The 72,089-nt window shown below is 38.6% G+C and overlaps 2 protein-coding genes across 7 annotated transcripts; both read right to left on the bottom strand.

The window, feature by feature from the left end:
• On the bottom strand, positions 36,819 to 43,917 carry LOC109825283 (DNA-directed RNA polymerase II subunit 2-like). 6 transcript variants are annotated; one of them, XM_020392103.1, is made up of 8 exons: positions 43,609 to 43,917; positions 43,325 to 43,414; positions 42,708 to 42,845; positions 42,469 to 42,585; positions 39,958 to 40,026; positions 39,798 to 39,836; positions 39,352 to 39,440; positions 36,819 to 37,169 (listed from the first exon to the last, which is right to left on the bottom strand). In XM_020392103.1, exons 3-8 carry the CDS (start codon positions 42,813 to 42,815, stop codon positions 37,136 to 37,138), a joined length of 456 nt encoding a protein of 151 aa, XP_020247692.1. In that variant the 5' UTR covers positions 42,816 to 42,845; positions 43,325 to 43,414; positions 43,609 to 43,917; the 3' UTR covers positions 36,819 to 37,135. The 6 variants fall into 6 exon arrangements, with proteins under 6 accessions (XP_020247692.1, XP_020247694.1, XP_020247693.1 ...); XM_020392105.1 differs by having other exon boundaries at positions 42,738 to 42,845; XM_020392104.1 differs by having other exon boundaries at positions 43,499 to 43,620.
• On the bottom strand, positions 57,363 to 66,597 carry LOC109825322. The gene is made up of 5 exons (XM_020392159.1): positions 66,490 to 66,597; positions 66,153 to 66,415; positions 59,106 to 59,317; positions 58,453 to 58,720; positions 57,363 to 57,839 (listed from the first exon to the last, which is right to left on the bottom strand). Exons 1-5 carry the CDS (start codon positions 66,536 to 66,538, stop codon positions 57,552 to 57,554), a joined length of 1,080 nt encoding a protein of 359 aa, XP_020247748.1. The 5' UTR covers positions 66,539 to 66,597; the 3' UTR covers positions 57,363 to 57,551.

Below are 72,089 nucleotides of genomic sequence, written 5' to 3'. Positions count from 1 at the left end.
CGTCGCCAATGCTGACCGAGATGGCGATCCCGTGCACCAAACCCACCAACTCCTGGAGGGGCATGAAAGCGGGGTGAGCCACGGGGTCCGGAATCATAGGGACGGCAGCCGGAGCGCCAACGTCGACGACGGTGGTGGAAGAGCCGACACCCTCAGCATCGCTGTGGTCAGAAGCAGAGGCCATGGCGCAGAGGGAGCTAATGCGGTGATCTTCTTCTGGCAGATTTTTTTTCTTTCTCGGAAGCAGTAAAGACTCTGCTGAAGGGAGGCGAGTACTAATACATGTTCGAAAAAGAGCTCAACGGCCGAGATCTGTTACTCCAAGCGATCAAGCAGTCCAGATGTTCTGCGACACTTCGAACCCAACGCCAATAAAGGCTACTCTCGAGGCACCGAACCGACCGATCGGATTGAGCGAGAGGCGAAACGTTCGGTCGCTTCACCATTAAATGAGCATTAATGCACCTGCAGAGTCTTGGCTGGCAAGCACTTGGGCCCGCCGACCGACACGTGGCACGAGCATCGCCCGCGGTTGGATCTCCGACTGTTGGACAAACTCGCCACCAACCGAGTTTTGCCTATAGTTCAAACTCGCCAGGCAAATCGAGTTGGGTTTCCAACACAAGCCCACCATCATACGGGTTTCGCCCACAGCATAAATTCGCCAACAGTTGAGTTTAGCTTCCAAGCGAAACTCGCCGCGATCAAGTCTCGCCTGGAAACAAACTCGTCAATCAATTGAGTTTCACCAGCAATTTGAATTCGTCAGGAACCGAGTTTCACTGTTTTAGCGAACTCGCTGTTGCCCTGGTTTCGCCGATTGCATAAACTCATCGGAGCAGAGTTTGGCTTCGAAAGTAGACTCGTCGTCGCACAAAGGACTTTGCCCGTGATACGAGATCGTCTGCAATTACAGAGCAAAGCACTGGAAAGCAACATATCCAAAGAGAATACTCGCAATGAGCGTGCACAAACCTCATTGATGCTTTAAGACAGTACATTTGAACAAAGTTATGGTTTTTGCAATTGCGAAAGTCATAATATTATGTTCAAAGAAGCAAAACATGCACCCAGCGTTTAAGATAATACATTTGAACAAAGTTATGACTTCGTAAACAAACAAGTCATAAACAAAATGTCTTAACACAATCATAAAACAAAGGTCTCAGTCGAATACGCTAGTGGTCTTCCCGAGCCTTGTTTTCAGCAGCCTTTCGAATCCGGTCCTCGCGGTTCGACTTGGCGGCGGCATCCGCCTGGCGCAAGGCTTGCAGGCGTCGAGTTTCCGCCTCAGCATTCTTACTGACCTTTATAACGTCAGACTGGAGTCCCTTCCACTTCGCCTCCGCCTGTCCCAATTCGGCCCTCAGGCGAGCCATGGTGCGGTTGAGGTCAATAATTTGCTCCTCTAGCAAATGTTGTTGGCCTACCCAAAAATTGGCGACAGACTCCAAATCCGCTATTTCTTTAGAGCGGGTCTCCTGCTCCAGGGAGTCTTGATGCCTGACATGAGCCAGGCTAGACTCCTTGTTGGCTTCCGGACCTTCCCGTAGCAAGGTCTCTAACTCTATCATGCGGGGCTCCAAGAGACGGAGCTCACGCATGCAACGGGTAGCAAGCCAATTTTCACCCGATCGCCGTAAATCAGCCACGCGATCATAGAGGGACTGCCTGAAGCTGTCGAAACTGCCCATACCGAGTTCGACAAGGGAAATCACCTGCCTCACAGCGTTCTCGAACTCTTCGGTGCGAGCCTGCCAGGACAAGGACTCGGTAGGAATAGGCCCTTAGCCCGGAGCGAGCGCCGTGATAGGCGAAATTTCGAGGCAAGGTTCGGCTCCCGGCTGGGGAGCAGGATCTGAAGCAGCGGAAGTCGCAGGGCCCTCAGATTCGTCGTCCGAGATCAGGATAGGCTCGATCTGTAAAACACAACAACGACATAGAGAGGAGTCAAGGGAGGAATACCTACTAAGCTCACGCGAAAGTCGAAGCAGGAAGATACCTTCAGCCGCGGCGGCCTCAGCAGCGCCTGAAGAAGACGGCTCCTTCCTTTTCTTGGAAACGACCCTCTTCACCTTCGGTGCCATCAGGAGAAGGAGAAAAGGGAAAATTCGGATTTATGAGGGAAGATGATGAAGAGGCTGTAGATCCTCTTAATGGAGAGTAGGGGCGTTAAATACCCTACGAGTCCTAGACGGTTACTCAATATTCGATTAGACCGTTCGGGGCTAAAGCAGTTGAAGGGTAAGGACGAACAAGATCTGACGGTCCACGACCACGATCTGCAACAACGGCCCGGATCGGGCGCGAGGGACGAAGAGGCCCACTACTTCGCATTTAATGCGAAACAGCTAGCCCACGTCTCCTTAACCGGCGTACGCGTGGATTAACACGTGGCCCACTGAAAGCGGAACCAGGTCAGAGCCAGGTTCGCCGTTAACTCCTGCGAATCCGCCTGCGGACAAAATTCGCCTGCAGATGAGGTAAACTTGCAGCAGAAACTCACCGGCAAGAATTCCTCTATAGTTGAGGTTCTCTTACGGCCAAATTCTGACCAATGCATGATTACGAAAATGGAGCACACACACAGATGACAATAGGTCAAAAACAAAAGGGATAATTTCATTCATAAAAAAGAAGTCCTATTACAAGCGGAAAATTAAAAGGCGAATTACAGGGATTTCAATCTCAGTTCCGCCTCACGAATTTCTTCAGCATGGCGAAGCTCAAGCCTCCTTAGGACCTCTCGACGAATATCTTCCTCTGTGCACGAGATCAAGTCTTGAATGGTCTCCCTGACATCCTTGAGAGCTCGATCCTTCTCCTCAACAGAGTCAGTGGTCAATCGCCGACGAGACTTAATGCCCTCCAACTCTTTTGCCACCTGATCACGAGCCTTCTCTTGAGCGACCAGGGAAGCCTGTGCGTCAGCCATAACCTGTTTCAGCCTCTCTATTTTGAAGGAGAGTCGGGAGAACTGGCTATCGACCGTTTCTTCCTCACGGGCCACTTGTGCATCCTCGGCTTTGACCTGTTCCGACTCTGCTGACAGCTTTAACTCTAGCGTCATGCTCTCGTTCAGGCAGCGATCACGATCTGCCATAGCTACTCGAACTTCGCGGGAGGTGAGATCAACGAGGGCAGAGCTTTCCGCATGAAGAGTGAGCAGCTTCCGAACAGCCCCCTCCACTTCGTTCAGACGCTGAAAATAGGGCCTCGCCGCGGTAGCGCCAAGCCTCTTGTTCAAGAACTTCCCTGAATTCTTCGAAAGGGCAATTCTCCTCCAAGACCAGCCGGGTGCAGTGGGCCAAAGTATCTTCGAAATTCGCCAGAGCTCGCTCCACCTGCGTTTTTCGCCAGCGTTCCAAGGGAGAGAGGGCGACCTCCTCCGCCGTAGACGAAATCACGATCGAGGTACCTTTAGCCATAACCGTAGAAGTGGTAACAGGCACCACCGGAGACGGTGCGACCAATGACACCCTCGGTGCAGTGGTCACAACGTCAACGGCCGCCGTCGACGGAGAAATGGTCACCTGCAGAATGGGGGCCTCTCGTTGAAGCGGAGACTCTCGCGCCGATGAATGACCCCCAGCCGACGCTTCCGTAGGATCAGGAGATCCCCCTATTTGGCCAGGTGAGTCCTCAGGAGCCAAGTCCTCTTCCTCGCTGGACAATGCCTCATGAACCGAGACATTGTCATCCTCCTCAGATTCGCCCGACTCCCCAGATGAGCGATTCGCCCAAGAGTGAGGATCCTCTTTACCTTCGACTTCACGGAAAGGATCAGCTACAAATACACAAAAAGGGGTTAACAGAGACCCCTCGAAAGGGACCCTACTAACGGTCGGGTACGGGAGTAGGAGTAATGCTAAAACGCACGCTTACCTAAGCCGGTGGGCCTCTCCTCATCTCCAGCCTCCTCTTCTTCGTCAGAAGGAATTGAGATCACTTTCTCAATCGCACCTGCATAGGTCCGATGCCAATATCAAAGGGTATGAGATCAATGTTGCGATCAAAGACACTGTTGCAAAGATTACCTCCTGATGCGGACGCAGAAGCCGCTGGGACTCCCGGAGCCGCCCCCAATGCAGCAGAAGAGGCAACCAGTGCAGCTCCAGATCCAGACGTTGCTGCTCCGGGAATGCTTACCTGGGGAGCATTATCCCGACCTTCCGCCGCTCGGATGGTCTCTGCTGTCTCATCACCATGGGCCTTCTTGGCCGCCCCCGCTCGGGAACTCTTGGCCGCTGCCTCCCGCTGACGCTTTGAGAGAAGCGAGCTACTCGGAGACATAAGCGGCGCCCCTATTTGTCCAGTTGTCGGACTCTGGACCGGTCTTGGGCGCCCAGATTCTCTTGGTTCACCAGGGGCATCCAGCGAAGGACCGGGGGAAGGAACTCGAACTTCGGGAACCTCGAATTCATCTAAGCCAGCGTCAAAACCCTCGGTGTCCTCGACTGGATCCTCCGAGAACAATTCCCTAGCAGTTTGATGGCCCCTTCGCCTCGAAGAACGGAGAGAGCCCCTGACAGGGCGATCGCGTTCCGCCAGGCATGAGTTCTGGAACCAGAAATTAGCAGGATTAGCACTAGCGCCCCGATACCAGCGGCAATATAGGAGCGTGTGATGTAAATCACGATCCCGCGCGGGTAACTCAAAACGAGCCCGAGTGCCACCAGCATGAGTCCAGAACCATCCCCGAACGCCATCCACCAGTCCTCCTTCAAAGCGCAGGTGGGGATTGGCGTTGCCCACATACAATTGATCATACCCAAACTGGCGGGCGAACCTGCAGGGGATGTACGGCTCAAGATAGCATGTAGAGCCCGTTCTTAGAATGTGATACCCCGGCCGAATGTTCACCAACCAGCGAAAAGCACCACGAGGGAGGACTGTGTAGTGATCCGCCGTCGGCGCATCCCTGAGATATTCTCCATATCCGCCCCCGCTGAAATAAGGAAAAAAGCGGCGAAAATTATAATGCCCGAAGTGGGAGAGCGTCTTCCTTGCATCAGGGATGTCCTTGCATTTCCAGGAGCACCGCTCCAAGCGCTAGACGAAGGGGACGAACTTATCGCCCTGAGGCATCGCCGGGACGCTCATCAAACATTCGCAGTGGTATACGAACCAAGCCATCAAGTAGGTGTACGGTAGCCCCACCCTAGGATTGGGAGTTTTGATAACTACTCCTTCCCCTTCGATCGAGGCCGACAGGCGGCCCATGAATTGGGCCGTCAGGTACGGAAGCCCTCGATGAATGCACGCTATCGTCGCCGATTACCAGGGAATAAGACTTTCCCAGGCTTGCAGCTAAGCAAACCGCCGGATACACGGACCTCCACAGGAAGAGCCTCAAAGTGTATGTGGAGTGTGGGATTACGCACCTCTTCAACCATAACATGGAGTACCCCGCGCAGCAACGCCTTCCTGAGATGAGAAACCTCGCCTGATGAGGAATGAGTGCGGACAGGAACCGACCAGGCTTAAATCCGCCTTCGTCGGCGTCAAGAGTCATTGGTGCTTTCCTTCTTAGATGTCTCGCCTCCACTTCGGGCCTGGTCGCACCGCACTAACGGGAGAGCGGGCTTCCCCTTGACATCGCTTCCCTTGGGAACAGATAATCACCCAATCTCTTTCGTGGACTGATCCCCGCGGTCTTCTTCTTCTTCCCTTTGTGATCGATGCCCTAAGGTACTCAGCGCAGTGTGGTTAGCTGGCGAGTAACTCCCACAGAGTTTCAACTGCAAAGGGGGAATGGTTCGACAGCTGCATCGATCTCACTTGTCGGGGACGTACTCCTCGTAAGGAAAGTCTCCCAGAGGCAGCCCCGACACGTCGTAATCTCGTGGAGGGGTGATACCAAGTCACATTGGGGTGAAAAATGCTGGCACTTTCCGCCGCAATACAGTTCCAGGATACTATGGAACTGCAGAACGGGTCCGCAATAGGGAACGCACAACCCTACACGAAGACAACATCCTTACCAAACACTCCTAGCGCTTGATCCGCAGGCGGTGTCGAGTGGCTTTCGATGGCCACATACAGCTCTGTGCTCTTGAGATCAGCCATTTTCGGCACAGAACATAGTGCGGTGATCTTGGGACCACCACGATGTCACTTGCCAGGTGCCAGAATAGACCCACCCGCCGGGCTCTTAAAAGTCCTTCGGGGGAAAGGCTCCCAAACCAGCTCGAAAGGAAGCGCGTGACGGTAAGGTCTCCACCACCGCCTGTCGACTCCCCTACGGTGCGGTTTAGCGACTTAAGCCAAGGGCGCAGACCCGTCACACCGCCTTGCACTAACTCTCCCACTCCATACCCAGCCGTAGAGCCCGTAAGGACGCCACAAGGACCCCGTTCCTGCATTTAGGGGCGTCAAATCCCAGTTCATCGTTCGAGGAATGGCGAAGGACCGTAGCTCGACGATCGAAAACCCTCTCGACATGCTGGGGAGGTAGTAATGAGTCCCCTCTACCGTGCGGAACCACCGGCTCTCTTTGAGCAACAGGGCGGAAGGGTCGGCCATAGCGTCGCCGAACAAAAATTGAGGCTTCGGCAGCTCTGCCCTGTCCTCATCTGTCAGCGCCGCGTTGGTCGTCAGCTCGCGTAATGTCAAGTGATGACCATCCGTGACTCTCTTTATCAGGCCATGCGGCTTATCGGCGGTGAACACAGGTATTGGAGCCAAAGAGGGAAATCGAGGAGGTGCCGTGTAGCCCGTAGCCCCGGCATGACCAACGGCCACACCCTCCGGGAAAGCATCATTGGAAAAGGTCGCTGCAACAAGAAATAAAAAAAATCAATCGAAACAAAATCCGCTGTAGGGGTAAAATCGCCCATCAAACAGGGGCAGGTGAAATCGCCTGTCGAAAGGGGGAACCCACTTCGAACGAGGTCTATCCGTACAGAGGACACCACCCTCTAACAAGAAAGGGCCGAACTCGCCTATCGGAAAGGGAGTTCACCTCTTTCCCGCGGAAGGATTCGCCCGCGGAGACAGTAATCATCCCCTAAGGGCAAATAGAGCAAACCTTGCCCCAAATCGGGGAAGCTACCAAGCATAGTGAACAACACTCATCTCCCTAAATCTGACACCTAAGGCCCACAAGAGGTCGTCCAGCGAACCCATCGACGTACCTGGGCGCGACTCCAGAGCACCGGCAGGCATGCCGGCGGAGAGACGGTCGGAGTAACGTCCGGGGCCTGCGCCCCTCACTTTGCACCTCTTAGATTTCGGAGCCATTGTAGGAGGAAACGGGAATTCTTTCCATGGAAGTTCCTTTCGAAATTTGAGAGCACAGTAACTCCCAAAAGAGGAAAATGGCTGGTTTAGAAGGGCGGAGTTGTCCACGTGGCCACGACTGCCCTCGAAAGGCGAAAACCCTAACGGACAGAAGACGTGGCCACGATCAAGTTCGACGGCCTAGATCACCCTCGGTATATTGAAGGAACCAAGATTGAGGGTTGCATCCGACGGTTGAGTTCGAAAACCATGGCCACGATGCGTCATGGGGCGAAACACACGAAAATCGTGTTGTCAGGTCACGATCGCCACGACTCGACGAGACCGCGCCGCCTTAACTGGGAAGCACGAAACTCTATCTGCAGACACGTGGCTCATCTCCCATCAGATCTGGTTCCGCCCCAAAAAGGGGAGATCTCGCCTACGAATACTCGACCTGATCCCACGAGTCGCGCGAAATTTGGCTCCCAAAGACTAATTTCGCCAGAACGATTCACTCGCCACTAAAGGTAAAATTACGAACGAAGCCAGTGGAATGACCTCGCCTAAGCGGTTAAAACCCACGCCTCAGACGGCTAAGGGTTAGAGTAGAAATCTTAGTATTAAGCCTAAGAGAAACTGTTCAACAACTTATCATACTGAGGGGAATAGTATGGCTAGCCCGATTCAAACGGTAATCGGTAAAGGCACATCAAACCCGTTGATAGCTGAGGATTTGCTAAAAATCCTAAAAGAAATCAAGTGCGCTTACTTCGCCGAAAATTTCTTCATTCAAAGTATTCCGGACCACACGCGAGCCGGTTTAGGTCTGAAAACTTTGAAGGGGGTCTTGTAGATGGTAAAAAAATACCTCTATAGGCTTACAGGAAATTCGCCTGCGAGAAGAGCTCGCACGCTCAGTTCTCTGGCACGGGCCTAAATCGCATAGACGTCAGATATGCTTGATTCTAGGTTCTCCTTACGGTCGGCTCGCTAGCACGAGTTAAGATCGATCAGGATGGCGGAAGTTCGCCTTTCACTCAACTCGCCTGCCCGAGTCCAGAGTCGAATCCGCCAGCAAACCCCAAGCTGGGTATCCGCTACCCCACGTGCTGAGATGGACCTTCCCATCCCTCTCGACCCAAAGGGAGAGAGCACAGTACCCTAAGACCGTCAAAACGGCCGCTCGCAGTACGCACAGCACGAAGGTCTGGACAGGTGTCGAGTCAACCTGAGCATTCATAAATGCGACTCACCTCGGCTGTCTGAGTCAAGAGCTGGGTCTGCCGGCACTCGGCAAGTTGGCCAGACCCACTCGAGTACTGTGCACCTACTTCACCGCCTCTCCTGACCGGAAAGGAGAAAGCACCGTGCCCAAAGCACGCCGGACGGTCACGCACAGTACGAGTGATCGGACAGACGCCTCATCACTCTGCGAACTCATAAATGCGGTTCATTAATGCTGGTCAGGTCCACTCGGATAGCAGACATCCGTTGCCTCATATACAAGGATGGGCCTTCCCATCGTAGGTGACACGACATAAAGCACAATCCCTCGAATGACCATTCATGGTATCGAGGAGCAGCTAGACGTCTCTGAAGAAGATGTGGTCACATCCCATAATTCAAGGAGGAGTCAAGCTGTCCTTCTTCCATTTAAAAGCCCCTTCCAGCACACTAGAGAGGAGGTCGCAAAACTTGGAGAAAACTAGTTGAGACCAAGCTGTTAGCAGACCCTTGCATTACAGCACCACTGCCTAGTTCTGAGCTCCGATCGCCGGCGAACTAAGCAGACCCGAACTCCATCGATTCGAGCTTCTACTACGAGCCGAAGCTCTCCAGCAACCTCATTCAAACGGTCCAAGGGAAGCAGACTCGACACGAACATCGAGCGAAGCGTCCTATAGCCACCTAAAGTCCCCACACAAAACAAAGAGGGCCTTCCCTCTGCTTCTGTTGTAAACATTTGATTTGTTAGTTTGTAATAAGCTTTCTTATTAATACAAACGAACATTCCTTGTTTTTGGGAAATCAAAATTTTCACCCTACACTCCCTACACATACCACTCTACCAAAAATTCCTCTTCAGGTCCTTGTACATCTTAGTGGCCCCTGAATGTACTGTATACTTAGAACGGTGTGCCTCATCAAATAACTCTCTCTTTAGTTCGGCACTGGATGGTATAACTAGTCTACCCTTCATCTAGAGATCTCCATACCCTCCAATGGTCCAATCAGCCTTAGGCTCTTTGGAAATCTCCTCCTTTTGGATTTGAATCCAAGAGTCTCCCAACTGAGCTCTGATAACTCTGTCACTCCAAGATGGTTGCACTAACACAGCTCCCAAAAATACACTGGTTCCTCTGAACTCGGGTCTAAAATCAAACTGGCTAAGAGTGGTAAGATCTCGATATAATGAACACCTCAAAGCTGAAACCCGAGGTCGACGCTTCCTGCTTAAAACATCTGCTACGACGTTCGCCTTCCCCGGATGATACTGGATCGCGAACTCATAGTCCTTAATAAACTTAATCCATCTCCTCTGTCTCTGGTTTAGTTCCTTCTGGGAGAAAAGGTACTTTAGACTCTGATGGTCTGTGAACAACTCAAACTGCACTCCATATAGGTAGTACCTCCATGACTTCAGTGCAAATACCACTACTGGCAACTCCAAGTCATGAGTGGGATAGTTCTGCTCATGCACCCTCAGCTGTCATGAGATATAGGCTACTACCCTCTGAGTCTGCATCAACACGCCTCCTAAGCCTGCTAACAATGCATCGGTATACACGACGAATGTCCTGTCGCTGCTCGGAATAGTCAAAACCAGCGCTGTAGTCAACTTAGCCTTAAAAATATCAAAGGCCTTCTGGCACTCCATGCTCCAAAGGAACTACACACCCTTCTTCGTAAGGTGTGTGAGCGGCGTCGAAATCTTCAAGAAGTTCTGAATGAACTTCCTGTAGTAGCCAGCTAAACCCAAAAAGCTACAAATCTCGATCACTGTCTTCGGCGGATCCTAATCAAGAACTATTGTAACCTTAGCTGGATCAACTACTATGCCCTCTCTACTGATGACATGACCGAGAAATCTGACTTCTGAAAGCCAAAATTCACACTTACTGAACTTAGCATACAACTGATGCTCCTGTAGAGTCCTCAAAGCTACCCGTAGATGCTCCTCGTGTTCTGCCTCCGATCTCGAGTAAATAAGAATATCATCGATAAAAATAATCACAAACTAATCTAAGAAGGGATGGAAAACCCGGTTCATCAAGTCCATGAATACCGCGGGTGCATTGGTCAACCCAAATGGCATGACCAAAAACTCGAAAGATCCATATCGAGTAAGAAAAGTGGTCTTGGGAACATCCATCTCCCGAACCCGCATCTGATGATAGCCCGAACGAAGATCAATCTTCGAGAAATACTGCACTCCCTACAACTGGTCGAACAAGTCATCAATCCAAGGTAATGGGTACCTATTTCGGATAGTGACTTTGTTCAACTCTCCATAATCTATGCACATTCTCATACTACCGTCCTTCTTCTTCACGAAGAGGACCGGTGCGCCCCACGGAGAATGATTCCAACGAATAAAACCTTAAGCTAATAACTCGTCCAACTAGGTTTGAAGCTCTCTCATCTCAGCTGGTGCCATACGATAGGGTGCGCGGGATATCGGGGCTATGCCTGGCTACAACTCAATACAGAACTCAACCTCTCTCACAGAAGGTAATCCAGGTATATCCTGAAAGACATCCTGATACTCTGAGACAACTCTAGTCTCCAATAAATCAACACCCTGATCCCGTCGCATCACCTCCTCGATGTATGCCAGAAATGACTCCGCAAAACGGTTGCCCTGAGAGGTGGCTACAATCATCTCAGACCCGTCGGACACTCGCAACTTGACTGTCTTCGTAAAGTAGTCAATATTGATATGGTAGGAAGACAACCAATCCATACCAAGGATGACATCGAACTCGGACATATGCAATACTATCAAATCAACTATGAACTCCAACTCGTCTAAACTGACGGTACACCTCTTACAAACGCTCTCCAGAAGCAATACCTCGCCTAAAGGGGTGAAAACCGATAAAGGGGTGTCTAGAGGCTGAGCTACGAGCTGGAGTCTAGTCATAAATGCATGAGAGATGAAAGAATGCGAAGCTCCCGAATCAAAAAGAATACGGGTGGGGAAAGAATCCACATGGAACGTACCCTCCACTACGGCTCCGCTAGCTCCATGATCACGGGGAACTACTACATATACTCTGTCTGTGACTGAAGACTGCTCTGCTACTGGAGCTAGAGAATATGAGACAATCTGCTCCTGAGGAACCTCCTGAACTGCTCAAATCTGTCCCTCAGTCCTCTGAGCTACTGGCTGTGCCTCAAGCCTGTTCTGCTGGCCCTGACCTCTACCCTGCTATTGCTGCTGCTGCTACTGCTGGTTCAGACCCCTGCCCTGCTGAGCTCCTGCTGGTGTACTACGGCACTCTGATGCCTTGTGTCCCACCTTGCGATAGTTATAACAAGATCCCTGGAACTTGCGCTGCTGATGCGCCTTCTGATCCTGTTGGGGTCCCTTTTTATAAGGGCCCTAATGCTGCTGCTGAGGTCCAGAAAAAGGTCTCTTGTTCTTGCCCTTGTCCCCACTCTGCCCTGCCTTGGCCTTCCCTTCCTTATCCTTCTGGAACATAGTAGTCTCAATCTCCTGTGAAGTGGCGGCCTCAGCTACCTCCCTAACTGAATAGAACCTCCTCGAGATAAGGTACCGGCAGAGATTAGGGCGAAGCCCTGCTAAGAACATCTGAGCCTGACGCTCTCCTGTCTGCCATATACCCGTGAAATGCAGCAACTCCATGAACCTGCTCTCAAAATCTGTAACTATCATGTCCCCCTGAGTCAACCGGGACAACTCAAGCTCCTTCCCAGTCCATGTTGCAGAAGAAATGTACTGCCCATCAAAGAAGTATATGAAGTCCTCCTATGTGAGGGTCATCCTCTGCTCTGGAGTGAACTGGAGTCGGTACCATCTTTCGGCATCTCCCTTCAGGCTGTAGGATGCCAATCTCTGCTTCTGAACTGAATCCACACTGAGTATGTCAAGAATATTTCCCACATCCTCTTTCTACTTATGGGCTACAAGAGGGTCTGGTGATCCCTGGAACTCTGGTGCCCTCATCTTCTGGTACCTCTCTACCATACGGAGCCAAGCTTCCTGCTCTGTGGCTCTATCTGGGACTGCTAGAGGGACAGCTGCAGGCGTGATCTCTGGGGATCTCTCTCTAACAGGAACGGCGGGTATCCCCTGCTGCTGAGCTACCAGTGGTGGTGGTGTCCGTGGTGCTATATGAGTCGTCACCAACTCCTCATAGGCTGTCATCCGGGCAATAAGAGGAGCCATGATATCCACCAAATACTGAGGAGCCTGCTGCGGCTCGGGTGGTACCTGCTGAGGCTCAGATTGAGCTGGCTGCTGCTCAGATGGAGGCTGCTGTGACTCTTCCTGCCCAGCTCTCCGAGTACGAGGCCTATCACGTCCTGTCATCTCTCTCTTTCTGATGATAAGAAAATAAGAGTTTATGAGTCAAAATAGACCTTTATAAATAACATATCACAATACAATTTCTCAACATATAGTATCCACAAAAATACTTTAACTTTATATAAAATAGTTATCATAAAAAAAATTCTCAAATTTTGAGATATACGCATATATCGTCCTCACTCATACTAGGAACTCCTTATGGACTCTATACATGAATCCTAAGAAACTCTATCCTAGCTCCATGACTCGACACAGTATGATCCTAAGGATACTGGAACTAGAGCTCTGATACCAACTGTGACGCCCCTGGGTTCACACAAGGCTGCAGTCTAAGGTAAATCCAAGAATGTCAAACTTGTCATGCACCACACCGTGCAATAACATATTTTACCATCACAATTAACATCTCTCTAGTAGAGTCAACAACAGATGTAGGTACAAAAGCAAGTAAAAGATAATACAAGTGATAACTGATGAAATGAAAACAAATAGATATCTCATCGTCCAACATACAGAAATATATAGTCAATGACTGAAGTAGATAAACTGGAATCCTCAACAAGTCTCGAATACAAAATATCTGAGTAAAAGAAATAAGGCATACAACCTTTACAACACCTACAACATAGTCCTCGAATGTCTAACAAAAACTACAGTGGAGCTCAATAATAAAGCATAGCTAGAATAGATAGCTGAACGATAAAGTGTGTCGCCATCAACCTGCGACTCTCCGGGCTCCTGGCTCGTTACCTGAAATGGGGAGGGACAACGAGCGTCAAAGCGCTAGCGAGCAACATCATAACCAACCCCAAGGGAGAGGGCTCATTGTATAAGAAAAATACAGTTATCACAAAATATATATATATAAATAATCAATTATCCTAAAAATAATGGGTTTTAGTACTTAGGAAATTTCAACACGAGCATAGGTACGTCGAGCGAAATAATCCAAACAAGGAAACCCTCATGTATATACCTTGTATCTCAAATTGAAAATCCCTAAGTACCAAACCCGAAGTCTAATACATGAACAATAAAGAGAAGACCACCATCCCATCTCTACCAATAATCACAGTTTTGTCAAAGTTACAAAGTTACAATAAGTGTCATGTCCAGCCTAGGTAGATATCATGTCCCAACTTTATCAATATGTCTTGTTCCTAACTCAAAAGTGTATCATGCTCAAGGTTTAGCAAAAGTGTCCAACACATGGACTAAAAGTAATGCATGTCCAACACATGGACTGAATAAAATGCATGTCCAACACATGGACCAGGATGATAAGTATCCAACACATGGATTAATAATAATGTATGCTCAGCACATGGACTATGAACAAAGAAGTGTAATTGTCACTAGCATATGTGGAAAGATATACATATCCTAATCATGCACGTGTTTTAATGTGCAGGTCTAAATTCGTGTCAAAGGGTCAACCCCCATGTGTAGACAAGTCACTAACATCGCACACTAGTGGGAGACAAATGAGGTGATCTCTCGAACACGTGAAAAGATCAGCAAAAAATTCAGCATGCACAAAACTATGCAGCGGTCGACCGCAGAGACCACTCCGGTCGACCGCTCACAGAGCCGAGATTTACTGGGCTCAAAATTAAGCAGCGGTCGACCACAGAGGACACTCCGATCGACCGCGGGCTAAGCAGAAACCATCTGCTCAGCATATTGCTCCATGGTCAACCGTAGTGCCTACAGCGGTCGACCGCACGAAGGGCAGACAGGCTCTTCCCTTCTGAGCTGCGATCAGCGGTCGACCGCCACGTCCACCACGGTCAACCGCGAAGCAGACAGAAGCCCAGATTTGGGTTTCTGTCGGCTTTGAAACATACGCACACAAAATGATTTCTTTTGCTAATGTAGATCTAATATTTCTATAGAACCATATGATAGAAAACAACAAATCCAAATCTTTAAAATCTCATTACCAAGATTTCAACATATTAAACATGACTTAAATATGGTTAAATCAATAAAAACAGAAATTTACTCCTTTTTAAAACATTTTCAGATCTAGATCTCTTTAATACAGTTCGTTGGTGTGCTTTTAAACTCTGAAACAAATGATTTTCATATTCTATGTCATAAGGGTCTATTGTATCTACAAAAATACGATTTTAGACCCCATAAAACCGAATTAAAACACAAATTTAAACATGAAAACATAAAAGGGAAGAAGTTGGGCGAGATGTTACTCGCCTCTGATGAGAACAAAGCCCTAGATCTGAAGGAAGATGATCCCTCTCGCTGAAACCACCAAAAATCCGCTGAAAAACCCTTCAAAGCTCCTCCCAAATCACCAAGAAGATCCCTCTCGCTGAAACCACCAAAAATCCGCTGAAAAACCCTTCAAAGCTCCTCCCAAATCACCAAGATGTTAGAACTAGGGTTTGAGGGGAGAGAGGGGGACTAGGGTTTCTGATTTCAGATAAAAAGAGGCTCTCTTGGATTCATTAACATATATACTAACCTCACAACTCGACCCGAAACCCGTTAAGGCCCAAACCTGAGAAAACCATCTGACCGCTGGGCGGTCGACCGCCGCGCCCAGTGCGGTCGACCGCACCACAGAAAAAACCCTGTTGTGATGTTTTATTTACACGCTGATCAAACCACTCGATTTCTCTCACATATAAACACTTGTTGGGTTCCCAAACATTGATAATCACATTCATCTAATATATATATGATTATTTATCACAAAGGAATTATTTATTACTAATAATTCACACATATTCATTATAAAATTTTTTGGGGTTTTACACTGTATCAAAGTAGAATTAACATTTAGAAACCTACAACACGAGATGTAGTATGTCAGTGAAATAATCCAAACAAGAAAACCCTTATGTATATACCATTGTCTCAAATTGTAGATATCTAAACATTAATACCAAACTAAAAATAGGTAATCTAATAAAATCAACAATTAGAAATCCACAACACGAGACTGATATGTCGAGCAAAATAATCCAAACAAGGAAACCCTCATGTATATGCCATATGTCTTAAATTAAGAATCACTAATCATTTATCCCAACTAAGAAGTAAAGAAAACAATAAAAAATATAAAGACATCATTACTTCGTATTTATGATATCTTCCATAATCACTGGGGAGATAAAATAAATACCAACATATACTCCCGTATACTTTCAAGAGCAAAGTATCTTGGCCATATATCTCAAAGATGAGTTGAACTTATAACTGGTATCCACCTAAAACTTAGGCTATAAATCAACCAACTCAATGTCACGGACTACCCTATAGGTATCCTGAACTGTGTACATGGCTCATTAGTCTCATGGCAATCTCAACACGTAGCCTGAGTGTGGGATGACATACTATATAGGTATCCAAATAGATGACTCACAAGCCTCATAAATAGATGACTCACAAGCCTCATCGCACCCTCGTGCGGACGAACTGCTATACAACTGTACATATGGAATATCGACACACTACCTCATGTAGCACTGAACTGAGCTCATCCACGATATTCATTTCATGTATAATTTGTGTATTGGTATATGGACACACTATCCCATATAGTGCTGAGCCGTGCTCATCAACGATATCCAACTCGTGTATAACAACTTCTAATTCTGACATAAACAACCAAACTCTTGTCAAAACCCCCCTTTGGGTTACTCATGTGTGTGCAATGACACTGTACTTGTATATTCGTTAATTTACATGTAAGGAAGTGCGACTCAAACCCCGCAAACACATCTCAGCCAAAAAACAAAACAAAACTCAGGAAATCAGCCTTAGTAGTCGACTACTAGACCGAGTAGTCGACTACTCCGCTATGAGAAAGTTTCTGTATAATGAATTTTGGGACAGAGTAGCCGACTACTCATCTTAGTAGTCGACTACTCTGCATGCAACTGCAAACTGATATGCGCAAACATGAATTTAACTAAACAACTTGCACTTATGTAATCTCAAATAGGATTTACACTATTTGCCTACATTAAACAGAGATTATCTTGATCATAAAAATGGAATTATCTTGGTTCAATTAAAGTTAACACCTTCACTAATAAATCTCTTTAATTAATTACATATAAGCAACATGATTATGAAAACATGATGAAACTACACATGACATACTTATATTTCGTTTTAAATCTTATTACAAAGCCTAGATATCACAACCCTAGGTTTTAGCATGATAATATATAAGGAAACTCAATTAATTATCAATTTAAGGTTTTGCACATAAGTTAAACTTAATTAATAGGTTAAAAACACAAATAAAATTAAACCTGATGATCATGATCATATTTTTAATGTTAATAGCAAGAAGAATATCAAATCTAACATAGGTTACAGATCTATTATCAAAAACCTATCTTTTATCACATCACAATGAGAGTTAAGCATATAAACTTGGATTTAACACTTTAAATCATGAAATTACTAAGGGTGCAAGAGTGGATGAAGATGATCTTACCTTAGGGTGTTGTTGGACTCCTCAACCACGTATATGCAAGATCCTCCTTCAACCACGATCTCAAAGTCCGTCTTCCTCTTGACAAACGCCTCAAAACTCTCCCAAAAACTCACAAGGTTAATGTTTGAGGAGGAAGGTGGTTGGTGTTAAACTCATGTGAAAGAGGGTAAAAAGAGCTTTAAAATGAGTATATATACACATATATACAACTGGGTTCGAAACAAAATGAATCCGACCCAAAATCTGAAAGAAAAACTGGAAACAGCCCCGATAGTCGACTACTACTCAGAGTAGTTGAATACTAAGCTAGTTAGTCGACTACTCTGAGGAGTAGTTGACTACTAACAGCCTAGAAACAGGTTTGTGCGTGTTTTCGTGCATGTTTTCCATCTATACTCATATATATACATTGGATTGATCTCAAATCAATCCCTAGCATACTCAAACATCAATATATGTTATTTATCACCTTATAACATATTTATTATTATTTATCACAATATATTCAAATTTACATAGTTTTACATTCTTTCCCCCTTAAAAGAATTTCGTCCCCGAAATTCCGTAATCGAATCTTATGGATTAATAATATAAGAAAAGCACCAAGAGGGGATAATCCAAACAAGAAAACCCTCCCATACACATCCTATACCATTAATCCCCAGTTATGAAACATAACAATATCTACACTTAACCATCTTGAATACGAATACTCCCACTTAACTTCTTACTAAGCGGAACTAGTACGTCGGGCAAAAAATCAAAACAAGGAATCCCCCATATATATACCATGTGTTCCGAATGATTAGGAGCTAAGTGTTAATATCCCCATTCTAGTGTTAAATATAAATATGATCATATAACCCAATCATAAACAAAAATAAATCATAATCAATCATTTTACCTGCTCAAACAGGTGCGGGTAGTCACGACGCATATCCTCTTCATGCTCCCAAGAAGCCTCCTCAGCTCCTTTTCAGTTCCATTAAACTTTGACTAGAGGAATCACTTTGTTTCTAAGTCTTTTGTCCTCCTTGGCAAGAATACACACATGAATTTCAATAGTAGTCAAATCCTCATGAATTTCAATCTCTGACACGTCTAACACTCACTGTTGCTCCTTATCGCGTAGATGTTTCTTAGGCATCGAAACATGAAAGACATCGTGTACACTCGACATCGATGCTGGAAGATCTAGCCGACATGAGATGGCTCTAATGCGCTCCACTATCCTAAACAGACCAATATACATTAGGGTAAGCTTTCCCCATCTAGTAAATCGCTGAACTCCTTTTATTGCTGATACTTTCAACAATACATAGTCCCCAACCTAGAATTCTAGCGGTCGTTGTCTCTGATTTGCATAACTCTTCTGACGACTCTGTGCTATAAGAATGCGCTCCCTAATCACTGCCACCTTCTCTGTGGTCTATCTTACTAACTCTGATCCAAGCAATAGGCTATCCTCTGGCTTTGCCTAGTAAATAGGTGATCTACAAGGTCTCTCGTATAACGCCTCATACGGTGCCATGTCAATAGTCGCTTGATAGCTGTTGTTATAAGTAAACCCAATCAGTGGAATGTGGTTCTCCCAACTGCCCTGAAAATCTATAACACAAGCATGCAACATGTCCTCCAACACTTGGTTGACTCTCTCCATTTGTCCATCTATCTGCGGGTGGAAGACATTAGAATACGATAACTGGCTACCAAAAGAATTCTGAAAGCTCCTCCAAAAGTATGAAGTGAAAACTGAGCCTCGATTTGGTACAATCATTTCTGGAACTCCGTACAATCGCACGATCTCTTGGATAAATATCATCATATAAGTCTCCACTGTATAGGTTGTCTTTACTGGTATAAAATGTGGTGACTACGTCAGCCGATCAACTATCACCAAACTAAATCGTTCCCTTTCTTCGATCTCGGCAACCCTATAATGAAGTCCATGGAAATATCTACCCATTTTCACTCCGGAATAGGTAAAGGATGTAGGGTTCCTGCTGGTCTTTGGTGTTCTGCCTTTACTTTTTGGAAGGTAAAGCACTTAGCCATATACTCGGTAATCTCCCTATGCATGCCACTCTACCAAAAGTATCTATTTAGTCCCTTGTACATTTTAGTCGTGCCTAAATGCACTATGTACTTGGTATGATGAGCCTCATCAAATAAGTCTTTCTTCAATTGTGGGTTACTTGGCATCACTAACCAGCCCTTCATTCGAAGACCTTCATCTGCTCCAACGGTCCAATCAGCCTTTGGCTCTTTGGAAATCACCTCCTTTCGGATTTGAATCTAAGAGTCCTCTAGCTGAGCTCTGACCACCCTATCACACTAAGATGGTTGCATTGACAAAGCTCCTAAATATGCACTACTCTCGCTGATCTCTGGCCTAAAGTCAAACTGGCTAAGGGTGTGAAAATCTCAATACAACGAGCACCTTAAAGCCGCAATCTGATGCCGACGCTTATTGCTCAACGCGTTTGCTACTACGTTCGCCTTTCTCGGATGATACTGAATCGCGAACTCATAATCCTTAATAAATTCTACCCATCGTAGCTGTCTCTGATTTAGCTCTTTCTGAGAGAAGAGGTACTTCAAACTTTGATGATCCGTAACTAGCTCGAATTGTACTCTATACAGATATTGCCTTTATGTCTTTAGTGTGAAGATCACTGCTGCTAGCTCTAAGTCGTGTGTGGGATAATTCTTCTCATGAATCATCAACAGCCTTGAGATGTAGGTCACCACCCTCATGGTCTGCATAAAAACACCTCTTAAACCTAATAGCGATGCATCTGGGTAGACAACAAAAGTCTTATCACTGCTCGGAATGATCAACACCGACGCTGTAGTCAACTTAGCCTTCAAAGTCTCAAAGGCCTCCTGGCACTCTGTGGTCCAAACAAACTGTTCACCCTTCTTTATAAGGCGTGTACGTAGCATCACAATCTTCAAAAAGTCCTAAATAAATTTCTTATAATAGCCAGCCAAACCCAAGAAACTACGAATCTCTATAAACGTCTTCGTAACTCCCAATCCAGTACTGCCTCAACTTTAGTTGGATCAACTGCAATGCCCTCTCTGCTGATGACATGGCCTAAAATCTGACCTCAGATAGTCAAAACTCGTACTTACTCAACTTGGCATATAACTGATGCTCCCGTAAAGTCTGCAAAGCCAATCAAATATGCTGCTCGTGCTCTACCTCCGATCTCGAATATATAAGGATGCCGTTGATAAAAATGATCACGAACTGGTAACCCAATTCATCAAGTCCATGAACACTGCGGGTGCACTGGTTAGCCCAAATGGCATGACTAGGAACTCGAAGGATCCATATCGAGTTAGAAATACGGTCTTGGGAATATCCATCTCCTAAACCCGCAACTGATGATAACTAGAATGAAGATCAATTTTCGAGAAATGCTACGCTCTATACAACTAGTCGAACAAGTCATTAACCCTCGATGGTGGATACCGGTTCCGGATAGTGACCTTGTTTAACTCATGATAATCTATGCATAACCGTATACTACCACCCTTCTTCTTCATGAAAGGGATCGGCGCTCCCCATGAAGAATGACTCTGGCGAATAAAAACCTGAGATAACAACTCATCTAATTAGATCTGGATCTCCCCATCTCAGCAGGCGCCATACGGTAAGGTGCTCGGGATATTAGTGTTGTGCCTGGCTGCAACTCTATACAAAACTTGACCTCTCTCACTGGAGGTAAACCTGATATGTCCTGAAAGACATCCTGATATCCTGAGACCACTCGCGTCTCGTTCAAATCGGCACCCCGATCCCACATCATCACCTTCTCGACATATGCCAAAAATGACTCTGCAAACTGGTTGCCCTATGAGGTCACTACCACTAATTCAAACCCATCAAATGCTCGCAAGCTAACAGTCTTCGCAAAACAGTCGATACTCATATAGTAGGAAGATAGTCAATCCATACCAAGGATAACACTAAATTCGGACATATGCTAGGCGATCAAATCGATCCCGAACTCAGAATCATCTAAGCTGACGATAGATCTCCTATATATATTCTCTAAGAGGACCCATCTCCCAAAAGAGTAGATACAGATAAAGGGATATCTAAAGGTTGCGCTACAAGCTGAAGTCTAATCATAAAATCATGGGAGATGAAAGAATGTGAAGCGCCTAAATAAAAAAGAATACAGGCTGGAAAGAAGTTCACAAGGAACATACCTTCCACCACAGCCCCGCTCGCACCATGATCACGAGGAACAAAAGCATACACTCTACAGGTGGCTGACGACTGCTGCACTACTAGCGGAGGAACATATGGGACTATTTGTCCCTCATAAATCTCCTGGATGGCTCGAATCTGGCATGTCGGTCCCTTAATCCTCGGGATGACAGGTGGTGCCTCTATCCTCTGCTACTGTTATTGCTAGCCATAACCGCGGACCTAAAACTACTGACCTTGACCATGGTTCTGCTACTGACCGTGTCCTCATCCTTGCTGCTGGCCCTGGTCTTTGCTTTGTTGGCCTCCTACTGGTGCACTACGATAATCCCTAGCCTTATGGCCGATCTTGTTGCAGTTATAACATGCACCTTGAATCCTATGCTGCTATGGTAATGTCGAACTATATTGTGCTCCTTTCTTATGCTGATGATGAAATCCCTTACCCCGCTGTTAGGGTCCTCCATATCCGTCAAAAGGTCTCTTGCCCTTTCCCTTGTCATTCTGCTATCCTAGCTTGGCGTTACCCTCTTTGCTCTTCTGAAACATCACACTCTTATTTTCCTGTGAAATGACTGCATTGGACACCTAACTGAATGAAATCGCCTGGATACGAGATATCAACGTAGACTCGGGCAAAGTCCCATCAAAAACATCCCGTGAATCTGAGTAGGGTCATGAATTTACTCTCATAATCTAACACCGATATGTCTCCCTGCTCTAGCCGGGCTAGCTTCAACTCCATTCTAGCTTTTACTGCAGCCGACACATACTGCTCATCAAAGAAGTACACAAAAGTCTCCCATGAAATCGTTATCCTCTGCTCCGGAGTAAACCGAAGTCGATAACACCCTCCCGCATCACCCTTGAGGCTAAAAGCTGCTAGCCTCTGCTTTTGCACAGTATCCACATTAAGCATATCCAAGATGTTACTCACATCCTCCTTCCACTTATATGCCGCAATAGAATCCGACGTCCCGTAAAACTCTGGTGCCTTCAACTTTTGGTATCTCTCTAACAAACGGAGCATGCCTCCGGCTCAGCTGCACCCTCTAAAACTGGTGGTGGTGGTGTGGCTATTAAAGTCTCTTATGGTGTTTCCTCCTGAATAGTAAAAGTACCCTAGAGGAGGGTGAATAGGGTTATTGCTAATCATATTAGATATTAATGCCGATTAAAATTAATTAACAAATATATCCTAACAAAGATGATATCCAATAAGATATATGCAAGAATATATATGCAAAGGGGAAAATAAACAAGAAATGATATAAACAAATAGTGGACACAAAGAGCAATCCAAACACAATAGTATGATCACAGAGTTCAGACCTTCCGTCTTACATCTCCGCTCCCCACTCCCGGGGAGAACTCCACTATCGACACACCCGGTTTGGAAGCCGGAATTTCTCTACACACTCGGTTTTTTAGCTTACCGAAAACTCTACAAATCTCTCACAATGTACATACACAAACTACAACCTCAAGTGTTGGTCCTCACGTATCGCCTCCCTCAAGTGCTCGGCTTTACTACCTCTCTAGGCTTTACTACCGACGCCACTCCTCTTGGTATTGACTACGTCCTCACCACACACTCCTGTTGGTGTAAATGTGTATTACAAGGTAATTCTCACAAATGAAGCTCAAGTATATTGATTTTGTTCTCTACTATAGGTGAGAACATAATTTAGACTCTCTCTCAAGGCTATACTCACCACAACCCCAAATTATACAATATGTGAAAATACTTAAGCTCAATGGTTGTGTGTGCAAGCAATCAAATTATACAATATGTGAAAATACTTAAGCTCAATGGTTGTGTGTGCAAGCAATGAGAAAATAAAATCAAACTCAATTAAAGTCTAGCAAATATAAATATGACAATGTAAATGTAAATAAGCTAGATAAATGAGTTAAGAAAACATATCTAGAACATAAGAGATGGAGATGTGAAATGGAAAGCTCAAACTAAAGATGATCTCCTCTTCTTGTGAAACAATCTTCACAAAACCAATTTTGTATGATCTCCTCTTCTTGTGAAACAATCTTCACAAAACCAATTTTGTAAACACTTAAACAAACTTAAACCACCCTTAAAACTTGTTTTTAAACTCTCTTTTTCTTAGTTCAGAAATGAAATAGAATGAGGTATATATAGGATGAATAACCAAGGCACAAAACTCAAGCAAAACCAGCAAAAAAGATAAAACAACCAAGGCTGGGAATATAGCCGTTACAGGCTATTAGTCGATTGATGGGTTTCATTAGTCGACTGATGAGCTGACCATTGTAGGCATTTTTTAGCTCATCAGCCGACTGACGACCTTTATCAGTCGTCTGATGGATCATCAGTCGACTGGTCAGTCAACCAAAACAAAACAAAAACATTTGGCAACTGCAGGCACTTTCATCAGTCGACTGATCGGTCGACTGATTTCATCAGTCGACTGACCAGTCGACCGATAACAAGTATACAGCTTGTTTAAAGTGGAAACCTGATTTTTAAACTACCTTTAAAAATAGTAAATAAATTCTTAAAATTATGAAACTTTGGGAAATGATTGTAGACATGATAATACACATGCTACAAAAACTGGTTTTCAAAAAGCATCTCCCAAATATGAAATCTCATTATTTATGGAGCATATAAATGTGAAAAATGAAGATATATATTTCTTCATATCTATATAGCTAAACCAAAATAACTTATCCACATAGAAAACAAATAAGTATTATATATATATATATATATATATCTATTTGTTTGCAAAAACTTTTGTGGATAAAACACATAAACCATTAAATTGTGTGTGTATAAAATTGAGCTTAAGATATTAACATACAAAGTATAAACCCTAAACTAATTTACCCAAGCTTGATAGATCTTCAATATGCTTGACTTGGTTACGGATGAAGCTTGATCTTGAATATGACTTGATGTGCAATGGCTTCATTCCACTATTCCGCCAACCTCCATTTGATGTGATCGTGTAGGCTCAATCCATCCAACCTCTAACATATTGTTTGTCTTGAATACCTAATAAGAAAACATAAATACTAGACAAACAATAGTAGGAATTGTTTATAATCATCAAAACAAGATTATAAGATGCAGGCTCATAACATGAGACCTAACAAATAGGTGCCTCCTGCAGAGCCTGATTTGCTAATTTCTCCTCTAACACCGCTAGACGGGCTGCTAACGATGCTATAAGATCGACTAGATACTATGAAGCCTGCTGCGGCTCCGGCTCTGTATCAGCTTGCCCAGCTCCCTGAGCATGGGTACGTCTACGACCATATCCTCTTCCTGACATCTATATGTCTAGAAGTGGAGCTTGTTAGACACAGTAAATAGGATCTCAAGCATAAAGATAAACATATATCAATAGGAAAATATTATCACTTATCATTCATGCAAATACTTTTTAATCAAAATAAGATCAGTTGTCATAAAAAAAATTTGTAATTTTCGAACATACTTATATAACATCCTTACTCATTCTAGGAATTCCTAGAGGACTCTATACATGACCCCTAAGAAACTCTATCCTAACTCCATAACTCGACACATGAATGATCCTAAGGATGCTGGAAACTAGAGCTCTGATAACAACTTTGACGCCCCTGGTTTCACACAAGACTATAGTCCAAGGTGAACCCAAAGATGTCAAACCTGCCATGCATCCACAATGTGCATAAATATATTTTACCAATCATAACAATATCCTCTAGTGCAATCAAATAGAAGTGCAGGTACAAAACATGCAAAATAAGAGCATAAATGTAATAGACATGACATAGAAAAGATATCTCATAAATAAAAAAATTATGTCTCAACTAAAATACACCTAATATCTAAAATAATGAAAATGTCTCAAGAAAAGTCAACTGATAATAAACTATGGCAAACTGCTTTTACAATATGAGTACAAAACTCTAATGTTTTAATAAAACATAAAATCTACTGTGAAGCCTCTAAAAACTCATATGACGGCGACTATGTAAAAACTCCGTCATCTTGCAGCTCTCCGTACCTATACCACTTAAAAGAAGAAAAAATAACAAAAAAACCATATAAAGAGCGTCAGAGCGCTACAGTAAGATCACCCCCATCCGTCCCCAGGGGAAGGGCTACTAGATAGAGTGGATGCTCTATCTATTAAGCGTAGTCTACCTAAATTCATTTTTTCTGTATCTAAGTAGAATTAATATTTAAAACCTATAACACGAGACGTAGTACGTCGAGCGAAATAATCCAAACAAGGAAACCCTTATGTATATACTATTGTCTAAAATTATAGATATCTAAACATTAATACCGAACTAAGAATAGACAATCGAATGAAATCAATAATTAGAAATTCACAACGCGAGACTAGTACGTCGAATAAAATAATCCAAATAATGAAACATTCATGTATATACCATATGTCTTAAATTGTGAATCGCTAATCATTGATCCCAACTAAGAAGTAAAGAAAACAGTAAAGAAATATAAAGACATCATTACATCGTATTTATGATATCTTCCACAATCACTAGGGAGATAAAATAAATACCAACAAATACTCCCGTATACTTTCAAGAGAAAAGTATCTTGGTCATATATCTCAAAGATGAGTTGAACTCATAACTAACATCCACCTAAAACTTATGCTATAAATCAACCATATCAATGTCACAGACTACCCTATAGGTATTCAGAACTGTGTACATAGCTCATTAGTCTCATCACGATCTCAGCATGTAGCCTGAGTGCGGGACGGCCTGCCATATATGTATGCAAATAGATGGCTCACAAGCTTCATAAATAGACGGCTCACAAGCCTCATCGCACTCTTGTGCGGACGGACTGCTATACAAAGTATCCAAACCCGACTCAATGGCTTTTACATATATAATATTGACACACTACCTCATGTAGCACTAAACTGATCTTATCAATGATATTCATTTCATGTATAATTTGTGTATTAGTATATTAACGTACTATCCTATATAGTGCTGAAGTGTGCTCATCAACGATATCCAACTCGTGTATAACAACTTCTAATTCTAACATAAACAACCCAACGCTTGTCAAAACCCCCTTTGGGTTACTCATGTGTGTGCAATGACACTGTACTTGTATATTCGTGAATTTACATGTAAGGAAGTGCAGCTTAAACCCCACAAACACATCTCAGCCAAAAAAATAAAACAAAACTATGAAAATTAATCTTAGTAGTCGACTACTAGACTGAGTAGTCGACTACTCCGTTATGAGAAAGTTTATGTATAATGAATTTTGAGATAGAGTAGCTGACTACTCATCTTAGTAGTCGACTACTTTGCATGCAATTACAAACTGATATGCGCAAACAGGAATTTAACTAAACAACTTGCACTTATGTAATCTCAAACAGGATTTACACGATTTGCCTACATTAAACAGAGATTATCTTGATCATAAATATAGAATTATCTTGGTTCAATTAAAGTTAACACCTTCACTAATAAATCTCTTCAATTAATTACATATATGTAACATGATTATGAAAACATGATGAAAACTACACATGACAGAGTTATATTTCATTTTAAATCTGATTACAAAGCCTAGATATCACAACCCTAGGTTTTAACATGATAATATACAAGGATACTCAATTAATTATCAATTTAGGGTTTTGTGTTAGACCCTAGAGGGGGCTGATTAGGGTCTTATGCTAATCTAATCCGATTTTATGCTAATTAAAACTAATTCAAATATTATTCTTCCAAGATAGATATACAATATGATATGAGCAAGAATATACAATATGAACAAAGAGATATATCCTAACAAAAATGTATATGGTAAAATATATACAAGGATATATAAACTAACACAATGGTAAAATAAACACAAACAAGATAAACAAGATAGTAGCCACTATGAGCGATAGATAATGGCGACAAGAATGAAATAAACAATAAGCACAAGTGAGACGCCAAGGCAATCACAAACACACAAAGATGATAATGGAGTTTGGACCTTCCGTCCTACGTCTCCGTTCCCCACTCCCGGGAATAACTCCACTATCCCATCTGGTTTTTTACGGTCACCCGAATAATATTTACACCTCACAATATCGATTTTTAACGTTCACCGATCAACGTTCACAATCTCACAATGTAACTACACTCCACACCCTCTAAGTGTTGGTCTCTAGCCTGTGTCTTTCCTCAAGTACTCAGAATTATCACCTCTCTCTAGGCTTTACTACCGACCCCACTCTTCTTGAAAGCAACCCCGTCTCTCACCACACACTCCTCTCGGTGTCCAAGTATAATACAATGTGTAACTCATAATTAGGCTCACAATACAAATAAATTGTTCTCTACAATAGATGAGAACACAATGTAGGCTCACTCTCAATTATTACAACTTCTCACAATCCAAATTATACTAAGTATGAAAATACAATAAGCTCAATGGTTGTGTGTGTAAGTAATGAGAAAATCAATTATAAACTCAATGTAAACCCTAGCTTAATAAAAATGATAAATAACAAATAATTAATACAAAGCTAGTATTGAGTTTAGAAATTCTTCTCCGAAACAACAAGGTGGAGAGATGGAGATTGAAGCTCAAATGAAGATGATCTCCTCCACTTGTGAAAACTTCTTCATAAACCAAAAATTAAAACTAAAACAAACTTAAACCCTTGTTAAACTTTCTTAAAACATTCTCTTCAGTTATTTTAGAACTGAGGATATGTGAGGGTATTTATAGGAACCCCAAAGCCAACAGAAAATAAGGCAAAAAGACCAAAAACCCAAAAATAATACAGTCTGGAAATATAGCCATTACAGTGTTATGAGTCGACTCGGTACTGTTCATGAGTCAACTCATAAGTAGTCGTTACAAGCCAAAAACCAACTTATGGGTCAACTCATAAAAATCATGAGTCGACTCATCATGCACGGGTCGACTCATGAAGTCATGGGTCGACTCAGCAGAAACAAAACATACTTTCTAACACAGTTTATGAGTCGACTTATGGCAGGCATGAGTCGACTCAACTTGATGGGTCGACTCATGATGTTGTGAGTTGACTCGTCAGAAATAAAATATAAACTACACAACAGTTTATGAGTCGACTCAACACTGTTCATGAGTCGACTCAAGACATGCATACAACCTGTTTTAAACAGTACATGTTAACTTAAAACAGGGTTTAAAAATATCTAATAAATTTAGAAAAATATAAAACTTTGGAAAATAATTGTAGACATGATAATAAACATGCTACAAAAACAATTTTGTAAAAAGGATCTCCCAAATGAAAAATATCATTATTTTACAAAATAGTCCAAAACATAAAAATGTAAACACATGATTTTTAACATTTTAGCTTAACCATGTTTTGAAACATTACAAAATGATTTTATAGATTTAATAAAAGATGTATATGGTTATTGTTAAGTCCAAAAACTAAGAATATAATATTTTCACAAAATTGCATTTTTTGCAAACTTTTCAAAAATAATAAATATGATTACATTGAACTAAATAAAATTAATATTGATAAAATCATATATATGCATATAAGTATAAAACAAGAAATATATTTTTAATTGTATTCAATTGTTTCATATTAAAACTTAAAAACTATTAAACCAAAACATATATGTATATATATAACTGTTTCATATTAAAACTTAAAAACTATTAAACCAAAACATATATGTATATATATAACTATATATATACATAGAAACCACAGTTAAAGTTATATATAACTATATATATACATAGAAACCACAGTTAAAGTGTGTATATATATATAACTACATATATATATACAAAGAAATCAATAAAATGTGTGTGTATATATGATATTGAGCTTAAAATACCAACACACATAATATAAACCTAAACTAATTTACCCAAGATTTGATCTTGATCTTCGATGTAGCTCAACTTGGTACACTTTGTGGATGAAGCTTGAACTTGGATCTTCAACTTGAATTGCAAGGCTTTACTCCACTATTCCGCCAACCTCTATTGGATATGATCATGAAAGCTCGATTCCATCCATCCTCCAATATGTTGTTTGTCTATAATAAATAGAAAACCATAAATACTAGACAAACAACATTAGTCGTAAATTGTTTGTTAAACATCATCAAAACAAGAAGGCCAACATTTTGCACATAAGTTAAACTTAATTAATAGGTTAAAAACAAAAATAATATTAAACCTAATGATCATGATCATATTTCTAATGTTAACAGCAAGAAGAACATCAGATCTAACATAGGTTATAGATCTATTATCAAAAACATATCTTTTATCACATCACAATGAGAGTTAAGCATATAACCTTGGATTTAATACTTTAAATCATGAAATTACTAAGGATACAGGAGTGGATGAAGATGATCTTGCCTTAGGGTGCTGTTAGACGCCTCAACCACATATATGCAAGATCCCCCTTCAAACTCCACCTTCCTCTCGACAAACGCCTCAAAACTCTCCCAAAAACTCACAATTAGGATTAGGGTTTAAGGAGGAATATGGCTGGTGTTAAACTCATGTGAAAGAGAGTAAAAAGAGCTTTAAAACGAGTATATATATGTATATATACAACTGGGTTCGAAACAAAACAAATCCGACCAGAAATCTGAAAGAAAAACTAGAAACAGCTCTGATAGTCGACTGCTTCTTAGAGTAGTTGACTACTAAGCTAGTTAGTCGACGACTCTGAGGAGTAGTCGACTACTAACAGCCCAGAAACAGGTTTGTGCATGTTTTCGTGCATGTTTTCCATCTATACTCACATATATACATTGGATTGATCTCAAATCAATCTCTAGCATACGCAAACATCAATATATGTTATTTATCACCATATAACATATTTATTATTATTTATCATAATATATTTAAATTTACGGGGTTTTATGTTGGTTCTCAAAAAGTTGAGGATACTTCTGTCGTATCTCATATTCAAGCTCCCATGTTGCTTCTCTATCATTGTGATTCTTCCATTGAACCTTCATGTATTGAATTGTATGTTTCCTAAGCACTTGCTCCTTTTGATCTACAATGCTTTCAGGTTATTCCTCATATGTTAAGTCTTCCTTTAGGTTAATGGGTTCTAGTTCTATAACTTTATCTAGATCTCGAATAAATTTTCTCAGCATAGATACATGAAATACATTGTGGACTCTGGCCAAAGAAGGTGGTAAAGCAAGCCTATAAGTGACTTCACCAACATGCTGAAGAATTTCAAACGGTCCCACAAATATTGGACTCAGCTTTCCTCGGATTCCAAATCTTTTCACACCTCTTCAGGGGACACCTTTAAGAATACATGATCACCTTCTTGAAATTCTAAGTCACTCTTTCTCCAATCAGCATAGCTATTCTATCTGCTTTGTGCATTTCAAATATGCTCCCTTATCAAGTAAATTTTCTCTATAGCTTGTTACACTAACTCAGGACCAAGAAGTTTCATTTCTCCAACATCGTCCTAGTGTATAGGCGAACGTTACTTCCTTCTGTATAGAGCTTCATACGGTGCCATCTTAATGCTTGCTTGGTAACTATTGTTATATGCAAACTCTTCCAATGGTAAATGCTCCTCCCATGATCCTTTTAAATCAAGGATACAACATCTTAACATATCCTCGAGAGTTTGAATTGTTCTCTCAGATTGACCATTTGTTTTTTGGATGATATGCTAAGCTAAAACAGAGTTTACTCTGAAGAACTTTATGCACACATTTCTAATACTCTGATACGAATCTGGGATTTCTATCAGAGACTATTTCCATGGGTACACCATGAAGTCTAACTACTTCAGTAATATACAACTTCGCAAGCTTCTCCAAGGAAAACTTCATATTGATTGGCAAGAAGTGAGCCGACTTAGTCAGACGGTCCACTATGATCCATATAGCATTGTTACCCCCTTGCAGATCTTGGTAATTCTGTGACAAAATCCATTGAAATATTCTCCCACTTCCACATTGGTATGTCGAGATTTTGAGTTAATCCGGCTGGCCTTTGATGCTCTGTTTTTACTTGCTGACATATTTCACACTCTGAAACATACATGCTAATATCTCTCTTCATATTATTCCACCAGTATATCTCTTTCAAATCCTTGTACATTTTGGTTCCACCAGAATGCATTGTATATCCAGAACGATGAGCCTCCTTCAAAATCTTCTTTTTCAATTCTGAACTACTCGGAACACAGAGTCGATTTCTGAACCTAAAAAGTAAAATATATCAAGAAGAAAGTAGTTCATAAGTCCTAAGTGAAGTTAATAGTGGATTCAATTCGTGATTCTTATCTTTTCTGCTTGATTTCCCCTATCTTATACTTATTTTGATTTTTTCCTCTTTTTGATTGTTTTTCCTCTTTGATTTTATTCTTTTCTATTTTTGTTATTTCTCCTCCTTGTTTATTCTTTATTTTCTTTTATTTGTTCACTCTATTTCTCCCCTCATGTTCTAATTTTCTTTTATTTGTAAATAATCATGCACTCTCTATATCTCTACACTTTCAATCCTCTTTGTCCAAACACCATTGTAGGACCATTTTCAGGATTTTTCTACACAGGCCTTCCTCATGGGATTGACATTGTACTATACTATAACTTAGTTCTGCACTTGTATCTTGACACTATTTTCACAGCACATCAGCACCTCTTCCAAGAACATCATTGATCAAGCTTATAAGAACACCTCTAAAGATGATTCATTCTATCACATACAACAAAACATATTTGTGTCAGACTATATTTGAATTGTTCAATGGACATGTCTTTCAGGGAGAATTCAACTGTCTGATTCCTCAGTACCCCTCCGATAGTAACACCCCCATCAAGTGTTGTCTATATATAACATCATGGCCACCAAATGCCATCAAACCTATCAATGAAAAAAAGTTGGCAATCACCCATCTAAAGAAATTCAAAGTTTCTAGAGATCTAGATGTAGGGATTTCAGAAACTCTGAAGTAGATCTTGTGGAATGTCAAAAAGTAAAGACCATTTAACAAAGATGATTTATATGTGAAGATGAGGCCTTAGAGATATTTGGGGCAGACTACACAAACCCAGCAAAGCTAAAGAACTAGACCGAAGGAAAGAAGAATCCAAAACTCTAAGTATAGAAAGACATAACTAGATGGAACACAATTCGACACAAACATAAAATTTTGTGTCGACCTAATTTGGCGTATATACTGGTGAACAATATAAAGATAAGCATGGAAAAATCTTGTGGAACTCAGACTCTACAAGCTGCACAGAAGATGAGGCGCTGGTGATACAATTTAAGTGCTCCATCATAGGTCTAATCACACTGATGCTCATTCAATGCATTAACTTCAGGAAGTCTGTGGTGCACATAAGTCGAGGTGCATGGTCCCGAGGTAATGAGCCACCAAACCTAGCTTAACGCTCACATTACTCACGCTAAGTTTGGTAGTTGGGGTATGGTGGATTGATTGGACGGAGGTAATAATAATGATAACTTATTGTCGGCTGTGCGGGAATGGGAGTTCACAACACATTTAATGCAATGTGACTGAAGAGATGGCACCCATAATGATTAATAGGACCCATGGGATTTCACATTTACAATTCATTTAATTAAAATCTGGCGAAGTGATGAATCTGATATGTTAGCAGTATGGTTGCCGCAATAACACACACCAACTGTGCACAGACGAGCTCGGTGCATAGTTCAAAATGAATACTATAAATACCCCCTCTTCATTTAATTGTTTAAGAAAAGGATTTATAAGAGTATTAATTGCGCTATTATCCTCCACATGTTCCTCAACTATTCAAAGCTCACACCACAACATCTGATCTTTATCTTGTGTTGGCATTGCCACATAACAATCGATCTTTGATCATTGTTGATGCTCTTCTAATCTCCATAATAACTTTTTTTTCTTCATCTCAATGACTTTCAAAGAGGCTCATTTTAATCTCATATAGTTGTCCAAAGAACTGTGCTATTTTATTCATATAGGGTTGCACTTAGTGAGTCCCATGACTTATATCCTGCCTACTAGGTTATGGGCCCGGGGCGTGACAAAAACACTTATATTCTATAAAGTATTTGTTTCATTGCCGCTTTCCCCTTAATGTCATGGGTATTCTATATTCACTTAAAGTTGCAGAAGTGATGTTTCATTATAGCATCTCAATATGGGATCCTCTAGAACAAATGCACAATCTAGTAGAAATAATTGCAAAGAACAAGCACAACAACTAATGACAAGCAATTATAAAATTGGAATTTTTTTTTTCTTGGCTCATCTAGTTTGGCTACGTTCATGGTAGAGACATTAAAGAAATTTCACTATCAAAAGAGAAATGAGTACAATGAACTCTCAAAAATGCCAAAAAAGACCCAAAAAAGAGAAATACATAGATGACGGGCTATTTGTAAATGGTTTTTACAGTATATTAAAAGCCTTCAATTTGCTATTTTTAACCATGGATTAATCTCATCTGTCCATTACGTATAGATGCTTTTTGATCCAGAGTCCAATACGGATTTGAACAGATGCGCCCTTGAGACGACGTGGGCTTCTCTGATCTAGAGCTGGAGACGAATTGGACTATCGTCGAAAATTTATTCAGACTCTAATAATTGCATGCCGAATAGAATTTAAGTGTATAATTAAGCCGCTAACTAATTCTATTAATATGAGAACTCGTAAGCTAAGAAATTCTTATGAGGGTTTTGAGTCATATGTACCAATAGAATCAATAATAATTAATTCCAAATAGCAGTAATGCTCACTCTGCGGTAGTTCTCTTCCATCAATTTGTATTATATGCCCACTCATCCTCACAGTTTTGTTGAAGTTATTATATTCTGCATATTTCGTTCTTATTTTTATAAATCCAAACCAGTTAACGGTCCATGGCTTCTCTATACCTTTCTACTTTTGAGATCCCCCTTCTTTAGTATCTACAGTTAAGTCAGCAACAAGTAATATTTTCTATTTTGAAGTTCGCTAACGTAAAGAGAGGCACTTAGGGGTGTAGGCATATAAAATTGCTTATAGATCCCTTAGCTCAGCTCGGCACAAACCGACAAACCAACGAGGCAACGAGATTGACTAATCACACGCAAGCAATGGAATACACCCATTCGCGTTCGGAATCAAGCCAAGTGTTGAAGAGTCAACGAGTCATCCAACCAAGGGCAGACTCGGACGAATCACGATCGAATCAAGATCAGTTTCGGACTCGAACTCAGAAGTGGATCTAGTGCCAAATCAGATCAACGAATCAAGTCTGGATAAATCAACCACAGAACCGAATCACGGATAGAACCAAGAGCGGAAAACGACGAAACAACCATGCCTAAGGGGGCTCGGCCAAAGCCGAGCCACCCATAGGTGGCTCGGCCCAGTGCCGGCCACCCAGAGGTGGCCGACACTGTTCCGTGCGCGGGCACAGTAAGGGGTGCCTATAAATAGGCCACTTGGTTCATTTGTTCAAAGGTTGGAAATTTTGGAGGCGAAGCTCTGCCGGATTCAAGACTCGAAACTTAAAAAAGATTGGAGCTTTGGGACTTCGGGGACTCACTCTTCCAGATCTGGTGCTCAGCGATCGTCAACGCCAAAAAAGGCAGGTGTTCGAGAGGACCGGATCTCAGATCTACGCAGGCGTACTCCGGATCTAAGCTTGGTCTTAGATCCCGAGACTTGGACGATTGTTTCCTTGGTGAATCAATCCTCCCCGGCTATTATTTCCTTTGTGGAATAATACCCGTCGTACTGCTTAGATCTGATCGGATCTAGATCTCGCGGTGGTCCACGGATAAACCCCGGCGCAGGCAAAGAACCCACACAAAGCAAGAGACCGCAAAACAGGATCTTGCGATTCGTTCGACAAATAAGAAGAAAGTTGTAATTTTCTTTATTTCTTGTGTTATTTGATTTTCGTTGTAACCGGATCTAAAAAAAGACCGGATCTTTGTAATCGATAAACTATTACAAGAATTTGCAATGGAATAACGATTTTCACCGCGAACAATCTGGCGACCACAGTGGGAGCCGACGATCTCGCTGACGAGATCGATGCGTCGCAGCCGCGGATTTCAATTCCGGTCGTGGAGGAGGTTGAGTACGAGTTCGACCAAACTAAGTTCGAGGAATACTTGTCCTCGTCTGGATCAACCTCCCCCCGCAAGTCCAGCAAGTCCAAGTTCTCCTCCAGGAGAAAGGTTCGTTGGTATGAAGAAGTCGAAGCCAACAACGAAGATCTCGCCCCGTTTGATGCCAAAGCCGCATCGGGTGAGGTTCCTCCAGTTTCCAACCAGGTCAGATCTGCACTGGCCAACTCTTCTTCCACAGAGGGCGTGGTAGCTCTCTCGAAGAGAGCCCGCCAAAGGCAATCTTTGTAATCGATAAACTATTACAAGAATTTGCAATGGAATCAATGATGAAGAAAACAACGATTTTCCGAGCGAACAAGGGGCTACTTGGTTGGGCAATGTTTTTAGAAAAATGCTTGAAAAAGAAGGAAAAGTTACTTCTGGGGAAAAAGTTGAGAATAGGAAACATATTCTTTTGTTTGTTTCAATCTAAAATTATAGGAATATTCATCTTGCTTTTCTTTCAGACTGTAATTGGTGTCTATTAATTTTACATTCAGTTACACCAGTATATTTAAAGTTGCTTATTTCTTTTATAAGACCGGTATCTACTTACCCTATCGCGTTTTTCTAGAACGGTGAGATTTGTAATTAGATCTTTCTCTTTTGTCTATACTAGTTGAGATGCACGTGAATTGCACGTGGTAAAACTTTTATCATTTATTATAAATTTTTAAATTTATTTAGGAAAGATTTGTTATTAAATTAATAAATGTAAGCAATGGGTCAAACATATAGACATAAAATAAAGTCACTGGACCTTATGCGACGTCAAACCGAATAAGTCAAAATCTTTTAGACATTTGGATATAAGAACTAATAATCACACTAATAACCTCATTGAATGAATGAGACACTTGGATTGAATATTAAATCTTTTGTCCTATAACAAAATAATAAGAGCAGCATTCAAGATAGAATGCAATAGATTTTGTTCAACAAGCGCAATATGTTTTCAAGAAAATACAGGTCAAGTACGGAAAGATAGAATGCAATAGATTTTGTTCAACAAGCGCAATATGTTTTCAAGAAAATACAGGTCAAGTACGGACCACCTTACATTCAACATAGACAATTGTCTAGCATCGATTAATCACTATGAAGTCAATCTCTTCTCATGTATGAATAGCTTCCACCATGTCTTCTTAAGAGAAAGGATTGAGTCTTGAAAGAAGACCTCAACCGAGTAATACATTTTTTAAAAAAAATTGGGTGATTACAATCCACTTACATATAATCATCAAAATCCCCAACCAAAGAACAAAATGAAGTATCTCTCATTACATCACACCAAAAAAATATAAAACCCCCTAGCTGTATACATCAAAAATCAAAACAACTCCTAACATACATCCAAAAAATGGAACATTAGCAACATTTAGCAACAAAGTATAGAGCTTAAAAAACATCTTCATTCACCAAAGACCTGAACTCAACTAAATAGCATCAAGTTGTTGGTCTCCTAGCAGCTCCCCACGCCTCTTATTGTTTCGCCATGGTTTTATGGTCGGAAAGGCTAAAACAATAAGAAGGACATATCAAGACATATAAATTTCTGAACACAGTTAAATGAACATGAAACAGAGATGCATAGGGAATTAGAGCAGATCACCTAAGTATTGATCGAATCATTGATATTGAACAAAGCAATATAGAAATCAATCTCTCCTATAAGGAACATTCTTTTTAAACAAATACCAATTACATGTATAATATTTCTTACATTATAAAGTCTACCAACATTTCTTACATTAACATCTATAATATCTGTTACGCTATAGAGTCTATCAATAGAATAATTAAGCTAATAGATGCAAATGCGTTTTGGCTAACTATCATTCCCTAAGTTATCATATGAATTGTAGCCTGTAAGCTTAATAATTTCCTTTAGCAATTGCATTATCAATTTTTATATGTATCATGAAATTAATACTTTCCTCATAGTAATTCCAATTGGCATTTGAGCTCATATTTGCTTACATGAATTAAGATATTGCAAGATATTTGACAATGTCCATTTAGTAAAAGTTTACTCTTTGATAGGAATTTAGAAATTTCAGAATCTTTAGTATAGAACAATTGAGTCAATTACAATTATTATTAAACGGCTAAAAAAGGAAAGGGAAAAAACAAATAAAGCTCTCTAGACAAAATATATTAATTTACTATATCTACTTATCGTTCTAACAGATGAGCAAAAGGGATATAGCCTATGATGATTTGTTGAAGATAAAAAAGGTTAAATTTATTATTATTTTTAAGTTGAGCCCAAGGTATTAATTAGTTTTTACATCTTAAATTTTTTTCCTAAAATTTTTGAAATTAGCTATAAGGTATCCAATTAAAAATGCTAGTCCAAAAATATGATTTAGTAAAGGATTTTTATCGACAAAATATTTAATTTGCCTTTGTCAGGTTGAATAGAGCGTGGACCCTTAAGTTTTGCTCGCAAGAAAAAAAGCATTAACATCATTAAAAACAATCTTATAGGATATAATTATTGTTCTTGAGCCTTGATAGAAGGAAACTAAAATAAAACAAAGGGTTATTTACACTTTAGTATCACAAAGTTTATACCAATTGAACCTCAATACCCCAAACTTACTACATATGTGAGCTCAATTTCTTTCACATCTGCCAACTACTACTGGCCTACTATTATGTGAGTGTAAAATACTTTTTTAAAAGGAAAAACATTATTGGAAAACAGGAAGTTGAGCTAAACAAGTCGGATCCATCTGAATGGTGGTGTATCCTTTACTGATTGGTAGCAGCCAACATAAATGGATATTGGCCGCAATGTAGATTGATACTTAACGTCGATTAACGATACTTGAATGGACAGTCATGCATCTCTACCATCTGAAAGCATTTTCTCTGCACCTCCATCGCCAAAACCATTATAATAATCTAGATCTTGATTTTGTTACCTATCTCAAATACTTCCTGCAATTCATTTTGGGTTTAACTGTCCTCTTCGAGTTGAAATACCATATAGTTTTTTGCTATCATCCAAGGCAGAAATATCACCCTGAAATAATCTTCTATTATGCCACATAAGGTCCTTTAGTCACAGATGTAACACTAAAAAATACCTTCCCAAGCTATGGACGTTGTCACTTTATTTCTCACTTTGATCTATCATCACATTTAAGATTGAATATTAGTCCTCAGATGCACAGATTGTCTATTATGAATAGTAGAAGCATATCTAATAATAGGTTACGAGGAGACCCTAGTTGTTTTTGGTTAAAATTACTGATTACGAATTAATAGGTAAATGAAAAGGACACCAGAAGCAGAAGGAACAACAAAATAAATGAAATTAGAAAATTTCGGTTTTGGTTTGCACAATTTGAAAACCAGAATATTGTGAGGATATCAAGATAGTCTAACCAATGTTTAGTGTTGTGTTCAAGTTGTTCCTCGCATTGCTAAGAAGTTTTATCCTGTTGTGATTTTTTCTATCAGCGTTTGACACTCTTGCCACAATCTGACATGTCACATACCGGCGATTTAAAATGTATAGCAATATTAAAAAAGAAGTTCACATAAGATATGGAAGGAAATCCGCAATTAGTACACATAAAATATATCAAACAATGCCTAGACCCGTTCACATAAGATATGGAAGGAAATCCGCAATTAGTACACATAAAATATATCAAACAATGCCTAGACCCGGACCAATGCTATACCTTTCAATGGGCACAAAGTTTTCCCGGATCTGGTTTACTGTCTTCTGAGATGAAGTGAGAGCAACTATAGCAGCATGTGCTTGCTCAACCTGCGAAAAATGTTAAAAAATTATTTAAACAAATTTAAACAGATTGGAAAACGTGTGCAATCCTCACAAAGGGAAAAGGAGAACGACCAAAAGAGGCAACAAATTTAAACAGATTGGAAAACGTGTGCAATCCTCACAAAGGGAAAAGGAGAACGACCAAAAGAGGAGAATATAAACAGTTTGTAAAGCTACGTGTGCAATCCTCACAAAGGGAAAAGGAGAACGACCAAAAGAGGAGAATATAAACAGTTTGTAAAGCTAAAATCATATTTAGCATTATGGTTATTCAACAGTAGCAGATTTCAGCAATGGTTGGGGAAAAATTAGCATTTTATTACAGAAAATAGACATTCTTACCTGCTCAGCAACCATTATGCTCAATTGTGCATCATTCGCCTGAAAAGCACAGGAAAATATGAGTACTTGTTATATCTTACAAGTCAAAGCATTTTTTATTCCTCTCATGCATTACGACCTAAAGTCTACAATTCTAAGCAAACAAAGGTTTCCTTGGGACCTTGTATAACAGGTGCAGTGCAATTTCACTGAATACTCGAAGTATCCCCATAGAAATCTCACTGAAAAACTAAATTTTGGGATGAAAAGGTCAGCTGTAACTGAATCTGTGCATATCCAAATCTATTTCAAAGTAATTTTCACCATGTCCAAATGTGCAGATAATTTAGATAAATAACATAAAGGTGTTTGCTCAATAATAAAAAAGGATGCATTGCGCTCTTCTGACTTCTTCAAGTCCACATGAAACTTTATCAGATGATGAAGTATGTATGGAAAAAAAACAAATAATAAGCAAAAGGCTTTAATGTATGATGTTTTTTCTTTTTCTTTTTTAACTTGGAGGTTCCTCCTCATAAAACAAGACTTTTCCCTTTTCCCTTTTTTTTTTCTTTTTGCGTCTATACATGTGAGAGAAGAAACCGGTAACATAATCGTTGCAATAAGGACATATAAAATCCTAGACAGTAATTTTATCTTAAGTCAAACTCCATGAGAGTCTCAAATCACAGTCATACCTCCCTACTAAAGCAAGTAGACTCATATGTTACGCAATAGTAGATTCATGGTGTTAGTAGCCATTGACACCATGAAAAAACGTGAAGTAGCCAAGGGAGCTTCAATATTACATATCACCACAGCTCTAGAAGCAGTTATGAAAAATACCCCTATGACCAAGAAAAATTAGTTATGTTACAAAATAATGCAGAGAACTGTAACAAACAAAACACTCTAGACACCTCCATTTACCATGGTAACATCGAATAACACTACACTCGAAAGTATAATAATTGGTTACATTATGAATTGGTTTGTTTGAATACTCAAATTCTAACACACATAAGTTTGTAGTCAAGAGGTGATGTGCACACACATAATAAGGCCCCAAAAAGGATCGCTTTTGAAAAACATTCTAGCATTATTTCATAGGAGAAAGTGACGACTGATTCGAGTTGGCTGCAAGCAAACTAAAATAAAACGCTAACTAATATGCAAGTAGAGTTGGGCAAAGTGATTCTTTGAAGATCGAATCATAAACAAGCACAGAGACTTCCATAAAAGACACGAGTAAATTCAAGAAGAACACCAAATATTTCAAGTGCCTCCCTAAGAACATATTTGTTGAGCACCTGAAAGAAAAAATTTCTCCTGATCTCCAATAAGTGACCTTGCGTTTTCAAGGTCACAAGAAAATCTACTTTTCCTTTTTTTTTAAAAAGGTCAACAAAAGGTGGATGTACAAGGATAATCATAGTATCAAGGTTCAAGAGTCATCGAGCCTAAGTTTATCTATAATGTAATGTATATAGGACACTTCTCTATCAGAAGCTATAATGTAATATAATACACTTCTCTAAGCAAGAGCTTGTGACTCTGGTTGCCCCTGACTGCTCCAGAAGCTATATTAATTGACTCGTATCAATTAATATAACTAATTGTTTTACCAACTTTTTCATTATTTAAACTCGTTTAGTTCTGATATCAACTTCTCATAACTAATGAATCTCTTTAGTAGTGAGCAGTCTGTTAATCATTTGTAAAATCCCTTCCATTGTATCTTTGTCATATGGAACCTCAAAGATTAGTTACTTTCTGTGATTTTAACAAAAGAGGACTATAGGGCATTTATTTTTAATCAATTTCTGGAGATTCAAGATTCCTTTACAGCTGAAAATTTATAGCATCTTTTGTGGTTCGAAGGACTCCGGACATCTCCTATTCACGACAACTTACCTAAATTGCCCTTCGCCATGTCTTTAATGACAAGTTTTATTGGCTTCAAATCAAGTATTTTACTTAGCTTTGACACAATTAGAACAGAGAACATTCTAATCTAACCTCAGTCAAAAGCAAACAAGATTTAAACAGTGACCTTAAACAAATCATATCATGCACTAAGCAATTATAAAATTAGCATATCAAAGATCTTGAAAATGGGACGATCGCAAGATCACAGCTTGGCCTGTCCTTTTTCTGAGATATGAAACATTTCTTTGTCAAGTGTTCTTTTAACTCTATAACCAACATAACAGCAGTAGCCCCAATACATTTCTATAGCTTGACAATGCTGCATAATTTTGTTTCATACTTCTAACAAATGAATTGCTATTGCATTTCGTTTTGCATAATGTATACAACAATATATACATTAAAATGCATAATCATCTAGACACATGAAAATCCCCAAATTCCTACCGTTCATAATGTGGAGAAGAACCAAAACGGAATGGTTCCACCTGCACAAAACTCGAATTTTGCACGAGTTACATAACCCTTATTTTTCTTTTTTGCGATTCTGGTGGGTCTGTCTTTTTTCCTTATTACGACCAATCCCCAAATTATGCATTCTTAGATGGAACCAAAAATGTAAAAGAGATTTCATTGACAGTATTCCAGAGAAATAATGAAAATTGAAAATGTATGGAAATATTTGAACGGTGATGTGTACACATCATAGGCTCACAAAACCCATCTGGGGTGATCTGAGGATAGAAAAGATGTGAATGCATACCTGTCTCCTTAATTGTCTCAAAGTCTTCACCAGGAGTTCAGGATTTCTGTGAACACCAACCCAGCAACCATTAACAAAAATCTTAGTTGCTTGAGGAATAACAGCTGGAGATATTTCCTGCGAAGAGGCAAAAGAAATGCAAACTTCAGTAGACTAAAACCTGCGACAAGAAGACACCCTTTAACCGCCAACAAGATACCATTTTGAGCAACTACAAGCATACAAAAGATCCAGCTCACATTCACAAGGAATAAATAAAAAATGCATATCTCAAAGTTTTCTGTACTCCACTCCTCCAAAAACTCCAAAATTAGATGCGCAGCTGATCCTACTGTTATGTATACCATCAGAGCAAGGTTCTATACCAATCCACAAGCCTGACAAACATACAACATTCAAATGTTAGCATAAAAAATGGGGATGCTGAAATACTTGTATAGCTTCAGTTTACCAGTAAAGAGAAACATCTCCGCTAGTGTCAGCTAAAAAGAATATTGATATCTATGCAGTGACTTTAAATTTAAAGTTATAGGGGAAAAACAGAAGGAACTTCTAAAATATTTAACTTGCCAATAAAAGTTTCAATCTACTTTGAAGTCATGGATTCTTCAGCTTGTATTTCTACCATACAGATCCAAACTTCCACTTTTACAAGCCAGCTTAGTTTCATATGCCAAACCTCACTTTAATTTCAGCATGCAGAAAACTTCACAACCTTCCACTGTCTACTGAGATATCTACTTTCCTACACCCAGAAACCCTAAACCCCCAAATTGTTGTACCAAAACCAAAATCACTTCAATTTCAATAAATTAACATGCGAAATTCGATCTTTTAAAGTAAATTCAATACTCACTTGCATCCATTAGCAGTAGAACAAACAAATTCATCCCCACTGGGATGGACCGCAAACCCTAGCCGGGTCCCCGCTAATTGCAAACCTAGCCTGCACCAATAAAAAAATCCAATGATCAAAGAGCTCAAATACTAAACCCTAACAAATAATCAAGTGATAGAAGAGAAAAAAAACATGGGATCATCGGAGATTGAGGAGTTCTTGGCATCGAAAGAGAAGATATGGATAACTTGCAAATTCAAGCAATAATCAGCAATATCAGGCTAAAAATCTTCTCTTTTTACCAAATTCAACAGATGAAAACCGCAAAAAGCGAGTTTTTGAAGGTAGAAATAGCTTAAAGGCAGACAAAGCACTGGAAATATGAAGGATGGAACTCGTCGCCGGCTAGGGTTTGTTCGTGATCGTAACAGATGCCCAAAATTTGAGAAGTGAGGAGATGATGGCAGAGGGAGTGCGGTGATGATGAGGATTTAAGAAAGTGGGATGGCGTTGCCGGAGGAGAAGCGTAACTGAAGGTTGCTGCTAGAGGGAATTCTTAACCGACAGAGGGGGAAATGAAAGGAACGAAGGCTTTTAGGCTGCCGATTTATTAACTCTGTGAAACGATAAAAATGTATAAAATTGTTATATTTACAATAGTTGAAGGTTATTTTGGGGAAGGGAAAGTTTTTCAAGAACTCCCTCTTTTAAAGGGCAGATAGATAGATAGATAGATAAGTACAAGTTACAAAAATTTATAGTATATATCTTGAGTTTTAAAAGCATAATTTTTCTGTAAATAGGAAATTGTCTTAGATAAAGCTCACTCCTTAGCGGTGGGATGGAACTACAAGCACTTAATTGTACTGGCATGCATGCTTGCATATGAGAAACGTGGTTTTCGCTGACCAGAATTTTCGCTCATGTTGAACATTACATATTTCTAATATGTCCTTTATTGGTTACTATTTAAATTTAATTAGCTATGTCCATTGGCAGAGACAGGGAGTTGGGGGTGGCCATGCCCCCTGGGTTTTTTATACACATGATACTTGCAAGTTTTTTTTCATAATAGTCCCTCAAACTTATACCTAATTGCCAACTTATTTGAAATTAGTCCCTAATGATTTCCTATTTGGAATTAATCTCCCAAATGTTTCATATCTGAAATTAGTCTCCCAAATATTCATATTTTATAATTAGTACCCCAAGTATTTGAAGTTTTTAAAATTACACTTTGTTATATTTACTGTCCAACTGTTCACTACGGTTAACTAGTGATTAATCAGGGATGAGCACTGTTTTAAAAATCTATTGGTTATAACGGTATATCATTGACGTATAAGGTTTTGAACACATTGACACAATTTCTAGAAAATTAAATAAGTTATCATTTTTCACCAATTTAGGGTGAGAATCTGATTAATCAGAAACTTATTGTAAAGGTCTAAGTCGGCTAATTTTGCTAGAAAAAATATTCCATATATTCTATGGGTTTTGGATCCCAAAATCCTTATTTTTTTAGACCCAAATCTAACACCTGCTAAATAGAATCAAAACCACTGACCTCACTCACTATTTTCTATCACGTTTAAAGGAGTCAGGCCTAATTTCTCTCTACCTCTTTCGCTCTCTCCCCAAATTCAATCACTTGATAACCTTGAGTCCTCTCTCAAAGACATTTTAGTATGTTTACATTTCATTAAGTATGCGTAGATTGCATTGAAAGTACCCTGGAGGGGGGGGGAGGGGGTGAATACGGTAATTGCTAATCTAATCCGATATTGATGCCAAATTAAAAACTTTACAAAGAATATCCTAACAATATGATATATACAAGTGATATATGTAACAATAGGTGATATAAATTATAAAACATAAAGCGATATGAAAATATACACAAGGATAAGTGCGTTAATGACAAACACAAACAAGAAATATGATTACAGAGTTCGGTCAACCCTCGACTTACGTCTCCGCTCCTCACCTCAAGAGATTCTCCACTAATCACAAATAACTACACAATCGGTTTTCAAAGCTCATCGAAAACTTTTACAATCACACGTTGTCAATCCCACAATATACCCCTCTAAGTGTTGGTCTACCCGTGTCACCTTACTCAAGTGCTTGGAATTATTACCTCTCCCTAGGCTTTGACAACCAAGTCATTCCTCTTGGAATTGACCCCGGTCTCTTCCAATCACTCCTCTAACTATTCTTGTGTATTACAACGCGTTCTCACAATAAGCACAAATAAATGTTTAGTTCTCTCTTATGGATGAGAACGAATTGTAAGCTCACTCTCAATGTAACACTTTCACAACCAAAATGTACTAAATGTAAAATACTTAAGCTCAAGTGGTTGTGTGTATAAACAATGAGTAAAATAAGAATTAAACTCAAGTAAATCTAGCTTGTATATATATATGAAATAAAATGAAGATTAAGTTAGAGAATGAGTTTAGAAAACTTCTTCAAAGAAAACAAAGAGATGTAGGTAAAGATTTAGGGTTGAACGCCTCAAAACCGAAGTTGAGATCTTCTCTTTATGAAACTTTCTTCACATAAAGAAACACACCAAAACTTGAAAATAAACTAGTGTAAACACTCTTAAAACTCTTGTGAAACTCTTGTGAAAAACTAAAGCTTGAGGGGTATTTATAGCCTTAAAAACAAAGCAGCCAAAAAAACTAGTCGTTATAGGAAAAGTAACCATCAATCGACTGGTCAAGTTCATCAGTCGACTGATGAACTAGCCGTTGGCTGAGTTCTGAAAAATCAGCACACCATCGGTTGACTGATGAACAAAATCAGTTGACTGATAATATGTAATCAGTCTACTGATAAGCCTAAAAATCATGCTGAAATCTCACACTGGTCAGTCGACTGGTGAAGCCAATTGGTCGACTGATGGACATGTATTTCAGAAACTTGATTTTTGTAGAGTTGATTTTATAAATTCAAATTAAAATAACAAATCAACTCCAAAATTAGTAAACTTTTGGAAAACGTTTATACACATGAAAATGAACATGTTAGAAAAGAAATTTTCAAAGTATCATTTTCCATTTGTGAAAACTTATTGTTTTGAAAAATTACCAAAATACGGAGTCGTTAAATGCTCGATTTTGATAACTCACTCCAAATAAGATTTGAGATAGATTAATAGACTTTTTAAAAGATGTAAAATGATATCGTTAAGTCTATAATCCAAAAAGCATAATATATTCTCAAATGGATGTATGATGCAATAAATCAAGATAACGTGTACGTGTACCATTTGAGCTTAAAGCATAAACACATAAAGTATAAAACCAAAACTACTATACCCAAGCAAAAGATCTTCAATTTGCTCGACTTAGTTGCGGGGATGAAGCGATATAGGTTTTTGACTTGAAATGCAAAGCTTCATTCTGATTTCCTTCCAACCTCCTTTAGATATCATCGTGAAGGCGCAAGTCCAACCAACCTCCAACGAAGAATTTTTGTGTAGAATACCTAACAATCAAATGCAAACACTCGAAAAATGATGTTAAAAATTATTTGTTAATCATCAAAACCAGATTAGATGGTAGGCTCATAAACATGAGACCTAACATGCATTTGAGGACATATTATATTATATATGCTCACCATCGAATATGACACTTTAATTTTTACTTCTAATCCTCGATATCTCCCTGATAACCATAATCTGGTATGAATTTTGGTCATCCGATATATTTTAGATAACCGATATGTATACCTTAAGGATGGGTAATTACCAAATCAATCAAAATCAACATCAAAATCCATCAAAATCATGCTCAAAGTAAGTAGCATTAGGTAGAGGGACTAATTTTAAATTAGCTACTTAGGAGACCAATATGGGGAAAACCCCATATATATGTATACACACATCATGTTTTTCATGTAGTTTTCTTTGCATATAAGTGTATTAGGAAAATGGGTTTTCAATTTGCATTTAATTTTGCATGTAATAATAGAAATTTAAAATGAGGTTTATTTTCTTATACGGTTTACAATTTTGTGATGGAAATGTGAAATAGAGTTCTTACAATTTCATAAAGTTTTACATCATGAAATAGATATGTGAAATAAATTTTCTATGTTCATGTACTTATGCAACTATTTTATTAATATGATAGTTAAATTTATTTCGTTTGCTTTTATTATTGTTTGAAATAAATTTAATGGTATACAACTTGTAATGTATTGTCAAATTGTCAAGTCTTCTATAAGATTTTATAATTTGTAGTTTGTGATTATATGCAATTTTTTTTAAAAAGAAACTTTAGAGTATGTTGATTCCACGATGAGTGCATATATTAAATTAATGGTTTAAGTATTCATGAAAAAAATAATTTTTTTAACATTTTCACTTGGATCCTTCTTTAACCTTGTTACATATATGAAAGTTCATCACATGTTGTCATAGTTAATCCCTTTTTTTTATTAATGCATAGTATAACTGTTGTATTTTTGCTTCCCCAGGGGAAAAAATATTCGAAAATAATAGGGGCAAACCTCCAACCACACTACCTCTCTTGCTACAGTGTATTAGGATCCACATGAGATTTTATTTTAAAATCTCATTTGGGTCCAGTGCACTGTAGCAAGTGAGGGGTGTGGTTGGAGGTGTGGTTGGGGGTGTGTGTTAGATCTAAATCAAAACTTAAGATCTAAAACCATATAGTCATGATTGATTCAAAGAGATTAACAAAATCAAAAGAGCGGAAGCTTATACCTGAATCCATAGATGAAATCTTGATTTGGGTTTTTTTTGATGATCTTCTAACCTTAGGGTTTCTCCTTAGCCGAATTTCTCTCTTAGATGGGGGTGAAGAGAATTAGAGAATGTAACCCTAGGTTAGGGACCATAACCCCTTATTTATAGATGTTGTACTTTTGTAATTTAGCCCCTCAATAAATCACAATTACAACCTGGTATCTGCACATATAACCCCATGATTATATTTAAATACACATTAACCCAACTTAATTGATCACTTTAGTGGGTTATCCTGAAAGATAGCAATACACATTGATTAATCATATGTGCCCACAAATAGATTTATTAGATTAAATCTAACAATCTCCCACTTGGGCACCATATGATTCCTTAAATTGTGTATAACCTTATGAGCTCAAAAATGCTATCACTGAAAGGGTATTTCCGAACAATCTTGTCCATTGACTATATCAATATAGGATCAAAGCGGCCTTCGTCACATTTATCGTGACTCGACCCATCAATGGTCACATATATCAATACAATCAAACGACATAGATCAATCATGGATGCGCAGCATGAAAATTACATGCAATGTGATCAGTACATGTCTATTTTCAACTGGTCCTCCTTAGTGAGGTCAAAACCAAACATAATGTAACAGAGTGTCTTAACTGAATACTTTATTCTGATCAGACAATACAACCAAACATAAAGCACCACAAATACAAACTTCCACTAAAACATAATATCCTCAAATAATACCACACCCATATGAGCAGTATGCTCATGAAAGACCTTAGGTGGCAATCCCTTAGTAAGAGGATCAGCTATCATGGAGTTTGTCCCAATGTGCTCTATGGATATCTGTCCACTCTGTACCCTTTCTTTCACAACCAGGAACTTAATGTCAATATGTTTTGACTTAGTTGAGCTCCTGTTGTTATTGGAATACATTACTGCAGATTTATTGTCACAATATAGCCTTAGTGGTCTTTCAACATTTTCCAAAATGCGCAGTCCCGTGACAAAATTTCGCAGCCATATTCCCTGATTGGATGCCTCATAGCAAGCTACAAATTCTGCTGCCATAGTGGAGGAAGCTACTAGTGTTTGTTTGACACTTTTCCATGATATAGCTCCTCCTGCTAACATATAAATGTAGCCTGATGTAGACTTCCTGCTATCTTGGCATCCAGCAAAATCAGAGTCCGAATACCCAATGACCTCTAATTTCTCTGATTTTCTGTATGTGAGCATGTAATCTTTTGTTTTCTGAAGATACCTCATAACCCTTTTGACTGCTATCCAATGATCCATACCAGGGTTGCTTAAGTATCTGCCTAACATCCCAACAATATACGCAATATCCGGACGCGTACATACCTGAGCATACATTAGACTTCCTACAGCCGAAGCATAAGGAATCTTCTGCATTTCCTAAATTTCAAGGTTACCTTTAGGGCACTGATTGAGACTAAACTTGTCTCCTTTAGAAACAGGGGTGTCACCTGGTCTGCAATCTTGCATGCTAAACATTTTAAGTATCTTATCGATATAGCTCTTTTGTGATAATCCAAGAATACCCCGAGAGCGATCTCGCACAGCTCTTTTGTTGTGATAATCGCAAGACGAATACCCCGGAGACCGATCTGTCATGTATCTGGCATTCCCTATATATTAAAAGAGGCGTCCCCCAAGATCTTTCATCTGCAAAATTCTTTGAATAGAAATCTCTGTTCGGTGGCAACATGCCTAATATCATTTAGTGGCAAGCAAGATGTCGATCGAGATTACAGAACCAGAAAATAATACTTAGCTCCCACTGAACTTGTGATATACACAGTCAATCAACAATGTTCATCTCAAAAGTCCGAACGAGATAACTATTTGTTGCATTCGTCCGGCCGGCCCCGCCACCGGCCGGCGCACTTATTGGATTACCATTGACGAGGAGCTTGCTTGAGTCCATAGATGGATTTTCCTTAATTTGCAAACCGATATTCTTTGGCTCTCCTGACACAAAGTTTTCTGGTTGCCACGACATTATAGAATCATCTTCATCAATTCGCCATTCAGAAAGTGCTGTCTTAACATTCCATGCTGATGTACATCAAGTCATAATGAGCAACAAGTCCATGATTATTCTGAAAGGAGTCTTTCGATGAAACCTGAGAGAAAGTCTCTGTATAATCAATGCCTTCCTTTTGAGTATAGCCTTTGAGCCCACAAGACGTGGGCCTTATATCGCTCTCCACATTCCGTTTTGCCATCCCGGTTTGGTTTTAAAAATCCATTTACAACGCAATTGGTTTTGCCACCTTCTGGTAATGGCGACAAGTTACCAAACCTTATTGTCTTGCATATAGACTTATACTCTTCATTCATGGCATCATCCATGTGAGAGTTAGACTTTTCATGGCGCTGATAGAAGTTGATTGGATTCAATCTTCTAACATTCCACTACTTTCCTCATGTTCTTCGGAGATACCAAATATAATTCATCCGGAATACATTTTCTCCTTCGTCTCGTGGATCTCCTTAATAGCACTGGTTCTTGAGGTGTTGTTGAGTTTGTTCTTTGGAACCAGGGGTTTGTTCACATTATCATCTTGAGGCTTTCCGGATTTACTCTTGAGCAACAACAGGTATAGGGAACCCGAATATTATCAGAAGTAACTGTTATGGATTGTATCTCGAGTCAATTCCTCCTCAAAGCCATGTCTCTAACCATTATTTCTCCCCCCAAACTCAACATCCTCAAAGAATGTTGCAGCGTGTTTCCCGTGCTGCAAAAATTATTCCTCTCTATTAGTGGTATCATAAACTTATAGCCCCTAGAGCGTTCAGAGTATCCAATAAAGTAGCTGCTTAACTGTTTTGGGAGTCAATTATCTTTTCTTTGGCCTATATAGGCCTTGCCTCAGCTTCGGACATCCCCAAATATGTAAAATGTTTTAAACTGGGCTGTCGACCAAGTCCAAAGCTCATAACGGTGTTTTAGGCAACTGGCTTTACTTGGTACTCTATCAGAATTTTAAGCTGTTGTCCTTTAAGTGCTGTCTCCCCAGGAAGTGGACTCTGGTAAGAAGAATGAGCAATCATAACTTCTTACCACTATTCTTAAGAGTCCGTATTTTCGCTTTTCAGCCTACACCATTCATGCTAGGTGATCCCGGCTAGGTTACTGTGGCGACGATACCGCATTCCTCTAGGTAATCGTAGCAAATGGTCCTAGGAGCGTTGTTCACCTGAACGCATGCATATCTACGCGTAGTACTGCACCACCGCGACGATCAGATCTGACAGTTTTAATTCTCTCTGTTGAGCTTGATTTCTTCACTTCAGCTGTTAAATAGGCTTTGAACATGTCAGAGACTTCAGTATTTTGCATGAATAAGATACTAGGTGCCCATAACGTGAGTAATCGTCTTATGAATATATAAAATATTGGGACCATTCCAGGATTCCGTAGGGAATGGCCCACAAATATTCCGTATGATCAATTCTAAGACCATCCGAAAGATCTGTTGCTAGGCTAATCTCTTCACTTTGGTCTGTTTTCCGTCCTTGATACATTCAACACATAGTCGAAGTCCGAAAAATCAAGGGAATCCAAAATGCATAGACACAAGACCGCTGCAATTTCTAACCTTTTGAGATATGACCTAAGCGCTTATGCATAATAGTCGCCCGAATTTTTTCCTATTATTACGCTTGAATGTAACCACGTATTCCAACAATGTCAAGGTTCATTGTAAGAAGCAATTGTATCAAGGCTAAATATAGGCTTGTCATAAACAATACCAAGTAACGGTTCCCACAACATTGAATTAAAAGATAAACTGAATTGACTGGTTTCCAAATGAACAGAATGAACGCTGTATTTTGTCCAATACAGAAACTAGAAACCAATTCTGTCTAAAGACGTACTACAAAAGTATCTATTTTTAATCGCAAAGTAATAACCAGTTCCTAACAACAACCTAAGAATGCCCATGCTTTCACATCGTACCCGATATGTCGCGTCGCAACCCAAAGATGTGCGTTCACATCAGCTTGGCTTTCGTAGCTCATGCAACGCTGCATAGAAACACTTATGGAGTAGTTAGCACCAGAGTTCTAACCCACCACCAGTGTTTCTAGGTACTGAAGCTCAAATTAACCTCAGAACAAACCAAAGCAAGAACGTTACCCTTTTATTCACGCCAGGGTGATTATTTTGTAACAGTTCCTTCCTTACATGTCCAGGCTTCTTACAAAAGAAACAACCCTGATTATCCTTATGTTGCTTCTTCTCACTGGACCCTTAGCAGCTTCCTTATCATTCTTCTTTTCTTGCCTTATCCTTAGAGGCATGCCAAAATGAGCACTTTTGTCTTTCTTGTGCTTCAATCTGTTCTTCTTGCACACAGTATTGAAATGAGCTCATTTAGAGTCCATTTCCTCCTTTTGACAGTTATCAACTTGAGCGCTTAAAATTGATTGAACTGTGGCAGGAAGAGACACAAAACCAGATGCAACAATACTCGTCACCAAAGATTTGAGGTTAAGTGCTCTTAAGCTTTGGAAGCAATATGAGACATTTCCATAATGTACTCCCTGATATTCCTTTGCCCTTATACTTCATTGAAATCATGCGAGCGTTTTAAAAGCGTGCTTGTTTCTACCTTATCGTTTGTTCGCAGAACGCTACTCAATTCGGCAAGGAAATCTTTAGCCCTTATGTAATCCCTTCGGATTCTATGCCCCCTGAAGTTCCGAAACGCCGCGCTTAATTGATTCATAAGACTCATGGATTTGAACTCCCATTCTCATGCTCCGCTCTTTGATCCAGGAGTGCGCTATCCGATTGAGAGGTTGGGTTGTTCAGTTCTTAATGCATAGTCAAGATCCATGCAGCCAAGGAACATTAATATGTTCTCTTTCCAAACTTGCAAGTGTTGTCCATTTAGGCATGGGAATGGAGTTGATGTTAGCAGACAATTATTGCAGGAGATGCATTAGCTGAAGATAAAGAAAAAATTGCTCACTCAATACCATAATCAATAAAATTCAAATATGACAATCCCCCCATCCAAGATACCGGCACAACATTATATCAAGTCTTGGACAGTAATATCTAATTGTAAGTGATACCTTGTTGGCAAATGATAAAAACATTGACAATACTCATGTCAAATAATGGAAACTATCTTGATCGATTCATTATTACATAGTAAACCTTATTAATTGTCACACGCTTATTCATCGCAGATGTGTTACAGTCTAAATAATATTAACCTTACCTTTGGGGCCGATTAAATATTTACACGGAAAGCACTACACACAAAACATACTTACATTCCTCATGAACAATCTACACAAGAGACGGTTACTTTGGCAAACTTCTTGTTTCATTCATCAATTGGATGAGAGACAACCAGATACTTAGTGTCATAATATTTGAATAATATTGATTAAAAACACGAATTAGATTTAACATTAAAAAATTTAAATCAACTGTAATTCCAAACTTAATTGGGGGTCTCACAGCTTAACTAGGGCCCATAACTTAATTGAATAAATTAAGTATACCAAAGTGGACCCATGAGAAGCCGAGGCTTAACCATAATGAACACGAAGTTCCCTTAACTTCGAACGTGAGGTTCGACTAAATTGAGTACGAGACTCACTTAAGCACGAACGCGAGGTTCGTCTGAAAATGAACGAACGCGAGGTTCGTTTGATAAAAGAACGTGAGGTTCAACTTGGGAACGAACGCGAGGTTCGTTTAAAAAATGAACGCGAGGTTCGACTGAAGTACGAACGCGAGGTTCGTCTGAAGTACGAACGTGAGGTTCGTCTGAAGTACGAACGCGAGGTTCGTCTGAAGTACGAACGCGAGGTTCGTCTTAGAACGAACGCGAGGTTCGTTAAAATTGAGCTTGACGCTCACCTGAGTTGAACGCGAGGTTCACCTTAGAACGAACGCGAGGTTCGTTAAAATTGAGCTTGACGCTCACCTGAGTTGAACGCGAGGTTCACCTTAGAACGAACGCGAGGTTCGTTGAGCGCGAGGCTCACTTGATAACGAACGCGAAGTTCGTTTGAACGCGAAGTTCGGTTAAAATTGAACGAACGCGAGGTTCGTTTGAAGCTTACCGCTTCGCCAAAATTTGAGGTAACCACCTCCTTAATGTTCGCCACGTTTCACGCACGCACAAACCCTTAGGGTTTCAAATTGAAACCGCCGCCGACAAACCCAAAAATATTTGATTTTTATTTTCAAAACAGATCCAGAATTGGAAAAAATTGAAGAAAAAAGCAAAGAAAAATCCAAAAAAATCCTAAAAGTTACTGTCCACCGGCGATTTTTCAGTTACTTTTCATCCGAAAAAAACTTTACTGTTCATCCGAACAAAAAACTTCACTGTTCATCCGAAAATTTTCGTTATTGTTCATCCGAACCCAAAAAATTAAATCTTTAACCAGAGATTTAAGATCAAAAACCCAATAAAACTTAAATCCCTAAGAATTAATCAAGGTGGCTCTGATACCACTTGTTAGATCTAAATCAAAACTTGAGATCTAAAACCATATAGCCATGATTAATTCAAAGAGATTAACAAAATCAAAAGAGCGGAAGCTTATACCTGAATCCATAGATGAAATCTTGATTTGGGTTTTTTTGATGATCTTCTAACCTTAGGGTTTCTCCTTAGCCGAATTTCTCTCTTAGATGGGGGTGAAGAGAATTAGAGAATGTAACCCTAGGTTAGGGACCATAACCCCTTATTTATAGATGTTGTACTTTTGTAATTTAGCCCCTCAATAAATCACAATTACAACCTGGTATCTGCACATATAACCCCATGATTATATTTAAATACCCATTAACCCAACTTAATTGATCACTTTAGTGGGTTATCCTGAAAGATAGCAATACACATTGATTAATCATATGTGCCCACAAATAGATTTATTAGATTAAATCTAACAGTGTGCCCCTAGTACCTCTCAAAATGTCTATGTAGGATCCATCATTGTGACTAATACTGAACAGTTTCTATGTGCAGTTTCTAGCGCATACAATTCAATGCAATATTTGTTATTTGTGAGTATGACCATATATCAATTTCATTGATTGCTACGGCATAATCTTTGGGTCATATCTTTTATGGCAGAATAGTTGAGTGAATGTTTCTTGGATTTTTCATTAAGAAAGATGGTTCTTCCTTTCTGCTAGTTGTTTAGCTTTTATTAAAAAATATATTATGACATATTGGGAGATATGATTAGATATAATTTTATCTCATACCTATTTTGTAATATTCTCCTAATCTCTATTTAAGAAAGATTAGGGTTAGATGAATAACGTCTTGGCCTTTTTCTATTTCTCTATAGATTTGTTGTAAATATTGAGAATATATCGTTTTCTATAGGACATTTTTGTCGCCGATGGTCATGGACTCCCATTTTCTGAAATTGAGAAGGAATCAGCCTTATCTCGACAGATTAGAGAGTTCTATGGCATGAAGCTGAAACTTCATGTTTAGTTTTAATTAATGCAAGCATATTCTTCAGGCAAATATAAATTTCATCATGTTCCTACTTTCAGTCTAGCAACATAATCGACATGCTGAGAAATAATGCAAGTAATCACATTTCGCATAGTTCAAACCCTACAAAGACTGGGAGATAAATCTTCAAGAGATGATGTTTCTAAAATTACACCATCCACTCTCCCAAGCCTTCAGGTGACTTTTACTCTTTTCAGCTCATAAACTACTGCATACGAAAAATACGTTACTTGTGTTCCTATTCAGTTTAAGGTCTATTGTGCCCTTTTTTCAGTTGTTATTTATTTACCATAGGGATATTTGGATTGCAAACTTCATTGGTATTAAGAATTTATTTTTTTTTTCTCATGGGTACTCTTTAATTAGGACGTGGAAGCACTGATTCTAGTTGTATCCATTCGGTCGTTTGTTTTTCGAAACAGTATGAGTTATAACATCTGAGCTTCATGAGTTCTATTCTTAAAATATCATCCATATATCTCCACACCCCTAATGGCGCTGATAGTCGTCTGAACCTTTAACATATATAGGAATTTGTAGTTAAGCTGTCTCCGTTAGATGGGTGACCAAAATTCATGGCCTCTGAAAATAATCAAGATCTTGGTCTGAAAAATGAGCCCAATAATAAAGCAAGAAAAACCTGTTGTGCACCTCCAGTTTCCCGTATTTTGGTACATCGCCTTCGATATTTATTACCCCATCCTTACTTCACTAATAATCTGAGAGAAAAAAGAGGATCATGACTAAGGTCGAAATTTCTTCTGCAGATTACGATGATTCTGGGGTAGCAGAACAAACATCACGCAGACAAAGAGCAAAAGCAAATAAATATTTAATTACTGATACTTTAGAGAAGCTTTAACGGTTTTTAGTGTCATGGAAACGTGGAAACTGTAAATGATATTTATTTATTTATTTATTTGTCATTTTTCGCGCTAGTACGCAACCAATTTTGTTATGAACTATGTTGGTAGTAGACAGTCAGTTCTGCTATTTACTCTTTTGTTGGAATGAAATTGGAATGTAAAATACAGCCTTTGTAAAGTTTTTCTTTCACTGTTACTTTGTATTCTTTTCTTTGAACAAATGACTACTGATGAACGCTACAGATTTTACAAATGCTGCATTTTGCATTCCAATAAAGAGTAAATACAGCATTTGTAAAGTTTTTCTTTCACTGTTACTTTGTTTTCTTTTCTTTGAACAAATGACTACCAATGAATACTACCAACAATCGTTTTTGCTATTTACTCTTTGTTGGAATGAAATTGGGATGTAAAATCCAGCATTCGTAAAGTTTTTCTTTCACTGTTACAAATGCCCTCTAATAATTTTTATCTTGAACACTGAGGAGGCATAATTCTATCAATCTTTTATTTTACTTAGGTTTCTTAAAGATACTCGAAGATTATACTATTGTCTCCTGTATCCTAAACGCTTCTTCGTTCTACTTCTCAAAAAGAAGAGAGATGAGATCAGACTACAATGTTAAGTTAACCAAAGTTTTCTTCCCCACTACCTATCGTGATGCTCTAGTTTGCTTACAGGGTTACGATCCATCTTATGCCGGATGTATCACACATCGGATTAACTTGGTGAGTTGACTCAACATCGAACAGCCTCGTATCCGACATTTGATACTTGTGTCCTCCCAAAGTTTGTCGAAAAATAACTTTCATAGCTAATGAAAACCATAGCTCATCTTGTTATGTTCCGGTTACTTTTGTGATAAAATGAGGTAAAACAGGTGCTACAGTGAAGCTGCTAGCAATTTCACCAAAATGCATAAATAAATTCCACAACTGTTTCAAGTACTCTTATACCATCCATCCCTTTTACTGAGCTGGTATACATATATGTTAATTAGAAATATATGTTTACTGAGCACGTTTAATTTGCTAAAGGGGTGAATCCCCATTTTCAGGCACTTCGCATTAAAAAGTTTTCAAGTTCAAGATGAAACCAACAGGGTTTTAAGCACAACATCACCAAGGCCTGGAACAGTTGGAAGGTAATGCCCTGTCATTGAGAGTTCATGATACTCAATCCATTTGAGACGGCTGGCAATGAAACGCTGCAGTGTGACCGGAACAAGCCCATCTTCATCGCCTTGCCATAAATGAACAGGAAATGGCGGTTCCAAGAGATCCATAGGATCAAACTCCCACTTTCCAAATGTCACCATCATGTCTCTGTAACAGGACTCGTGAATTCCTTGCTGTGTTGCCAGTTGAAATCTCTGTCAATGCCAAGTCATAAAACATCAAACTTAAATCAAATATGTTAAGAATATAAAATTATAACCCTCCACCCTCCTTAAGATGATAGCAGCACAGCTTAGGTTCAAATTCCACCCACCACGTATTTTAAATTGTATTTCTTTTATGTTAATTGCAGATACACCCCCTGTCACCCACCACGTATTTTAAATTGTATTTCTTTTATGTTAATTGCAGATACACCCCCTGTAGTATCATAGATTGACGCCTCGCTGAGTGATCTTTTTTTACTCCTTTAACGCATCGAGAAAGAGAAAATTATTTTTTTGACAAATAGACAACTTGAGGGTAAACACTCAAGTGTTTCTATCTGCAATTAGATGACATGGGTTCTGCCATTTGTAACAACAGAACCACAGATGTCTATCCACAATTGGGCGATAGTGCAAGGGGTTTATCCGTAATTAATTCTTAAAAAATACCGCTGCACTGCCCTAGTTTCCACACATGAAAAGGATGTTCAAACTGCAGTGGCAAGATAAAATTATAACCTTCAAACGGGCACCAAGACTTGGGAGTTTTGGTGCAACGCGGTTATTGGGGAGACTAAACAAGAGAAAGAAGAGAAGCAACCTTTTGTGCCATCCCATTAGATAAGGCTTGGTCACGGACTTGAGAATCCCAGCGATTGGGCAGGTGAACCTTCCCACTGATTACTGTTGAAGTTGGAAGCCAAGATTGATTCATCCACCAGTTGAACAACCAGGGTGCGTAATATGCAATCCTGAGAGCCCACTGATCGCCCAAGTGTTGCTTGTTGTATGCCTCTGTTATGAGATTCTTCGGAAATCCAGGCCAACGATAGTTCACAACAGGAGCCAAAAGTGCAGCTCCAGCCAGCCTGCGTTGCAATCTCATTTAGTTGTTCAAGCAAAATAGGTAAACTTCCAACGACAAAAAAAAATGGACAACCCCGAACTTTTGTGGTTAAAAAAAATCTCCCAAACTATTAATTTTACTTTTTTACCTATCCTTATTTAAAAATGAAAATATAGAACTTCTATTTGATTGATAGGAGTAAAAACTGTTCAGAAGTCGCCAGTCATGATACTTAAGTGAGAAGTTTAGAAAGGTTTTCTGTTATATAAAAAGTTGAGAGGACTTAGTGCAAAACCCCCTAAACTTCAGGAGGACCTTGTGAAATTTACCCTTAAGCATTTGATAAAAGAGTTTACAAACAAAATACTTAGTTTTCTAAAAGAATGTAATCAATGAAATTCATTTACCTTCCTGGGATGTACTTGATGGAACCCCAAACAGCATGACCTCCCAATGAGATACCAATCAAGTAAAACCTAGAGCCAAGCTTCAATGCGTCCGCAAGCTCTTGTATATCTAATGCCTCACTTTTCGGAGACCGCCTTGGGTTGGGATCACTTTCACCGTAACCAGCTCGATCATAGCCCACCATGTACACACCTAGCTCTTCCACTAAATCCTGCATTCAGGGATTTAGTTGTTTCATAAGTGGTTACTATCTCGTTTCCTGATATCAAAAAATCAACCGAGTTGATTTGGTTGGACACTGAACTGGGCTGTACATCTAAGGATGTTTTTATCTTGAAAGCGCCTTTCACTAACACTAATGTTTATACAAGCAATTGTTTTCAGCAGTCTATCATAACGCGACTATGGGAACCCGGACTTATTTGGGAACCCTCACTTAATTGGATGGTCATATTCAAATCCATATTGATAAATAACTGGGTCTAGCTATAAGACACAGATATGCAAACTATACAGAGCCTAGGTATACAACTGTTATGTAGTTAATACTTGAACTTTAGCCTCTACTAATTTATACATGAGAAATACTAGATCCTATGGCACGGAGAGAGGAAGTTCAGTGGTTTTGTAGACAAGGGTAGAGGCAGGGTTCCAAAGATGAAGGTCCTTTCTGTTGCTTTGGCAGCTGCTGTATACTCCAGGAGGAGGGAGAGGAGTATGTGCAATTTTTTAAAAACTGCTACTCATCCTAATAGATTGGTGCAGAACATTATGGTTGACGTGATAGCTAGAGTCAGGAGTTTACAGTCTTCTAGTGTAAAAATAAGGTTGGAAAGCTTGTTGTGCCAGTGAGTGATGCTGTATAGGCGAGGAGAATTTGATTTGTTGTGAGGATAGAATTTGCTGTGACGTGTTTTTGTACTCCTGCCAAGTGGGATTGCCTGGGATTGAGGACTGTACATATTTTCAAATTGGTAACTAAAAATTCATTCAGTTACCCCCAAAAAAAGTAGATTCTTTTAATCATTTCATAGTTAAGTTTCAATTTTGATGAATTTTAGGGCATGATCAATGAGAACTTTTACTTAACTTCCCTTTTCCAACTTTAAAATGCACAAGATGTTTAATCACTTATTGGCTCCAACCACCACATTGGTTAATACTACATCAAGGTCAACATCACATACAAGGTATCAGAAGAAGAAAAAGTGACTCTCCTGACAGATTCTACAAACACACATGTAACTTGTGTGTTTGTGAAAGTGTGCATGCATATTCTCCAAAAACGCGTGCATGATTACGTGTGATTGATTCACAAAACTTGTGAGAAACATAAGAAAATAGTAGGATCTCCTTGACACAGTTGTCACAGCTCTCAGAGGTATTTGCATTTTTCTCCCCAAAAGGGATCAGGTGTGTCCCACGCAGAAAGCACAATCATTTCTTTTACACCAATCTTGTTCTGTAAGCAACTTTCTATTTTACTTAACACATTACCCAGATATCTACTCTCTGTTTCTCTCATCTTAACAAATGTATTGCATAATGAATTGAGTAAAGCTCATGTAAGCTTAAGTGGTGGTATGTGATACACATCAAGACACACATCTCAAAACTAGCATTATTTTGTAGCACGAATCTCAAAGTAAAATCAAGTGACAAAAAGTTGGTTGACGAGCTCATATCCACTTATGTTTACAAAAACGTTAGTCTAATTAATTTAAATTTTATTATTAAATTTTCAAAAGCTTATATTTTTGGAACTAAGAAAATCAGTAAGTGATGATTAATCAAAATTAACCAAAATTTTATATTAAGAGAAGGAAGAGAAACCTAAGATGAAAGAAGAAAAGGGTAGGTCTAGATAAAAGTAAGTTTTAAAAGTAATTATCACAGCCCGAGTAATAAAGAAGTGATTAAATAAAAGTGGAGGATACTTCAATGAACTGTTTAAAAAGAATCATACAACAATGTTAAAATAGAAGTACGTAATTCTAGAAACTAACGGTCACTGTCAAAATTTCCCGTCAATGTCTAAGCGTTTAGGAGATAAATATCTAGTACCACCTGAAGAGAAAATGATGATTGGGGAGAAAACTTTGGGATGTAATTTATAAGAACAAAACGAGATAGAAAATTATGTCGTGCTCAAAATCAAGCTTAAAAGTCAGATGATAACTGAGAAAGAAATGTTGATGCCCACATAAATTTGGTTTATATGTCAGAAAGGTAGTCCGGAAACTACTTGCTTATAAGGTAATTATTGAAAAAATATAAGGAGAAACGGAGACTCATCTTGTGATTTTACACTGATTTAGAAAAATCTTCTGATACCGTACCCTGGGAAATAATTTATTGAGCTTTAGCCCTTCAGGAAACAAACAATGTGTAGTTATATGATGTGATTAAGAATATCTATGATGAAATAGTAACTAACATGAGAACAACTGAGAGGAAAGAGCCATTCCTAACATCTTAATTTTGCAAAAGGATCGGCACCACGTTCATATCTTCAATTCTTCTTTTTTTTCTTTCTTTTTGCATTAATTTTGAATAAAGTAGCCATATGCATGTGGGTTGAGGATGACACTGTATGAATTGATGTAACTATAACAAACATAATCCAAGATTATAAAGACAGAAATTCAAAATCTCGAAGGATTGAGAATTAGAAAAGTAATAGCGAAGTTAGATTCAAGGGAAAGGTTTATGAACTCATATACTTCTCTTCCCCTGTAAAATCTCTATTTGTTAGCTCTCCCTGTGGACGAAGATCAATTTTGCTAATGACATGCATTTATTATCTGCTTATAGTTTGGAGATATTGGGCCTCCACACGGTGCTTTTGTTTCCCATAACTATGTAACCAGAGGCCATGACCGGCAATTTAGGGCTGCAAGGTATACAGATTAGGGTGGCATAGTAATGACTATGTCAGGTACAACCATAAGGACTTCAAATAGATCCAAAGTTTTAGGTATAAAATCGAGTTGGTTTAATCCCTAAAGGATGGACATGCATTTGCTCCTTAAGTAGTGAAAGGTTTAGCTCCAAGTTTCTCAAACTCATTACGTACAAAAGGTAATATGGAGAAGCTAAGGGTTGTGGTACTGTCTCTCACTGGCTCACTGAATATATTGTCTTGTAATCGCCAGAGGAAATAAGAAATTGTGCTACACTCATGTGTTGTATATACATGATAGGAACCATCTCAGGAAGCTAAGAATTGTATCATTATCAAAGGTTGCATGTCTGGCTGCGAAATTTCACCAATATGAGCTTGAACTTTCATGACCGTCTTAGTGGCAACTGGCAAGCCCAAACTCTGACACTCGTCATGGGCTCTGATATCACTTTGTCATATAATAATAGGAGCATCAACCACTCTTTTGTAGTGAATAATAGAACAGTATTACTTTAGATCCAAAAATAGCCTTAACCTAGTTTAGAATCAATTTGTTGTGGGATTTTGACTCACAATTCACAAACAAGGGATTGATTCCAATTTTGACTAAAAAGATCAACTACGAGGTCATTGATCCCAATTCGATACCAAAATGCACACAGCATATATCCATTCTGTTTCCAGATTAACTAAACCATAACTCAACTTCCCCTTTCTCTCTGTAATAACAAACACAAACCCATGAAGGCATCCTATAGTTTTCTCCAATTGGATGCAACCATATGCAGTCTAATTGTCTTGAACATCGCTATTCTATTAATCAAAAATTAAATTTTCTAGTATATTAATGCATTATAGTCCTTTAAATATTAGACCACCAAATAAATTGAAGTTTGACATTACACCTCCAAATCTTTCTCTCTTTTAAATTACCACAAATGTTAGGGTCTAAAATAAGGAAAAACCTAGATATTGTCCAAGAAGTGTATATTTTACCAAAAAATTCTCCTCTAGGGTAACAAGTCTAAAGGCTTGAGCAAAGAACAATTATAAAAATGGACGATAGCTTTCAACGACCGAGGTGATTAAGGTAATTTACCTAAGGTAATTATTTTATAACCAAACTGCAGTAGCAAAATTCAGAGATATTTCTCCAACAAGTATAATTTAAAACAACTTAAAGAATTTCGGGATGCAAATTGACAAAAAAAAGTAAGATTTGAGTTTCTAATATCAAAATGTAAAAGATTTTAGAGTCTAACAAGCATTACAGCACGCGCAATGCGCGTTCAATAATTAAAATATCTTTAGAAAAGGTTAAGAGTATTAAAACTCTAACTAAAATGGGACAAATCCAAAAATAGTAAAAATGATAGATCTATGATTAGACATAGAAATGGAAGCAATTATTATTATTATTATTTTATGAAATGTTAAAAAAAAGTTGTAAACATGTGGGGCATTGAAGTTAAAATGATGTAAACATTTGGGTTATCAAAGTGTCAAAAACTTTACAATGAAAATTGCAAATAACGTTTCAAAGGAAAATTCGCTGAGGGTTATTTTCATCATTGAGGTGACGTTTGGCAAGGAGTTAAAAGAGAGAAGAATTAAGGAGAAGGGTTAAATAGTTAACCCTTTACGATGGGTTAAAATTTAATAAATACCATTTGGATGAGATATTGTACATGAATGGTTAATTTTTTGTTTTTGGCAAATAGAAAAAAAAAAAGAGGTTAAGTAGGCTAATCCCTCTAAGTTTTTCTAATATTCCAATATTAACCTTATTGAAAGTTTGGAAAAACCAATAACAATTATTCAATTAAGATTCATTCAACTAAAAACTACATTCATTTGTACTACTAAAATATTATATAAAATTTTTAACTATCTAAAATATAAACAATAGTAAAAGTTTAGAATGTAAATTTAAAAGTACATTCAGCTTATAACCTTATTGCACCATTATGCAACATATCACATGAAAATTTAGTAAGTTGGATAAGTTGTTTTACACAGACAAACTTCATTTGATACCATAGCACAAATAATTGTTGTATTTATAAAGATGAATTTATTTGAAAGAGGCCACTAGGTCAAAGTTCTATTTTTTTGCTTCATTGGTCATGTAGCATAGACCAACCACAAAGAAGTATGAATGCCCATGACATAGCAGAATTATATCCCTTTGGATCTATAGCTTCCCACCTACTTTTTTATACCCGCTTCCTACCCTCTTTGCGTAATTAAAGAAGGTGGGGAGTAAAGTCACTCCGCCTCTTCACGAGGATTTGTTAAGTCGTCAGTAGACGGGTGAACTGTAGATATTCAATCACGTGAGGGATAACAAATCCCTTGGTATGTTTGTTGTGTGGAGGGTTAATGAGAGGTTAAACCCTCTTAAACCCTTCCATTAACCTGTTACCAAACAAAGCCTTAGGGACCAGACTGTAAGATTCCTGATGATTTAAGTGACTTACGAGCAACTTCAAAGATTTGAGGAAGTAATATACAAGTATTGAAAATTTGAGCGAGTAATATCCAAAACAACCTTTTTTTTTAAAGAAAGTTAGTATTTTTCTAATACCAGCTGTGATACTTGGGTTGTTATTAACGCATCAAATTTTCAAAGTGTACTCCCATCTCAAAATATGCATGAGAAAGACAGAGAAGGAAAAATAACAAAAAAGGGTGAGAATAACATTTAAACCGTTGAGTTGATGTAATATAGTATTATAAATAACCAGACAATTAAACCATTGAGTTGATGTAATAGAAATCGCACTACGAAAGGAAGAATGAAGGACATTTTTTAGAATTGGGTTTTAATATAGTAGTGTAGATAGAGATAAATAACCAGACATTATAAATGCATTAGGCCCACATGTCCATGTCCAAGTAAATGTGTACATCACAAACCCTCTCTCTTTTTTAAGGTAAGACCCATAAAACCTCACCTACCTAACACACGCCTACACCCAAATCACTTGCCTCTCGTTTACCGCATCATATTCCAAATTACTAAGGGTCTGTTTGTTTGCTAAAAAAAATGGAAATGTGTTGCCACCTCACCTTTCAAGAAAACCCCCATGTGCCACATGTGTTTTTGTTTTCAAGAGGTTTCCATTTCAAGTGTTTGTTTCGTCTTTAGTTTTCAAGAAATAAAGTGCCACATGTGTTGCCACCTTAATTTTTCAAGAAATGTGTTTTCACACCAAATTGGGCTGAAAACACTTGGAAATGTCTCATCTGAGAATTATTAATTAGTAAAAACACTGTTTGAATAGTTCAGAAGAATAAAACGAAATATTTAAATGCCACATTTATCATTTCCTTTTTCTTGTTCTCAAACAAACACAAGAAATAGAAATCAAAGCACTGTTACTATAGAGGTTTTTTTTGTCTGTTTGTGTGACTTGGCAGTGAAAATGAACCTTTTCTTTGCGAAACAAACAAAAAAAACGAAAACTAGGAAATGACTTGAATTGTCTTGAATTCATTTCAAGAACTACATTTCCATTTCCGGTTTTTTTTTGGAAATAGCCAAACAGGCCCTAAATAGAAAATTCCATATGATTAACATTCTCACTGAAGAACCTGATTCATCCAAGGGTATTTTTCAACGTTAGTCCTTTAAATCTTTAATATATTGAATGCAGTCCGTCAAATCATCGACGTTGTCATTCAGAGCCCAATTGTTATAAGTTCTTTCCCCTCCAAACTTATACCTCAAAAGTAGTGAAGTTGAATGCTATGTCCCCAATTCTTATAATGGTGTTTCAAAGTAACACCTCTAATCAAGAGTGGAGGCAGCAGGATATAAGAACTTGGGGGGGCCTTATTGGAATTTCAATTATCCGAAAGACTAATTTCAAATTATTAAAATGTAAGGGGATCATACCAAAAAGCCAATATCACAATGTATTGGGCGCAATTGTTCATGTCGCAATCAATGTCTACTTCACCAAAACCCCTTGCGCCTCTAACATAACGCCCTTAAAATCTCACCTACCTATCACAACTACACTTAAAATCACCTCCCTCTCGTGAATCAACATCACCCAAATTACAGATGAACTCAGTTCATATAAACAAAAAAAAAATTGCATAAATATACTGGAAAAAAGATACAGAAACTCACAGGCGACGGCTGAAGCCCATGGAGCCTAGAACTCGCAAACGCATGACAAAACACAATCTTGTACTTCGCCAACTCCTTATCCACCCCACTCTCTGAGTAGGCCAGGAACCGGCCATCCCTTAACCGGATCCTCGAAGAGGTAACGGGTGGGCCGCCATCCGACCCGCAAAGTTTGGGCTTTTCAGGTTGGATTGCGACATAGAATGGCCAACTCCCAAACCCAATTACAAGAGCAAGGATGAGGGACAGCCTTGCTCCTTTACCTGAGCATTTTAGAAAACAGTTAGGGTGCATGACTGAAAGATTGATGAAAAGAAAACGGGGGTGCCTTTGAAACCTGAAGAGGAGCTTGATTTCTTGTTGATGGCGGAATTTTCAGCGGCCATGGCTGAGTTCTTTTTATGTTTGACAGTTTGAGGGAGCAAATATATAATGTGTGTGGGGTCCTTGCAAGAAGAGGAAAAGGGTCGATGGTCGGTAAAACTAATTAAAGTGGAGTATATTAAGTTAAGTAGGCCACCACTCGTTTTAAGAAGGATGAATAGAAAAAATATTTTTATCGGCTAGATCACTTATGAGTATTATCAAGTCAAATAGTATCACCAAATAAAAAAAATTATTAGTTTATAAAAATATTATAAGCCATGTTTAAAAAATTGCAGTTTATGTAGGGGTGGGCGTGGGTCGGGCCAGTTCAGGCCCGTGACCCGCGAGTTCAATCGGGGGTCACGCCGAGTCTAGCCCAGGACGGCCCGAGGTCATAGTAGGTCGGCCTACTTTTCTGATCCGGAAATCATGATTGAGCCCGAGAACCTATCACACGGCCCACGGGTCGTGGTCCGGCTTGTGGGTTTTTTTTTCATAATCTTTTTCATTTCTAAATTTTAAATTATATTAACTTTGTACTCATATCTATTAAATTATATTTAAATAATTTTTTTTCCATTTCACTCCTTATTTTAAATGATATATATATATATATAGAAAAAGATAAACATCACACAGAAAAACATCGCAAACACAAAGATATATGTGGTTCGAACTTCAAAGGAAGACCTACATCCATGAGAAGTTAATAACTTTCCTTTAGTTTAAATTTAAATTAGAAATATAAGAGGAAAAAAGAAAAAATATGTTTAATGTTCAAGAAGCCGAATTCCTCCAAGTTATATTTGTCAAATTCTTTAAGGAAAGGTCTTATTTGCTATTCTAGTGTCCATTCTTCTGCATCGAGCCGGGTCAATGGTGAGTTGGGCTGGGTCAGGCTAAGTCAATGGTGCGTCGAGCCTCGACCAAGTCAATGGTGCGCCGAGCTTATTTCTCTGGTCACGGATCTAGGGCTAGACCCAACCCCGCCACTGACCTGGGTATATCAAATGCCAGGTGGGGCTTGGCCCACTACGGACCGAGCTGGGTTGTGATCCATGGTGGGTTGGGACGGGTCAGCGCACGGGTCGACCCGACCCATGCCCACCTTAAGTTTATGTTTACAAGTATTTTATTTTAAGAATCTTGTAGTTATAAGAAATAAAAAAATGTAATTGGATTTATTTTACGTAATTGAAAATATAATTATGACTTTTTTATTATGGGTATCAAACCCCTAAGTGTAACTAAGGGACACCCCAACACACGATCTTGGGTATTTTAGGGAGTTAAATTCATGCAGATGCTCAGAGTACTACTCATAAGTAGCTTACAAACTCAACTAGGGGTTCAGATCATCTCTAATCAGATGGTAATTGGAGAGGGTCAAATTCCTTCAATCCTTACCGTCCATATCTTTTCTAGCGGATGAGGTTAGACCATGTAAAAATTCTCTTATTAGCTTAAAAACCATGTAAAAACTCTAATAAACTTGAAAATCACAATAATCAAAGCTACTATTTGTCATAATAAAAAATTTAGGTGGCGTGATATCATTTGTTAAAACTGCGATAGATGATAAGAATTGAAAGAATTAGATCCTTTTTAATTACCACCTAATTGAAAAGGATCTGAATCCGTTAAGTAGACCCTCTTGGGTATAATTGTAACATTTTACCTACCAAATTTTGAGTTTCAATTGCAACTAAAAATTTACTATGCAAAATATTTTGATACAGATCAAGTGAGCAAGGGGCATAAAATTCTTATTATTATTTTCGTCAAAAGACTTCGAGAGAAGAACGAGAGAGTAATTAGTACGAGGTAAAAGTGGATTTTTTTCCTTTTTTTTCGAAGATAGAGTGGATGCTTTAGCTTACCCTATTTAATGCAGACAGTAGACGTGGTCACATGGAAGCTTATAAGGTACCATTTTGTGTGATTAATGCTATCAACTTCCATTCATGCGTCACTATCGATGGATTGGTTAACCATTAATGGCCTGTTTGGATGGAGCGTAGAGGAAATTTGGCCAAAATTCTTACACCCCAAATTGGGGTGTAATGGAGGGGAAGGAAAGGAAGGGGAATTTTTTCCCTTCCTTTCATTTTCCTAAGAGCCTGTTTGGATTTGTAGGGGGTGAAGGGAAGTTAAGGGAAACTAGGTGAGAGAATGAAAGGGAAGGGAAGGGAGTTCCCTTCCCCTTGGTTACACCCCAATTTGGGGGGTAACAAATTTTATACTATTAGGGGGTGAACCAAGGGTAACTATGGTGAATAACTTCACCTCCTAAATGTTCCCAAACAAGACGAATGGAGGTGAATGGTTCCCCTAACTTCCCTTCACCCTTATTCCCATCAATCTAAACAAGCCCTAAGTAAACTCCCAAACACACCATAAGAAAAATTGTGTGAAGCACAAATATTGGAAAGCTCTTCTTACTAAAAAAGACAGCAACAAAAGTAATATGCATCATTATTTTTTATATTATATTCTAACTATTGTTAATATCATTATTATCGATCTTCATATTGCTCGGATCTTGATGTTTTGAGATACTTCTCCATAATGCTATTAAATGAACACAAAAACATTAATTATATTATCACCACAATATGCATTTAGATTGCATTTTTTTAGTTTTTAATCAAATAAAAAAGTTACTTTGATCACAACTGAATTGCGAAACTAAAAAAGATGATTTTTCTAACTTTACAATGAAAATTGGATGATGATCCAAACTACAAACTAAATTGCAAAATAGAAAGCCTTTTGAATTTCACACCATAATCTCCATCTTATTTGTCTCCTAATTTCTCAAATTATTATCTTCTTCTATGCATCAAATCCTCACTTTTTCTCTTTTTTTTACATTTGTAGAATGGAAGAAGGTTTTTTTTGGGTTGATGGGGGAGGGGTAGGGGTGTCCATCCGGTTCGGCCCGGGCCGGGCAAAACTGGAGCCCGGACACCGGGCCGGCCCGGTTTTGAAAATTTTTATTTTTTTAAAATTTTTTTAAGTTTTAAAGGAAAAAGGCAAAAATAGACACATTTTTGATTAAAAAATTATATTATTAATCATTTGTAATTATGTAATTTACAAATATAAAAAATATAAAAATTAAAATAATATAAAATAATTATAGAATTTATAGAAATAAATAAAATTAAAAACAATTATAGATATCAAAGGGGCTGTTGAATTTATAGAAATAAACAAAATTAAAAATAATTATAGAATTCAAAGAGCCCCAAGGCCCTATCAAAGACTTTTAAATATATATGTTGTAGCTAGAATTTGAACCACTAACCTCCTCTCCAAACTCCTAAAGTTTACCACTAGACTAAATAGCCCAAAATATTCATGTCATTCATATATTATACATAAACAAATTGTAAGTACTTATAGAAATTACATAAACAAATTGTATTATACATAAACATATATATAAAAAATATAAATTATATATATATATATATATATATATATATATATATATATATATATATATATATATATATATATATATATATATATATATTATATATATATATATTATATATATATATATATTATATATATACACATATATAATCATAGACTTATTGTACATATAAGTATATTATATAATAGTATAAGATACATATAAGAGTATAAATTATATTTAATATATCTATACATATATATAACATAACTTATATGTAAATATATAATTATATTATAAAGAGTATAATATATTATATACATACCACATATATTATACATATGTAAGAGAGAGTATACTTTTAACATATAATATACTTATATAAGAGAGAGTATACTTATATACTAAGAGAGAGAAGTATATATAATATAATATTATAGTATATATATATATATATATATATATTTGTATATATATATATATATATATATATATATATATATATATATATATATATATATATAATAATATTATAAATATATATATAATATATATATATATGATATATATATAATATATATATATAAGAGTACACACTGTATACTTATATTATACATATATTATATTACTTATTATAAAGAGCGAGTATACTTATATACTAAGAGAGAGGGTAATAAATATATATAAGAGAGAGTTATACATTGTACAGCATATATAAGAGAGAGCATAACTTATACATATATGATAATTATATAAGAGATATATACATATATAAGAGAAATTATATTTAAGCATATATAACTTATATTAAGAGCAGAGCATACATATACATATTTTATACATATATAAGAGAGAGTATGACTTATAAATATGAGCTTATAACATATTTTATACATATATAAGATAGTATACTTTATGATATAATTTATTCTACAGAGAAAAGAGTATATATATATATATAATATATATATATATATATATATATATATATATATGATATATATATATATATGATATATATATATATAGTATACTTATGACATGTAAAAAAAAAATAAAAAAATAAAAAAAAGTTACTATTCCGGGCCGGGCACCGGCCCGGGCCCGGGCCCCGGGGTTTTTGGACACCCCTAGGGAGGGAGTGGAACCGTGGGAAATATCTTTCTCCCCTCGAAATACACATTTTTAAGGGTGGGGCCCACATGACCACGTCCACTTATTTATTTTTATAATATTTAGTGGGAATTTAGGATGTGGGTGTACTACGTTACATATGCAATTGAGTACTTTAAAAAAAAATTGCTAGAGGATGGTGTTACTCGACACAACTCTTAATGAGATGTCTCCGCCTTGTCTAAAAAATTGAATGGGAGATCAATGATAGAGCAACTTAGTCACTTATATTGAAAATAATGTATTTGGTGATATTTTGAATGAGATTAGGCCATCTCTAACCCATCGCACCAAAATGGTGTAAATTTTGCATCAAAATGGTGCAAAAAAAGTCACATCAAACAGTAATTCATCTCCAGCCTACTGTACCATTTTTTGCACCAAAAAAGAATATTCTCAGTATATTTCTTTTTATCTACTTTTATATTATTATTTTTTATTCCCTATATTTTTAATTATTTCAACAATTAACCCCACATATCAAATTTTATTTTTTTCACATATTTTCAAACAAAATGATTTATTATTTAAAAAATTAAACTAATAAAACAATAAAATATTATTTTATTAATTAAAAAAATTGATTGATAAAATATTATATTTTATTATTGATATTACCAAAATATTACATTTAAGAACATAATAGAAAATAAAATACAAGAAAATAATTAAACATTAACAATAAAATATTATTTTATTAATTAAGATTATTGGGGTAAAATTATAAAATATTATTTTATTATTTTTATTATTGATATTGCCAAAATATTAAATTTAAGAACACAACAGAAAATAAAATACGGTAAAAAATAGCGTGATGAACAGTAATAGGGTGATGAACAGTGAGACGCCGTATTTGGCGTCACACTGTCACACTGTTCCTTTTCACCAAAATAGCGTGGGAAATAGGGTATGGTTGGAGAAGGAATAGTACCGTTGCAGCAAAATGACGCGAGAAATGAGGCATGGTTGGA

This window comes from Asparagus officinalis, chromosome 10 (assembly GCF_001876935.1).
Source record: "Asparagus officinalis chromosome 10, Aspof.V1, whole genome shotgun sequence".
Lineage (NCBI taxonomy): Eukaryota > Viridiplantae > Streptophyta > Magnoliopsida > Asparagales > Asparagaceae > Asparagus > Asparagus officinalis.
Note: the sequence above shows the minus strand (reverse complement) of the source record. Positions and strands in the feature narration are given on the sequence as shown.

What these genes read in the sequence shown, in the direction of transcription:
- LOC109825322 (XM_020392159.1), bottom strand. Translation starts at nt 66,538, where the DNA reads ATGGCCGCTGAAAATTCCGCCATCAACAAGAAATCAAGCTCCTCTTCA. An exon ending in GAAATCAAGCTCCTCTTCAG is followed by an intron (nt 66,416 to 66,489) that starts GTTTCAAAGGCA and finishes TAAAATGCTCAG; the next exon opens with GTAAAGGAGCAAGGCTGTCC. An exon ending in CTAATGGGATGGCACAAAAG is followed by an intron (nt 57,840 to 58,452) that starts GTTGCTTCTCTT and finishes TGGCATTGACAG; the next exon opens with AGATTTCAACTGGCAACACA.
- LOC109825283 (XM_020392103.1), bottom strand. Translation starts at nt 42,815, where the DNA reads ATGGTATACATAACAGTAGGATCAGCTGCGCATCTAATTTTGGAGTTT. An exon ending in TGAGACAATTAAGGAGACAG is followed by an intron (nt 40,027 to 42,468) that starts GTATGCATTCAC and finishes CCCAAAATTTAG; the next exon opens with TTTTTCAGTGAGATTTCTAT. An exon ending in CACTGCACCTGTTATACAAG is followed by an intron (nt 39,837 to 39,957) that starts GTCCCAAGGAAA and finishes TGTGCTTTTCAG; the next exon opens with GCGAATGATGCACAATTGAG.